General features: G+C 37.2%; 4 protein-coding genes across 6 annotated transcripts; 2 read left to right on the forward strand and 2 right to left on the reverse strand.

Moving 5' to 3' along the window:
- Positions 1-22,797: 22,797 nt before the first annotated feature.
- LOC140890899 (uncharacterized) lies at positions 22,798-33,582 on the reverse strand. 3 transcript variants are annotated; one of them, XR_012152356.1, is made up of 19 exons: positions 33,364-33,582; positions 32,588-32,683; positions 31,282-31,472; positions 31,069-31,173; positions 30,534-30,634; positions 29,954-30,032; positions 29,483-29,548; positions 28,695-28,763; positions 28,550-28,606; positions 27,702-27,779; positions 27,277-27,374; positions 27,153-27,198; positions 26,695-26,822; positions 26,083-26,191; positions 25,856-25,918; positions 25,118-25,177; positions 24,863-24,898; positions 23,084-23,228; positions 22,798-22,951 (listed from the first exon to the last, which is right to left on the reverse strand). XR_012152356.1 is itself a non-coding variant. In XM_073299052.1 (17 exons), the coding sequence occupies exons 1-17, from the start codon at positions 33,455-33,457 to the stop codon at positions 24,728-24,730; spliced, it is 1,611 nt and encodes a 536-aa protein (XP_073155153.1). In that variant the 5' UTR covers positions 33,458-33,582; the 3' UTR covers positions 24,538-24,727. The 3 variants fall into 3 exon arrangements, 1 of the variants encoding a protein (XP_073155153.1); XM_073299052.1 differs by lacking the exons at positions 22,798-22,951; positions 23,084-23,228 and having other exon boundaries at positions 24,538-24,898; XR_012152357.1 differs by lacking the exons at positions 22,798-22,951; positions 23,084-23,228 and having other exon boundaries at positions 24,819-24,898; positions 25,831-25,918.
- A 1,107-nt stretch (positions 33,583-34,689) lies between these two features.
- On the forward strand, positions 34,690-40,167 carry LOC140887645 (15.7 kDa heat shock protein, peroxisomal). Its single transcript, XM_073295040.1, is given in 5 exon segments — positions 34,690-39,313; positions 39,316-39,379; positions 39,710-39,729; positions 39,731-39,774; positions 39,776-40,167. Coding segments are annotated over 5 exon segments (423 nt in total). The 5' UTR covers positions 34,690-39,241; the 3' UTR covers positions 39,999-40,167.
- A 1,504-nt stretch (positions 40,168-41,671) lies between these two features.
- LOC140893119 (uncharacterized) lies at positions 41,672-43,903 on the forward strand. The gene is made up of 4 exons (XM_073302183.1): positions 41,672-42,379; positions 42,544-42,627; positions 43,431-43,500; positions 43,659-43,903. The coding sequence occupies exons 1-4, from the start codon at positions 42,283-42,285 to the stop codon at positions 43,759-43,761; spliced, it is 354 nt and encodes a 117-aa protein (XP_073158284.1). The 5' UTR covers positions 41,672-42,282; the 3' UTR covers positions 43,762-43,903.
- Positions 43,904-44,141: 238 nt separating this feature from the next.
- Positions 44,142-47,449, reverse strand: LOC140890398 (ADP-ribosylation factor-like protein 8c). Its single transcript, XM_073298161.1, has 6 exons — positions 47,208-47,449; positions 45,512-45,593; positions 45,331-45,363; positions 45,109-45,230; positions 44,609-44,770; positions 44,142-44,522 (listed from the first exon to the last, which is right to left on the reverse strand). The coding sequence occupies exons 1-6, from the start codon at positions 47,243-47,245 to the stop codon at positions 44,405-44,407; spliced, it is 555 nt and encodes a 184-aa protein (XP_073154262.1). The 5' UTR covers positions 47,246-47,449; the 3' UTR covers positions 44,142-44,404.
- Positions 47,450-72,089: the final 24,640 nt, after the last annotated feature.

Genomic DNA, 72,089 nt, shown 5'->3' on the forward strand with positions numbered 1-72,089 from the left:
GGTCAGTCTCCTCTTCAGATCAACAAAGCTAGCCTCACAATCTAAAGTCCAGGCAAAAGGCGCATTCTTTTGAGTCAGCTGGGTAATAGGCTTGGCAATAGATGAGAAACCCTCGATGAATCTGCGATAATAACCAGCTAAACCCATGAAGCTTTGGATCTCAGGTACTGATGTCGGTCTAGGCCAATTCATAACCGCTTCAATCTTGCTGGGATCGACAGAAATCCCATCTTCAGAAATAATATGACCGAGAAAGACAACTCGATCTAACCAGAATTCACATTTAGACAACTTGGCAAACAACTGCTCAACTCGCAAAATCTGCAGTACGGTCCTCAAGTGCTCTGCATGGTCAGTACGGTTCTTCGAGTAGATAAGGATATCATTGATAAAGATAATGACGAACTCATCTAAATAACGCTGAAAGATACGGTTCATCAAACCCATAAAAACAGCTGGAGCGTTAGTCAAACCGAACGGCGTGACTATAAACTCAAAATGACCATACCTCGTTCTGAATGCGGTCTTAGGAACGTCTTCCTCTCGCACTCTCAATTGGTGATAACCTGACCTCAGATCAATTTTTGAATAGACAGAAGAACCCTGCAGCTGATCAAAAATGTCATTTATTCGGGGTAAAGGATACCTGTTCTTAACTGTAGCCTGATTCAATTGGCGGTAGTCAATACAAAGTCGCATAGAACCATCCTTCTTCCTCACAAATAGAACAGGAGCACCCCAAGGCGATACACTAGGTCTGATGTATCCCTTGGCAATCAAATCCTCAAGCTGCTCATTCAAATCTCTCAATTCAACAAGTGCCATACGATAAGGAGCTTTTGAAATAGGTTGAGTACCTTGCACCAAATCGATGCTGAATTCGATCTCTCGAATAGGTGGCAATCCAGGAACATCTTTCGGAAACACATCAGCAAAATCTCTAACCACTGGTAAGTCAACCAAAGCTGGGCTAGATTTCAGTACATCAACCGCATAAACCAAAAATCCTTCTGCACCTCTCTGTAGCAAACGAGTCATAGATAACACTGAAATCAAAGAAATTCTAGATCGAGAACCCTTACCAAAGAATTTCCACTCGTCTGCCATTTCAGGTCTGAACCTGACAACCTTCATAAAACAATCAACTGTTGCCCTGTACTTGGTTAAAGCATCTATACCAACTACACAATCAAAATCTGACAACCCAAGCACAATACAGTCGAATTATAACAAATTCCCCTCAAAACAAAGTTCACAGTTCCTGACTAGTCTGACAGAAACAATTCCTCCACCCAAAGGTGAAATAACAGCTACTACTGTAGGCAACAATTCAGTTGACAAAGCATGCAATAACACAAATTTCTCAAAGATAAAGGAATGGGAAGAACCCGTATCAATCAAGACATGAGCAGAATAACCAAAAATCGAACAGTTACCTGCTATAACATCATCAGGTGCTGCCTGAGCCTGATCCTCTGTCAGAGCAAAGACAAGTGCTTGCTTTCTCGGAGGCTGGTTCGCACTAGAGTTACCTCCTTGTCTGTTTTGCTGCTGAGGCTGGAAAGAGTGCACTGCAGAAGACTGCCTCTCAGGCTGAGCTGCAGGTCTAGACGAACTCCCACTCTGAGCTCTATCTCTGTTACGCTGTGGGCATACCTTAGAGAAGTGTCCCGATTGCTGACAGGTGTTACAATTGCCAAAGACTCCACACACTGATCCGGTGAGTGTCTTCCTCCACACTTGATGCAGTACAAGGATGATGATCCAGAGCTCTGTCCTGAACCAAACTGTCGGGAATCACTGGAACTAGACGAACTGTTCCCCTGCCTTTTGAACTGTTTACCTCTTGCCTTGTACTGATCCTTTCTGTTTCCCCCACTGCTACCACCTTCATACCTCTGCTGCTGGTTCTGATGCTGAGATGGTTGATTCTAATACTGAGACGGTTGGTTCTGATACTGCCTCTGTTGCTGAGGTGCCACCTGATTACCTCTTTGCCTCCACAAGCCTGCTTCTGCTCCTTTTGCGTGATTCATGGCATCCGCAAAGTTGTTAGGCCTGTTGGTGTTAACCAACATGAAGACGTCGGGGTTCAACCCATTTATGAACTGATCTGCCTTAGCTTCTTCATCTCCGGCAATTAGCGGTGCAAAACGCAACAGACTATCAAACTTGGCAACGTACTCTTCGATGTTCAGATTCCCTTGCTTCAGATTTGCAAACTCTGCTCCCTTATCCTTACGATACGATGTAGGGAAAAACCGCTTATAAAACTCAGATTTAAAAAGAGTCCAAGTAACCTCCGTACCTCTACTCTCTATTGCTTTCTTTGACATGATCCACCAGCTCTTAGCACCACCACGCAGCTGATGAATTACTAACCTGATTCGGCGGTCATCGTTGTAGTCAATGGAATCAAACAACTGATCCATATCATCCAACCAACTCTCACAGTCAACTGGATTTTCTGAACCCAACAACAAAGGCGGTTTGAAAGACTGAAACCTCTTCAGCAAGGTTTCCATAGGAGTCACTGAAGCATCCAACTGATCAACTTCAGTGCTAGCTTGCTCAGTCGTAGGAATAACTGGCGGTGTGTTTCTGTTTATCACTCGACGAGGACCCATCTGATAATCAAAGGTTAGGACACGATATATCTCAATCGCTACAATCAGTGCCCTTACAACCGCTTGGAATACCGGATACCAGTCGATAACAGAAACAGATATATCTCAAGTAGATCATGCTTTATAAATTTAAATCACAAAACCATGTAATTCAATAATTCTCAACAATAAAGCATGCTCGCATGGAATTAAGTACGCAATTTAAATAATTCAAACACATGCGAGGAGCCAATACACGCAGACTCGATCTACCCCGCTCACTCTAGTTCGACCAAGAATCTTAATGCTCTGATACCACTTAATGTGAGACCTCGGTTTCAAACAACTAATCTCGGGATTAAACAACAATAAGGCATACAATAACCAAAGGTTAAAAGCAATAAAGAAAGATTTTTTTTTTGAATAGTGCCTTGCTCGATCGGTAAGATCTTACCGATCGAGCGAGCAACTTTTGCAAAAGCTACTGCCCGAGAAAACCCATCGCCGCTCGATCTGCAACATCTTGCCGATCGAGCGGCCAACAAAATTTCAAAACAAGAACTGCATCAAAATGCCCTCGCTCGATCCGCAACATATTGCAGATCGAGCGGTGACAGAAACAGAGCAAAAACAGCAGAATTCATGCTAGAAACTTAAGTCCAAAACCATCAAAATATAATCATGCATTACAATCCCAAATTCTCCAATTAATGCATGAAGTACTGGAGTTATACAACCGCTCCAAATATAGAATATGCGATGATAACATGTCAACAAGGCTCGCATAATCAATACAACAAAAAAACGAAGTTCGATATCTAAACATGTTCCAATACAACTAGGTAGACATGCTGACACGACTTTCTAAACCGAGTCTCACTACTAGCTCTCCCTCTTGCTGCTAGCCAAGCCTACGCTGACTTGGTCCTGCCCCACCTGTTGCCAAGTACACATACAAAACAAAGCAACAGCCGGATAACCGGTGAGAAAGATAATTCCAGTAAAAGCAACATAGCAAGTAATAAATTCAATAAACATTCTTTCAAGGTAACAAGTAATCAATGTTAACGTAATGAATGCATGTCTTTAAAACGGGTTATCAAATCTGATAAATGAGGGATTGCTGCTGTGCTTTTGGGATCCCGAGGATGAGATCACGTAATAACTCACCGACTCTCCCAATCGAGGTGGTGCCACGTATCCCACTCCTCTAGACTTTGAGCAACCATAATGAGTATGCTAGCACTAGGCGAAAGGACTACGACCTAGGCCACTCAATCATAGTTCCCAAACGTCTAAAACAAAAAGGGCGGTTCTACCCGCTGTAAACAAAGTAGGCTCAAGATGAATGCATAGCATAAATATAAGCAAAAGTCACATAACGAAACTCAATCAACCAACAAATACAAGTTCCACATGCTAGAACAAGTATTGATGCAATATGTGATTTGAAAGGGAAAACTCGAGAACCAACTGTCCCGAGTATGCTATCCCGCGACGATGACTGCTTTTACCTTTCAAGGCAAGTAGTTCCAATCTCTGGAAAGCTACAACAAAAGATTGTATCAACATCTATACAACCTAAACAACAAACAACGACTCAAGGAAAACTCTTTACCGATCTTCGTCCAACTCTTGACGAACAATGCTGCTAACACGGGGCTCGACAAACTCCAACGAATCTGTACGAAGACAAGAGTTGATCAACAACTATGATCACTCACAAGCCAAAGCTTCAATCAATATAAAAACGGTTCGAAATCTCCAAAACTCAAACCGACGGCATAACGGCTATAACTGAACAAACCGACAACGCAGACAGCAGTTCAATAGCGATAACAACTCATAACAATGCTAATACAACCTTAACAAGGCAATCCCAACAAATCTCCAAATCATTATTTTCGAAAATGGCTTCCAAAAATCACAACAAATCCGAACGTCGCTCTAATTCAAAACCGACAGATAATAAACGATCAGAACTCTGCCAAGAACAACATACTAGAATCTAGATCGATTCTAACAACCTACGAAAAACAAAACATATCCGATCGGAGAAATACTTATGGTATAACGGAGCTCTTACTGCAGTGATCACTAATCTGCCTTCAGAAATAATTTTCAACGGCTGGATCGAGCTCGGACTGAAATCTAGAAGCTTGGAAAAGGCTTTGGGGCGCCTTTAATGGTGGAACACGGTTGGGAGAGATGAAGGGAGGTGAAGAAGACTACTCCCAAGCCAATCAAGTTGTAGATAATATATTAAAATCAATATTTGCGTTTTAGTCCCTGAAATTTCCAAAATTTGCAAAAAGAACTCTGATCAAAATCAAATCGGCTCGAGAACTCTGTAATCTCTGATTAACTCAAATAAACTCATTTAAGATAAAAACAGGACGTTACAGCATTCAAATTTGGCCGACTCGTGTTTGACACAGTCATGGCTTTTGCAGATGGTGCTCAACCTACACTGAAGCTGCCTTATCCATCACTCATCTATTCTATGCTGCTCTCTCAAGAGATTGAGAAGGATGATGATGAAGCACTTATTGCTCCAGGAAAGTTGCTAAAGATCGCACCTGCATTGCTCAAAGGAACTAGGAAGATAGACCTTCCATGGTCTGAGTCAGCTGATGCCGCAGGTGTTGTGGCAGGTGCTGTCAATACCTCCTCTGCCACTGCTGTTTTTGTACCCCTCTTTGTTGCTCAAGATGTTGATCATGCATTCATACAAGCTCAATTGGTGCATGCTGAGCAGAAGATTGCACAAGCAAAGGCTGACCTTGCCTATTACGAAGGGTTAAAGGCTCACTATGAATCACTACTAAGCGGAGCTGGTCTTTCTAAACAAAAAGGGGAAGAAAGAAGTGAAACAGAAGAAGCGGAATCCGAGAGCAATCGATTTTAATCTTCGTTTTTAGTTTTCTTTTTGGTTTTGCTAGTTTTTTAATTGTTTAGTTTTCTTTTTTTCCCTGATCCTAATCAAAACTGTTTTTATGTGGTGTTAACTCTGATATGATTTCTTGTTTGTGTTTCTCCTTGCTCTTATGGTTTCTGATTTAAGGTGTCATAGCTAGATGTTGCCAACATCTAGCGACAACACCTCTGGATATACTTAGGGAAAGAATCTATTCAGGGGGAGTTTTGATTAAGAGGGAGTTTAGTTGATTTGTTTGTAAATTAAATGTGTTTTGTCCAGAAAGACAAAAAATGAGAGATTGAAAGAAATATTTTATTTCTTAAAATCATCCTATTTTAAAAAAAATTTACTTAATATCTTTTGTCTTTTTTGGACATGAAGTAATCTTTATTTATGTGATTTATTTCCTATTTGCGATATTGATAAGCTGATTAGAATATTTATCATATGATATCTGATATTTATCTTTTTTATTTGTGTAGATTTGATATGACCAAATAAAAAGGAATCCTACGCCTACAAGAAAACATATTGAAGAAGGATTCTTGGTCTATTTATTTGAGATAGGCGTTCACAAGGAAAAGAGATTGATAGAGAGAAACCGTGAGATTTCCTAGAGCTTCATATACGTATATTGACAGAAGGATTGAAGATCTTGAAAAACCTAAAATCGGTGAAGGTTACTTGATGCTTGAAGAACACTTGAAGATCATTGATTGAAGAGTGTTTCGTCTATACAAGTTTTGGCATCAAGATTTTTAACTCCTTACTCTATTTTATTTATTCTATCTTGAATAGAATTTTTAGGAGTTTGTTGGGATCGGTTCAGAGGGTAGAGGGGGGGTGAATACACTCTGAAACTTTTCTTCTTCTTTATTAAAATGATCAAGTGAGGTTTAGTTCACTTAATCAGTTTTCTCAACTTCTAAAACGTTTTGAACAACTTAAATAGTGCGGAAATAGTTCAGAGGTTTTAGTGATGCAAAGTTTATAATGCAATGTATGAGCAGGATGTAAGATAAATGGCAGTAAATGCTAAAGCACGATTTTATGGAAGTTCGAAGGCTTAATCCTTCTACGTCTCCCCTTCTTCCACTTAGGAAGGAATTCACTAGAAGACTTTGGTTATTACAACGTCTTGTAATACACCCACTTCAGACTTAGGACTTATCCAATGCCTAATCCGAAACTCCTAGATTTACACAGATAAGATTCTCAGTTCTTATCAGACTGGTGGAAGCTTTCAGAGCAGCTTCAAGTTTCTTCAATACTGAGTATAGTTGAGTTGAGCTTCTCAGACTTCAGAGCGGTCGAGAGGCTTGAAAACCCTAGGATGATCCTTGACGATCAGATATGTGAACTGTAGGCGAGGGTTTATTTGAGCAGCAGATGAATGATCTTGTAAGTGTGCTCAAGTATATCAGATGAGGACTTCTGATATTAGTCAAGTGATTGAAATTTTTCTGAGTTGCTTGTCTCTCTTCGTTGTCTCGTATCACTTGTTGTTGTTCTTGTTGTTGTTCTTTTTGAGCAATCTTCCCTTTATATAGGTCAATCATCAACGTCTTTATTTTGAACGTTCTGATGCTGCATTGAATGCACATTTAATGCTCATAAATGCATTGATGATTCTGCATGAGGATCGTACACTGCAGACAACTTCCAGGGTCCAAAACTGGAATAAACGGTCGAATGCTTTATCTGCAGTCATTCTGTGTTTTTGCCATTTTGGTACAACCTGTTGTCTTGATTTGCAGGAGTCAACAAATCTTCTGAAACGCCGGTTCTGCTTTTAATAAAAGATCCTGCAAAGAACATCTTGTCACAGGTACTTGTCTCGAGATATCTAGATAGGCAGTTGGCATTCTACCGGTAGAGATATTTGTCCTCTGCTGGTTTGAATAACCAGTCGATAAACTTGTGACTTCAACCGGTCGAGAGATAAAGGCGGTTGACAAGCTTCCGGTAGAGAGATTTATCCTCTGCTGGTTTTGATAGCCAGTCGATAGGCTTGTGACTTCAGCCGGTCGAGAGCAAAGGCGGTTGACAAGCTTCCGGTAGAAGTTGTAGTAGATTCCTGAAATACAATGGTTGGCAGCACATTCCTATACAATGAGTTGTTGTTTGTTATCACCAAAATATCGGATTCAACAATTTCCCCCTTTTTGGTGATGACAAAACTTAAGTGCTCCAAGAACAATATGAAAGCATTAAAATGAACTTCATTGAGAGAATGAATTTCATTAAGTACAATAAGCATTTTTATTACACCTACAGAAAAAAATAAGATGCGGCTGCGATAAGTAAAGAAGAGATAAGTTGTTCATCTTTTGAACCAACTGGCTCCTCCTGACCTATCGCCTTCTCTTCTTCTTCTGTCGGCTTCTTCTTTTCTTCTGGACTCTTCTTCACGTCTTCTTGCCTCTGCTGCTCTACGTTGCTCTTCTTCCCCCTTTTTGGCATCACCTTGGTTGAGCCGAAGGATGACCTCAGTGAGTTGAGTGCCAAGGCAGGCTTGCATAGTGTCTATTTTTGCATCGATTTGAGCAAGTAGAGTGGCTTGCATAGTGTCCATCCGATCATTCAACTGCTTATGAAGGCGATTTTCGGATCGGATAACTTGTTCGGAGACGGTAGAGAGCGTGTTGATTTGAGTGCGATGATGATTAGTGATCTCTGTGGACAGACGAGCAAGGTCTCGAGACACGGTCTCGAAATGCCGAATCATCGTCTGGCGTGAATTATCGACCGATAAGGATGAGTTTGTTATGTCTTGAGAGAAGGACCTAACCGTTTGCATGAGCTCATGAAGCCGATTTATCAAGGTATGATCTAGAGCTGCGGCCATGGCTTCAATTAAAGAATCATCAGTCTGAATCATTTGCCCTTCTGAGTCATTTCTTGGTGAAACCGGGCTAGACTCACGATGATGTGGTGCGGGTGAACTTGCTGGAGAGCTACCCGATGGACCTTCCAATAATGGTACAGTTGGAGATGTAATAGTTTCGACTGCAGCCAATATGGTTGGTGGAGTACCAGGATCAGCACTTGGTTCATCCATAATGAGATCTTCCATAAACTTTTCAGTAGATGGAGACGGTTGAAGTGCTGGATCAGCATCAGTCACTTGCTGTTCTGGAGATGCAGGTGATACAATAGTGCTTGATATCTCCGTTGGGGGCACTGTTGCTTCACTACTGCAAGGAGCCTCTGTCACAGAGGTGACAGGTATCTCTTGTGCAACCACTTCTAAAACATCTTGTGAATGACCGGGAGAAGTGTGAGCGGTCGTCACGGGAGAGGAGTGAGCAATCACAACTGCTTCCGGTTGAGTAACTGCTTGGACTGCGGTTGAGGAGGGGTCGACCGATGAAGATGCTGCTACACTCGATCTTAGAGCATATGATTGAAAGAGGTCAGCAGTGATGAGATCGGTCAGAATCCCATCTGAAGAAGGGAGAGCATAGACGTCTTCTTCACCCTGATCTTGAGTGAGAAAGGTTTTCATCATCACTTGTGCTTCCAGCACATAAGCTTGCAAACAGGCTGCTGAAGCTGGTGTTTTGACATTGTTGAGAGCTTGGAAGTGCTGAAGTAGTTGAGTGATTTGACGTAGACTATCCTGTAGTCCAGTCAAAATCACAAAGTCATCGGCAGCGGTAGGACTCTTGGATTTGAAATTCTTGACACGCTCATTAATTAGCAGTGATAGCAGGCTTCCTCGAAGCTTCAAGTCTATGAGATGTCTTCTTCCCAGAGCCTCCACGATGTCTTCAGTATCAGCAAATAGAAGCATCTTCTGCTCAATGACGTTTAAAGATTTCCATTTAGGAAATATTTGAGCGAGTGTCAAGTGAGTGCGGGAGTGATGCCATCTGTCAAAACGTTGTAGATGACGCTTGACAGTACGGAGCACGTGAGAGATGATCATATTGAGTTCTATCGTAGCTGCTGGTTGAGCCTTGGGTGTGTAGATCATCACACCTTTCCCTTTGTCTTTGGGATCAGCTAGAGTGACCTCAGGAGCTGATGAGGCACCTTCCCGGATTATCACACCTTTTGTAGGACGAGGAGCAGTAGAAGCAACAACGGTAGTAGTCTCGACCGTTGGCAGGGTAGGAGCAAGTCCAGAAAGAGACTTTAGCTTCTTGTGCTGCCTCTTCTTCTCGCCTGCAGGCGTGGATGACACAGCTGCTTTGGAGACCGAAGGGGATGACCTGCTGAAAGCTTGAATCAGTGGAACATTCTCACGTGATTCATCTTCAGAGTCAGATTCGATGATCAGTTGACGCTTGGCAGACTTTTTGGTATGGACTGGTTTGGCCACGACCGAAACCGTTGAAAGCGGTTGAGGGATAGCAATAACCTTTGCGGTTGAGGGCAAGGTGTCGACCGCAGTCTCTTTCTTGTTCAGGAATTTGAGAATCGTAGACTTGTTGAGCCATTTGGTGGGATGCAGAGGCTCAGTCTTGGAAAAGTCCACTCCAAGGACGCCCAAGATGTGGCAGATTTGCAAAGCAAATCCCTCGGATTGCCCTTTGCCCCTGATCATTTCACATAGAATATTGAACAGAATGTCTGACCAGTTTATGTTGATCTTGGAGGCAATACAAGCCATGTATTGAAATTTCTCCAGCGTCACCTTGTCGTAAGATCCAGCCTTGGCCAGAAGATTCTTGGCCACGATATTAGTCAGTAGCCTGAATGGAGCTTTGAGAGATGTCTTCTGGGCCGGCAGTTTGATCGGAGCATCAGTAGTTGAGAACTCCTTCAACCAATAAGAGCAGTTACCATCTGGAAGATCCGTGCATTTTGTCAAACCCCTGGAGGGCAGATCAAATGTGCTGGCGAAGAACTTCTGATTGAAGGAGTAGACCTCTGTCTTGATCAAGCATTTGATAGTCCCATGCTCGATTTGAGCGGTTGCGAAGAACTCCTTCAAAACAGGAAAATCGCAGATGGCGCTGCATTCCAGAAATTTCTTCAGTCCAGAGGCTTCAAGCATGGTGAAGACCTCAGTTATTCCTGCGTTGTTTGCCTTAACAACGGAATCAAAGTTGATGGCGAGGCAAGTCTTCTGGATCGACATGATATCTGTAGATAAGAACTCGAGCAAAGAGTAAGCAAAAGCTTGAGAGTAATTCGATGGAGCGTTTAATACAATATGAAAGTTTTTAGCAAAGGTGAAAGATTGATATACGAGTGTAAAGAAGTATATATAGGAACCTATGGGCCATAGGGTGATGTCATGAAAAGTATTTTTGAAATTCAAAAAGTTTTGAAGAGCATAATCACGGCGCCCAATTAATGTCATTTGGTTCAAAGCACCAAGCTGCTAGTACGAAGCCTGTCAGAGACTAGTTAAAGGCGGATGATATGCCAATATTAATGGCAACGTAACAGCTAATCTATTAATGTCATATTGACAATCATTCCCCCTAAACACATGCATACTAACTTAAATCTACTAAGCCAAGAATATTTCGAAAATATGAAAACTTAGCGTCCGGTAGAGGCTTGGTGAATATGTCTGCTGCTTGCTGATCGGTAGAGATGTATTCCAGCCTGATTTCCTTCTTTAAGACATGATCTCGGATAAAGTGATGCCTGACATCAATGTGCTTTGTCCGAGAGTGCATCACTGGATTGTGAGTGATGGCTATGGCACTTGTATTGTCACAGTAGATTGGAGCTTCACTCGACCGAATCCCATAATCATTAAGCTGCTGTTGAATCCAGAGTATTTGAGCACAACAGCTGCCAGCAGCAAGGTATTCTGCTTCGGCGGTCGAGGTAGCAATTGATGTCTGCTTCTTACTTGACCACGAAATTAGTCTATCTCCAAGGAATTGACATGTGCCACTTGTACTTTTGCGATCAATTCTACAACCTGCATAATCTGCATCTGAATAGCCAATAAGATTAAGATTTGAATCTTTGGGATACCAAAGACCCACATTAGTAGTTCCTTTAATATATTTAAGTATTCGTTTGGTAGCAATGAAATGAGATTGCTTAGGTGCGGCTTGAAATCTAGCACATAAACAAACTGAATACATGATATCCGGTCGACTGGCAGTCAAATAGAGCAGTGAACCAATAAGGCCTCGATACATGGTTACCTCGACCGGAATTCCCCCTTCATCTTTATCAAGCTTAATTGATGTACTCATGGGGGTAGATACAGTTGAGCATTGTTCCATTCCAAACTTCTTTACCAATTCCTTGGCATACTTGGACTGATTGATGAATATTCCAGTTTCAAGTTGCTTTACTTGAAGTCCAAGAAAGAAGTTTAGCTCGCCCATCATGCTCATTTCAAACTTCTCCTTCATCAGTTTAGAGAACTTTGAGCACAACTTGGGGTTAGTTGACCCAAATATAATGTCATCAACATAAATTTGTACTAGTAACACATGATCACCTTTTACAAATTTAAACAGGGTCTTATCGACCGTTCCAATTTGGAAATCATGTTCCAGTAAAAATTTTAGCAAAGTGTCATACCAAGCACGCGGTGCTTGTTTTAATCCATAGAGAGCTTTGTCAAGTTTATAGATATATTGAGGATGAGTAGGATTGACAAAACCTGGTGGTTGTTCAACGTACACCTCTTCTTGAAGTAGACCATTGAGGAATGCAGACTTCACATCCATTTGATAAACTTTAAAATTCTTGAAGGCTGCATAAGCAAGAAAGATGCGGATTGCTTCTAGTCTTGCAACTGGCGCGAAAGATTCCTCAAAGTCTATGCCTTCTTCTTGTCTGAATCCTTGAGCAACAAGTCGAGCTTTGTTACGCACAACAGTGCCATGTTCATCGAGCTTGTTACGAAACACCCATCTAGTTCCAATCACATTTTGATTTTTCGGTCGAGGAACTAGATGCCAAACATTGTTGCGGGTGAATTGATTCAACTCTTCTTGCATAGCTTCAATCCAGCTGGCATCTGATAGAGCTTCATCTATTTTCTTGGGCTCTACCTGAGATATGAAAGCGGCATGCAAGAATTCATTAATCATTTGACCACGTGTTTTTCGAGGAGCAGAAGGGTCACCTATGACCAACCCAGGTGGATGATCTTTGTTCCACCTAAAATAATTCCCTAAAGGGTTGTCATCAATTGGTTGATGAACGTCCTCGTTTACTGGATCATCATTGGCTGGAGGATTGTTATCAACCGGTGGATCCACTTCTGGCCTTGTTTGATCACACCCGGTAGAGGGAACTGGATCATCCTTCTTTGGAGGATATAGATCACTGTCACTCTCTTCCTGTAGATTTGTGTTTTCCAGTCTGTGACTCAGATCATTTATGCTCCCTTGAGTTTGTTCTGTACATAGAGTAGATTCATCAAAAACAACATGAATGGTTTCCTCGACCGTTAGTGATCTTTGATTGAACACTCGATAAGCTCTGCTAACGGCTGAGTAACCAATAAAAGTTCCTTCGTCTGCTTTGGCATCGAAGGCTGTCAAATGGTTTTTTCCATTGTTGTGGATAAAGCATTTGCACCCAAAAATTTTGAAATAAGAAATATCAGGTTTTGTGCCATTCCAGATCTCATATGGAGTTTTGTTAAATCGTTTATTAATCATAGATCTGTTTTGAGTATAGCAAGCTGTGTTAACTGCTTCTGCCCAAAGTCTTTGAGAAACATTTGAATCAGCAATCATAGTTCTGGCTGCTTTTTTTAAAGTACGGTTCCTTCTTTCAGCCACCCCATTTTGCTGTGGGGATCTAGCAGCTGACAACTCATGCTTGATTCCCTGATCATCTAGATAAGTCATAAGAGTGGTGTTTAAAAATTCAGTCCCTCTATCACTCCTGATTCTATCTATCACAGTAGATTGTTCATTTTGCAAGCGTTTAAAAAGCTTAATCAGGTGAGGTGCAGTTTGATCTTTTGAAGAGAGAAAGATGACCCAAGTAAATCGAGAAAAGTCATCTATAACAACAAGAGCATATCTCATTCCCCCTATGCTTCTTACTGGTATAGGACCAAATAGGTCCATGTGAAGTAAGTCTAAACATTTGGAAGAAGACATACACCCTTTATTTTTAAAAGTTGCTCTCACCTGCTTTCCTAGTTGACAAGCAGGACAAACTTTGTCTTTTATAAAATCTCCTTCGGGCAGACCAGAAACCAAATCATGCTTCCTCAAGTTAAAAATGGACTTAAAATTTAGATGATTTAACCGCTTATGCCACAACCAATGTTTATCATGATGAGCAGTAAGACAAGTAGGTGAAGAAATATGTGAGCAAGACCAGTTTACCTTGTAGGTGTTTAGGTCTCGTACACCGGTCATAAGAGTCTCACCTTTGTCATTTTTTATGAGGCAAGTGTGTTTGTGAAACTCGACCGAATGATCATTGTCACATAGTTGACTAATACTTATCAAATTATAGCATAGTTTGTCAACAAGTAACACATCTTTAATAATGATGTTACCATGGATGATCTTACCCTTACCCACGGTTTTACCTTTGGAGTTGTCTCCAAAGCTGATCTTTGGTCCTTTGCACAACACCACTTCTGTTAGAAGTTCTGGATTCCCTGTCATGTGTCGTGAGCAACCGCTATCTAAATACCAGGTAGTGTCCTTGATAGAAGTGGTTTTCTCGCCCGTTTGGACTTTTAGTACCTGCAAAGAGTGAAGAACTTTTGGTACCCATATCTAGTAGGGTCCATGTCGGATTAGCCCTTTCGGGACCCACACCTGGAACACCCTTACAGGTTTGCCCGTGTGTGTGTCCAGAAATCTGTGCGGTCGATAGGCAGTAAATGTGTGTGCTTGTGAGGTTGCTGTGTGCTTGCCTTTTTTATTTTCATCAGTTAGCCTGTACCTCTTTTGAACTGGCCTGCAATTAAAGTACTGGTAAGGCTTCTCCTTTGACCATCTTTTCTTAGAGTAGTTAGACTCATTCCATGGCCTTTTGAAATTAGATTGGTTTCCCTTTCTTCTTTCATTAGGTTTTGGTTTGATCCAAGTTCCTCTTTGATTAGAGGTCTGGGGATCCACATATCCCAGCCCTCTATGCTTAGAGCTTCGTTCGTTCGATACTTTCTGATTTTTGTCAAAGCTGCACTTATCGTGTTCATATATCGTGCTGGACCTGACAAATCTTATTTTGTTAAGATTGCCTTTGTCCAGGCTTGACTGAATACAGGATTCCATAGACTGTTCATTTGTTCCAAACCCTAGACCGGTTTTATCATGTACCGGTCTTTGGATTTCTTGAATCTTGTCAATGGTTACCGAAGATTTATTCCAAGCCTTAATGGTTTCAAGTAGTTTTTTATTCTCAATCAAGGTAGCTTGGAATACTCTTTTCAAGGTGTCGTTCTCAGTAGCCAGCAGACTTAGCTTGACCTTAAGACCATCAAGCTCTTTTTGCTGCATGCAGCTTGATTTGCTTGACTTATCTTTTAGGTCAGCTCTTTCTGCCTTTACTTCCTCGAACTCCTTGGATAATGCTTTGTATTCATTAGCCATTTCGTGTAAAGCAGTAACTAAATCACTGTGAGTAAATTCAGGTGAGCCAAAGTCAAATACCTCCTCAGCTTCTTCTTCGATGTCGGCCATAAGGCATTCCACTTTTTCATCATCGCTGTCATCTGAAGAGCTTCCGGTATTGGAGTTGTCAGAGTCAGACTCAGCCCACTTGTTTTTGCTTTCGTCTGCTACTAGAACCCTTTGGTCTCTTCCTTTTCTAAACGTCCTTTTATCCTCCTTACCCCTTCTTCTTTCGGAGAATTGCTTCTGATCATTGTTCTTAGGCTTGGTGCAGTCTGCAATGAAGTGGCCTGGCTTTCCACAGTTAAAACAAGTAGGACCATCGTTTGTATGGTCCGATTTATGATAATTTTTAAATTTAGAATTGTTTTTACGCATAAATTTACCAAATTTCTTGACAAAGAGTGTCATGGCTTCATTGCTGATTTGCTCAGCTGATCTCTTTGGAGCTTCCTCGACCGGTGGACATATCACGGTTGAGGTTAAGGCCTTGGTTGGTTGAGAAGTAGATGGTTCATCTTCTGTTCTCATGTTGAGCTCGAACTCATAGGCTTTGAGATCTGCAAAGAGATCATGCAGTTCAACCTTGCTCAAGTCTTTTGACTCTCTCATGGCCACTGTCTTGATCTCCCATTCTTTGGGCAGAGCTCTCATAACCTTCACAGCAATTTCACGGTTAGTATAAGTTTTACCTAAAGCAATAAGATCACAGATGATACTACTGAACCGTTCATCAAATTCAGCCATGGTTTCCCCTGGCTTCATTTTGGCGTTGTCATATTTTTGAATGGCCAGAGTGAGCTTGTTTTCCTTTGTCTGGTCATTCCCTTCACACAGCTGAGTGAGCTTCTCCCAAATCTCCTTTGCTGTGGAACATGACTTGATTTTGCTGAACATATTCTTGTCCAGTGTTTTGTATAGGATGTCCCGGGCCACATTGTCAAGATTGGCCTTCTTTTTGTCCTCAGTGGTCCACTCAGCTCTTGGTTTCTCAATCATTTGTCCTGCACCATCGGCTAGAGCTGGGTTGACCTTCATAATTTTGATAGGACCGTCTGTTATGACATATAGCATGTCATCATCCTGTGCTGCAAGATGTGCCTGCATGCGAATTTTCCAATCATCATACTCTTCTTTAGAAAACATAGGAATTCTGTTGAAAGAAGTCATGATTTGAAAACTTCAGATCAGCAGTTGAGAAAGGAACCCGCTCTGATACCACTTGTTGGGATCGGTTCAGAGGGTAGAGGGGGGGTGAATACACTCTGAAACTTTTCTTCTTCTTTATTAAAATGATCAAGTGAGGTTTAGTTCACTTAATCAGTTTTCTCAACTTCTAAAACGTTTTGAACAACTTAAATAGTGCGGAAATAGTTCAGAGGTTTTAGTGATGCAAAGTTTATAATGCAATGTATGAGCAGGATGTAAGATAAATGGCAGTAAATGCTAAAGCACGATTTTATGGAAGTTCGAAGGCTTAATCCTTCTACGTCTCCCCTTCTTCCACTTAGGAAGGAATTCACTAGAAGACTTTGGTTATTACAACGTCTTGTAATACACCCACTTCAGACTTAGGACTTATCCAATGCCTAATCCGAAACTCCTAGATTTACACAGATAAGATTCTCAGTTCTTATCAGACTGGTGGAAGCTTTCAGAGCAGCTTCAAGTTTCTTCAATACTGAGTATAGTTGAGTTGAGCTTCTCAGACTTCAGAGCGGTCGAGAGGCTTGAAAACCCTAGGATGATCCTTGACGATCAGATATGTGAACTGTAGGCGAGGGTTTATTTGAGCAGCAGATGAATGATCTTGTAAGTGTGCTCAAGTATATCAGATGAGGACTTCTGATATTAGTCAAGTGATTGAAATTTTTCTGAGTTGCTTGTCTCTCTTCGTTGTCTCGTATCACTTGTTGTTGTTCTTGTTGTTGTTCTCTTTTTGAGCAATCTTCCCTTTATATAGGTCAATCATCAACGTCTTTATTTTGAACGTTCTGATGCTGCATTGAATGCACATTTAATGCTCATAAATGCATTGATGATTCTGCATGAGGATCGTACACTGCAGACAACTTCCAGGGTCCAAAACTGGAATAAACGGTCGAATGCTTTATCTGCAGTCATTCTGTGTTTTTGCCATTTTGGTACAACCTGTTGTCTTGATTTGCAGGAGTCAACAAATCTTCTGAAACGCCGGTTCTGCTTTTAATAAAAGATCCTGCAAAGAACATCTTGTCACAGGTACTTGTCTCGAGATATCTAGATAGGCAGTTGGCATTCTACCGGTAGAGATATTTGTCTTCTGCTGGTTTGAATAACCAGTCGATAAACTTGTGACTTCAACCGGTCGAGAGATAAAGGCGGTTGACAAGCTTCCGGTAGAGAGATTTATCCTCTGCTGGTTTTGATAGCCAGTCGATAGGCTTGTGACTTCAGCCGGTCGAGAGCAAAGGCGGTTGACAAGCTTCCGGTAGAAGTTGTAGTAGATTCCTGAAATACAATGGTTGGCAGCACATTCCTATACAATGAGTTGTTGTTTGTTATCACCAAAATATCGGATTCAACAGAGTTATTTTTATGGTTTATTTTTTCAATTGTTTTGAGAAATTGAATTTTACAATAATCACTAGTGTTAGAGTTTGTAAAACTCTTTGAAATTTTTCTAATGAAGTTTTGCCCTAAGGCGCTGCAAGAGTATTTTATACTCTTGCTTAAATCAATTGATTTGTTTATTGGTTGTTTGTTTATTTTAGTTACACTTTAATTATATTCCGCTGCAAATTACTCAAGGTGTTATTGTAGGTGTTCACCTTGACAACACCTCAAACTGTTTATGTGCAATCCCTATTCTCTTACAATATCATAAAAACTCTTTCAACGTACCAATCAAAATTTAACCATACATGCCACGGACAATTTTTTTTTCCCGATCTAACAGATTAGTTATCACAAAAATAAGATAATAATATATTCCAAATGAATCATGTACATTAATATATTGGTCAGATTTGATTGAATCTCGAAATTTTTTCTGAAATACACAATCATTGATATTGTTTTTTCTTCTCTGCTCTCTATTTTTTCTTTCTTTTTTTTTTTTCTTTTCTTTTTCCCCTTAATGGAGTCATTTGGAACTTGTATTGCAAAATAGCAACTCTTATATAGGGAAAAGTATGGTGTTCGCTTTTATATGAATGATAAGACATTCATTCATTTCACGTTTATATTCCATCTAATATTCCAAACTTTTACAAATGTTTACACTTTTGATATATAGGTTTTTTAAGATACAAAGTTCCTGTAACTATTATCTTTTATCATATATTTAAAATCTCATTTGAGATGTGTATATAGAGTAAAAATAATATTTGACATATAAATAATATTGTTTTGTGGCTTGGATCGAAACAAAGAAATCTAAAAAATAATTAATCCCTGAGATGATTTTACAATATTTTTTTATGTTTTTTAAAAATATAATATAATAAAAGCACTCGTGAATGATGTTCGTTGAAGTGGTGAAATGGATAAAACATAAATAGGAATTGAAGGGAGAGTCTCACATCACATCACATCACATCACATGTACAAAATAAAAAAATCTACTCCTAGTCTTTTACTTCTTGCTTCCAATTTTGCAGACAACAATAAATATCATTTCTACCGTAATTTACATATCCCAACGCCCCACGGACTACGGATGTTTAATAATAATCTATTAATTACGGCACGTGACTCCACGTAAAAGGTGGTAATTGTCCTTAAACATATTAAATTATGTACATGCTTGGTTTAAAATTTTGATGAGATCCAAATATAAATATATATGCCAAAATTTTCAATTAAAAATATATAATTCTCATATTAATGCATGCTTTTGTGGTGGAGTTGGTGGTGAACTAGAGAATCCATAAATTTCCTTACATGCCAGTCTTTTAATTAAGAGGCAGTTGGGTTTTAACTCTTAATAACTCTTAACAAACACATTACCCATCGTTAACATATACATACATACGAGTAAATTTTTTTATGCATACATAGAATAAACTCAAATAAAATAGAACTTCATGGTGTCAGTATATTTTTCATTACAATTCGATAATTGATTTATATATATATATATATATATGGCAATACAGGAAATGGATATTTTGAGATAAAATATTTATATAATAATTGATAAATTATAACATAGATATTATCATAGGAAGGGACTTTTTTCTTTACAAAAAAATTGAGTGAATTTAGATAAGTAGTAACAAAAGCCCCACCCAAGTCCCCAACTCAAAAAAAAAGTTGAATAAGAATTTAATAATTTATAGTTGTGGTCTTGTAGCTGAGTGGCCATTGGGCACAAAGCAAGTGATAAATAAATTTATTTAGAAAGGATTTGGGATCAAAACATTCCAAAAAAGAGGTTTCGAGCTTGAAAAAAAAAGCTTGAAAATTAAACAGCTGTCACGGGGATTGCTTTCGACGTGTCTTTCCATCTTTGACGTATTATTATTATTTTTTCAACTATGTGTCATTTTTTATATTTGCTTTTTATTGTTTCTCCGATTTATTATTGAATAAATAATAAATAAAAAACGAGGGTTATTCATGAGCAAGTATTTATTTAAAATTAGTTAACCTTCTAATTTTCACTTCACATCGTATCCCCAATAATATATTCCATAACTAAACCACACGTACGAAATAAAATGAAAGTACTGGCATATCAACAACTTTCACGCACTGATCAAAATAATTTCAATTTCGAAAATTTCAAATTTCATTAATTTAAAAAATCCGAACCTTAATTGATCCCCCAGAACTTCAAAATGTAGATAACAGCCTAATTTAGGGATGACAATTTTTCCCACCGGTTTCAGTACCTGCGGGAAAAACCCGAAACAGAGCGGGTTTGAGGGAGTATTTTCGGGTATGAGTTCGGGTTCGGAAATTTTTAAAAATCCCCGAAACATATTGGGGTGAGTATGAGGATACTATCCCCATCCCCGAACCCGCCTCGATAATAATAATAACTAGCACCCAATGCATACGCATAGCTATGCGTGTGTTTATCAAATTATGTTAAAAAATAATTTATGATAAAATTTGTATTTTTTTTTAAAAAAAATTAGAAATCAATTTTGTGATGTAGGTAGTTTATGAGATAGTTAGTTTTTGAATTTTGAAATTAAAATATTTCACACATGAAGTATGAAATTAGGGATGTAAATAAGACGAACAGTTCGCGAACAGGCTCGTTAAAAGCTCGTTCGAGCTCGTTTAATGAGACTCGTTAAGACAAACGAACCAAGATCGAGCTTTACAATATTCGACTCGTTAGCTCGTGAACATGCTCGTTAACAAGCTCGTAAGTCATCTCTTAGACGAAAAAATAATAGTATTGATATTTAATTTATAAATTTACACTTACTTATGAAAAATATTGAAAAATATATAAAAATTAATTAATTAGAATAAAATTATAAATTTTAATAATATTATTATATTTTTTCAAATATATAATTTAGTTTTTAATTAATTTAATAAATATTTAAATTTATAATTTAAATATATTAAGCTCGTTTAGGATCCATAAAAGCTCGGATAAGCTCGTGAGCCATGAATATATTCGTTAAATAAGCTCGAACTCGCCTCGTTTATAAATGAATCGAGCTTGAACATTCAAAGTTCGGCTCGGCTCGTTTACATCCCTATATGAAATGATGGGAGATTTGAATGAAAATAAATTGAAATTTTTAAATAGTATAGTTATTTATTATATGGGGTTATTTTTGGAAGTTCATTTGAAAATACCAAAAGTTGGTTGCTTTAACATGCTCTTGATTTATTAATAGTAATAGATAATAATAATAATAATAATAATAATAATAATACAAATATTTTAATTATCAAATTTTATTAAATCTAAAATATTATTAAATAATTAAAATTAAAAGTATTATTATTATTTCGTTTATATATATTTCATGCATTATATATAATACATTCGTTTATGATAGCGTAGTTTTTTATAACATAAAAATATTATTTGAATCTCATTCATGTTACGTACACATATAAAGTATTTATATTAGTTTAAATATATATATATATATATATATTATTTATTTTGATAAATTTAGAAACAATATATAATCTTAATAAATTTTTGATACATAGTATTGTCTTTAAAATATTAATTTTGATTTATAAAAATATTTTGTATTTAAAATATTTTTTATTTTTAAAAGTTAATATTATAATAAAAATTGGCACAAAATATTTTAGATAATAATAATAATAATAATACAAATATTTTAATTATCAAATTTTATTAAATCTAAAACATTATTAAAAAATTAAAATTAAAAGTATTATTATTATTTCGTTTATATATATTTTTATACATTATATATAATACATTCGTTTATGATAGCGTAGTTTTTTATAACATAAAAATATTATTTGAATCTCATTCATGTTACGTACACATATAAAATATTTATATTAGTTTAAATATATATATATATATTATTTATTTTGATAAATTTAGAAACAATATATAATCTTAATAAATTTTTGATACATAGTATTTTTTTTAAAATATTAATTTTGATTTATAAAAATATTTTGTATTTAAATATTTTTTTATTTTTAAAAGTTAATATTATAATAAAAATTGACACAAAATATTTTAGGTATTTTATTATAAAATTGAATAATAATTTTTATATTCTTATATAATAAAATTTACTAATTCATATATATATATATATATATAATAAAATTTATTTATAATATATATAAATATATATATTTTTGGATATGGGTATGTGACTTGATCCCCACGAGATGGGTATCAGGAATCCCCGATAAAAATTAATGGAGATTGGGGCGGATAAAAGAATCAAATTTGAATTCGAAAACGGGGATAGAGAAGGCATCCGACCCTTCCCTAGCCTAATTATGTATGAAATTATTGTTTCGGTCCCCAAAAATACATAATGATGAATGGCAAGTTGAGGGGTAGCCAGCACGCGCCCGCATGGTTGGTAAAACAATTATTAAAAAATATTTTTTTTTTTCTTTATAACCAATGTTTCTTCTCCATGACTTAGAGATCGTGTCACCAATATTAAACATATCATTACAAGACATTCGAACAGCCAGATATAAAATTGGTTAAATAATGTATAACAATAATATAAAAAAAAAAGACATAACTTGAGGCATATATTTTTCTCCAAATCTATCCAAATCTTTTTCTCCAGTATGCAGTGGGACGTCCATCCCTTCCTAATTAACCAACCATATATTTGATATACATAAAACCACCTAGTATACTCAAGAATTTATATGGTGTGAAATTAGCACCTTTTTAGCCGCAATAAAGCAGCCAACATGGTGTGAAAAAAAGTTCACAACCATAACTGTATCTCAACCTATTAATATGTCATGATCATTCTTTACTTATAGAAGTTAACTCAATCACCATGAAGAGTTTACAGTACACTGGACGAGATGGAGAGTAGAGAGAATTAGAATGATATATAGGTTACAGGTGTCAGCATACAAGAAGAAGAATTAACACGTGACAATAGCAAGAGCAGTGAACTGAAATGAAGAATTAACAAGTTTTGATTTATCATTATTACACGCTGAACTGAAACGAAGTAATACATATATATGTTACGTCTCAATATGTAAAGATTAAGAACCAAAACCATTGTGTGCCCCTAATTATATTCGCAGTTTCATATTCATCACAGGGCGAAGCACAGATCACATATATACTAACCGCAATTGTTCCAAAAGCTCCACTCTCAGTTTGGTATTTCTCTTCATTCTCCACACATGACTGACCGGGTCTCATGAACCATTGAAGTTGCACAAAATTTTCTTACGAAATACTGTAGGTAAAAAATAAAAGCGACTAATGAAACGATATGCATCAATTAAAACATGAATATTGCAAATAATTACATAAGCGAAAGGAAAATGAGACCATAAATACCAAGCAAGAAACCAAAATGTACACATGCCTCTTTTACAGCAAGCAGAAACAAAATTAGTTGCAATCACTCCGTCCATACTCAATCTTCTCGGAAAACCCAACAACTCAACCAATGATACTAATGGCTATAGAACAGAGAGCTGTGTACACAATCCATCTGCCAAGGAGCAATCCTGCATTTATTTAAAGAGAATTTTTATCAAAATCAAATTTATGATAATGAAAAGCATGCAATGATCCTACTATTCCTCACCTCATACCACCCAAGAACTAGTTACAACTATTTTCAGCTTCTTGTAAGGTTTCAACAAATAAAATAATGATCTGAGCTAGCTAGTGAGAACACTCATTATATGATCTACATTAAGGTTGTATAATGTTTTTTCTCGTGTGTGACTCATTACTAGCATTAGTTAGCTAGATTATATAATTGAACACTCTAGATAGTGTCATTTCTTATTTGATGATATGCCAAGATATTAATAAATCAATAATCAATGTAAAACAAGACAAAAATACAAAAACCTTGGCTATTTCATTTTTAAGGAAGGTGGGAAACATGGTGCTAATCAAAATAAAAAATAAAAATAAAAAAAAGTCAAAAATAAGAAATTGACGGATGATGCTGTGATGGATTAAATTTTTTGTTGTATTGAACTTTCAAAGTTCTACTATGACTTTATTATGAAACAAAATTTAATTTTTGTTTTTAGTAAGTTTTTGTTTATATATATATATATATAAATAAATATAACACTCAACAAATATTCAAAAAAATAATAATATTATTAGTAAGATGCTTTTTAATCCAAAAATTTTAAATATACATAAAAATACGATTGTAAAAAATTTAAAATAGTATTTTTTTATCAAATAAAATTTAACATATACTTTTAATAATATGATTGATTTATCTATATGCATATATAGATATACGCGATAAATATTCAAAAAAATATGATTTTATGAGCAATACATTATTTAATATAAAAATTTTAAAATATAAATAAAAATATCATTGAAGTTACTATATACATATAAACAGAAAAGTGTGCTAAACTTAGAAACATGAACTTTTCCGTTCAAAACTCTTTTCGTAAAATAGTAAACAATTATAATTAAATTAAAAAATACAATAATATGTGATCAAATTTAAATTATAAATAGATATAAAATTGAATATTAAAAAAAGATAATATTATTTTATCTAAAAAATTATATATATACTTTAAATAGACGTCACATGCTTTTAGAAACTAAACCACAAATTTTAAGAAATAAAATGATAATATTGTTACATCGACTTTCACGTGCTTATCAAAATAATTTCAAATTTTCAAACTTAAATTAATTTAAAATCCACACCTATTGGTCCAAATTCAAAATAGAGACGAGACCCTAATTATATAAAATTATTGTTTCGGTCCCCAAAACATACAGAATGATGAATGACAAATTGTCAAACATGTTTGGCAAGTAGAATATTGAAGATCAATTCTCATTATATATATTTTATAATAATAATATTATCATATGATGATAATACTTTTATTTGTTCTAATATTGTTTTTATTTATTTTTCAATTGTGATAAGATAAAAGTCCGAGAAATTTCATATTACACTGGGACATCGAACTAACTCATAGTAGACACACAATGTTCTCGTTCTCGATCAACTCCTAGACATTTCATCTTGAATAAGTTGAATCTCATTTTCTATTTCTTTTGCCATTGTGATTTCACTTGTCTTGCTTCTGCTGATTAAATCATATAGGCACTGTAAACAGGAGAGATACACGACTTTTACCTCAGGAGAGTCCAACAGTGATTTCTCATTGCTAAACTGCACAAATTTAGAAAAGAAGCATTTGAATAAAAATAACTATGCATCAATCACACAATACATTTACATCCACTAACTCATCAAATAATAATACCTACCCGTTGTCTATACAAGAAGTTCAGTGTCGAACAAAAATAATAAAACTATCGAGCGACACATTACATGCTATTGAGCCACATAGAATACAGAAAAAAAAATTTAAACTGAATTAGCATGTACCTCCTTCAAAATAGACATGCATTGAAGAAGTGCAGCATCAGCCTCACAGGAAATGCACTCCTATTTTATCAAGTAAACGATAATTATCTTCTAGTATAGAAAGTTAGACTCACAATAACACATGATGAAATTATACAAGATGAACGTGACACAAGCAACTGGGATAGAAATAAAATCGATGCTTCAGACTGATGCTAAAAATCATGAAGTTCAAAAAAGGAATAAAAAATCTTGGCAAAACCCGTGTTGCTTCCGATACTCGAAAGGTATAAAGATTGAGACAGCTCTACTTCACTCTGCATTTTCTCACAAATTTTTCCGAAAGTTATGTTTATCATAGAACTCATTAGGGAGAAGAAGCGGAGGAAAATAATGCTGATTTGAATTTTCAAATGCAACAACACATTAGAGAAAAGGCATACAAAATTATGGATATGTTTATTCAGTAAGTAACAGTATGTTTGGAACACGATAATTTCATCATGTAAAACAACTTATATATGCAAACAAAAGGGTTGTAAGAATATTTCAGTTCACGGAGAATAAAATAATCAGATTTTGAACGTTATCGTGATGCATTTCTGAATCATGCAATTTCAAATGGTATGATCCCAGTTCTATCATATATTGTAGACAGAATCAAGGATAGTAGAAGAAAATCCACCTAAAAACATTTCAAGATCAATCATAATTTGACAGAACAAATTCCATACAATTATCTCGTCAATGCATACTGACCCTCGAATCCTGAAATTGCAGTTTTCTAATCTCCAATGATCCGAGAGCATTGATTGATTGTAGCTACAAAAAGATTTACACAAAATGAGCTGACATCTTGAAACACAAAGTAGTATCAATAGATAAAATATGAAATGCATATTATAATCAAGTGAAATGTATAATAGGTGAATGTTATATAGTTGGTTCATTGTCAAATAGATTGCAAATTAACATACTAAACTAACCATTATCAACATAATGGAATGCCCACTTTTTCCGGTTTTTTGGTACCCCACAAAGGGCTCTTTGTCCCCTTTCTCTTTCACAGAACGGAGAAGAATCTGTCTAGCTATTCTGTTGAAGATAGCAATTCAAAAATGAAAAAACAATTTACATCAACAAAGCCAAATTTCGTTTATTTAAATATAAAAATTTAATTGATACTGAGAAAGAATAAAGAGCACGTTCCAATTGGAAAACAAAAGAACACATGATGGTTGAGAACATCTTCGACTATCCTAGCAGTTAATACCTCCTAAAATTACTGATATAGTAACTCTCTGATATTTTAATTGCTAGGGCCTGATCAATGCTGATATAATAAAACACGAAAAATACTTTAAATTTCTTTATGAATGTGTACCATTTGAAATGAAAATTAACATTTAACTAATGGAAGATATGTATTATAAGTTTGTTGTGCATGTACATCGTTTTCCAAAAAAACGCCTTGAAAATGTATTTCCAGATTTTAAAAAAGGTGCTATTTTAGAATTTTAAAAAAAAATCAGGAAGCTCAATTGAAACTACTATCACAAGCAATACGACATTGCCAGTAAATATTCAACCGCACTAACCTTACTGATTCCCTTAGTAGTTTTTTGGCCTTATCAAGCTCAGTAATTGCTTGAGAACTATTTCTCTTCGTTAGATCGTCGGAGATGAGCATTTTCACTCTGGCAATGTACAGCATGTTGGCCGCATTCTGTCACCAAGAAATATGGTACTAAGTGTGTCGCCTTTACGAAGAGACATGATAAGGGGGAAAATGCAACACAGAAAAGGAGAGAATCAAAGTTTAAATTGTAAGTATCTGAATAGTGCTTGAAACTTGGCTGCTATCATTTAATCACATCAGCTGATTATAGTGGGACCCAAATAACAGGGAAAAAACTTTGTAAAAGAAAAACCAAGATAAGGGAGCAAGCTATTGTAGTTTCAGTTGACGCATTTAAAACAGTAGATCCACATGAGTTGGAAAATAAGATGAAGCATAGAATCAATAAAGAGTCTGAAAACAGCAAAAATATTAAACCTGAATATGTTCTGCAGGAAGTAAGTGCATCTGAGCATCATGACATCTGTTATAGACATTATGTCACTCTTGAGCAGAAACATCTGCAATTTCGAATTCATGGGGTAGTTAAGTATGAAAGTACCTCTCCAATAGATCTTCGGCTTCACTAAGCTGCCCCAATGATTGAAGGGTTAAAGCAAGGCGTTCCGCTGCAATAACAGTGCCCAAAGATTTCCACCCCTTTGACATGAAATAAAATAATTCACATTAGTTACAACATTTTAGGGCCTACAGCAGACTGTTCAATGGGAGGGTAAGGGTAATTCATAAACAACTGATGACAACATGTTCATTCGCCTCTTTAAGATTGGAGTGGTGGAGCTGACAACATTAAAGGAAACAATGCATGCCTAAGTCACTATTTGATGCAAGGTATATCTGAGGAACCAATGTCTGATGAATATATTAGTTTTCCTGAGAGATATGCATAACAATAATATGATTGACAATTGATTCAAGTAAACGACTCATAAAACAGACAAGAGACAAAATACAAAGTTGCTAAACCTTTGATAACTCCAAAATATGCAGAATTTTTCTCAATAAGATCTCAGCTTCCGGAAATCGATCGGACTTGACGTACATCTATAGTAAATCGCCGAGAAAAAATCACGACACTACAATTAGATTATGAGAATAATTCAAAAACAGAAGACATAAAAGCAAAAACATGCTCCAAGAACAATATCACCCAGATAGCATATATGATGGCTAAAGGACAATATTCATGTAATTAGGTGTACTGATCATGTTCGTAAGTTTAAAAGTAAATATCCTGCCAACTACTGTTTCTCTCAAGTGATCTGTTCGAGTAAAAATCCATTTTAACCAAAGTTTTTGAAATCATGGTATGAATTGAACCGTTCATGGAAACTAGGATTTGCGAACAAGAGGGGGATATCACGATTTCATTGCGCTTGTCTTTTCTTCCTGTTTTTTACTCCTTGGAGGCGGGACAGCAGAGGGTACCAATCAATGGAAATGGTCAACCACAAACCATCTAACTTTCTAAGATAAGGGAGAGACAACACAAACTTTCATTTGGCAAATGCATTATCCAACAACACCAAGCTTTATGAGATGAGGTATGGACAGTGTTTTTGAATTTGCAATACGTGAATGGATAAGTAGAAAAAAAGGTAAGGCGCTGCCCGTATGGAGAGATTTGAAGGTCATCAAAATATTTTTGCAGTGGCATTCTTTGTGGGGAATTTTTTACCTATTAAGGGCATAAAATATTTTATTTAGGTTTATGGGGGGTGTGTGTGCATAAAATTGGAGTGTATGAGCGTGTGTTAGGACTTATTTTATCACATACTGTGGCAGTCTCAAATTGTTGTTAGATGAATTACAACCTGAGCAAGATATTGCAATCTCTTAATGCAAATCATGATCTCCCCTTGTCCACTTTCCTACAAGGCTTACAGGAAGCAGTCAGGAGAAAAACTGTTTATTTCATACAGAAAGTTCAGCACTCATCATGAAAGAATATTGGCAGACCTCCAGGATTCTAATCGAATTCAAAATTAAGTCTTCAGAATCCTTTACTTTCCCTTCGAGATACAAAACCTGTTCATTGAAAAGTTTTTTTAGAAAAAGGCTCATAATCGATATTACATCTTCATACCTTACTGACAATTCCATAGGACCATTTTGTAGCAACCAGTTTAGTAATGACAGCAGAAACAAGTAAAGGCAACAAACGTTGAGGCATATTTACTTGAAGGTGAAATGGATTTCAATGCAATCCTTACAAGATATATGACATAACTTTCTGTGCACAAAAAACAATTGACACAACCACCTTGGCCATAGGCTTACCATGACAACCAGTCACATCATGTCATAACACAACCACCTTCTCAAGGGCCGTATCTATCGGAAAGAGTGATTATTATCTTGTGAAAAAAACTTACCGGTTCAATGAATTTTTCAATTGTGTTATTAAGTTCAATCCTATCTATGTTCTCCCATAAATTGTTGGTTGAATTAATGGTTGTAATAGCTTTCATTTCATATATCTTCAACCCCATCTCAGAGATGAGTTAAACTTGATTCTCACTTTTAATTTTTCTTAGGACACAAATCAAAACTAGAGTGACAAATATATCAACATGCAGTTCCTTGCACCATAAAGTGCAAAAGTCATGAACATATATTTCAAATGTGTTCCATCAAATAAAAAGCAAAAGGAATTTCAAGGGTTAAACCACAAAAAAACAACAAAGAAGCATTGAATAGGTTTCCCAATTCCATGTCTGAAAAACTAGGGAAACAGGTGAGCTTACAGTCCCAAGATGATACATGGTATCAGCATAGTCTGTGTTTGTTTCTCCCAGAACACGTCGCTTTCTCTAATCAATAATAAAATGGTAGCAAAATTACAGAAAATTTAGCTGAGGCCTGAGAAGGAAAAAAGGTAGTACTACTGCTTGATATGTACCTTCAAAGCATGCTGCCAAAATTGGACAAAAAAAATTTAGAAATGGTTAAAAACAAAGAAAACTATGGCGAAAGTGAAGAATGATATAGTGCATATCACATGCAAACTCAGTATACACAAGAGCAATATTACACCTCTATCAAACATCATCAGCAGTTAATGTTCCATTGCAATTGATGAGGGAATATTGTGGTACTTATACACATCATCCAACACAAAATTACAACTTTCGAAATGGCGAAAAATAAAAATATAAAAAACGTTAAATAAAAAGGAATCATTACAACAAATTGACATCTATAGCGTGAATATTTACCTCATAGCACCCACGAGCCTTTTCCAATTCTCTCTGCACAAGGAAGAATTGGCCAAGATTATGAAAAGCAGCCCCAACTCTACAATGCAATAGGTAAAGGCCACATAAGACGTATTAAGGTGATTTTAAGTAATCAAGATGTGAGAAAAAAACAATAATGCCAAAATTTTCTAACATGTGCCATATCCACAACTGATCGTTCATTGTCTGAAACAGGCGTTGAAACTATTAGCCACATGCTTATGATTTAAGATATGGTACGGCCAGCCAACCCCCATCTTCCGATGACACTTTAACAAAAATATCAAGCCTTCTTGCATATGCTAAATATTATAACGTAAGCAGCACATGTCAATGTACGGTTTTTTATACAATGAAATACATTAAAACCTGCAGTTTTTGTACAATTACACAAATATACCAAACATGAAAAACTGTGGCTTTTATAAAAGTCAATTTAATTGTTACACTGAGACTCAACTCAAAGAAATTTACACAAAGCAAAAAAAATAAAAACATTCAAAGTTGTGATACAAGTACATAAAAATTAATTGAAAAGGTTCAAATTACACGTGCCTACCTTACGTCCTCGGGTCCAAAGGATTCTTCTAGTATATGGATGGCCTTCATGTACAACGGTTCTGCTTTATCGAAGTCCTTTTTGATTCTATAGAGCTCTGCCTGCATATAATGTTACTGTTCATCGACTTCAAAATAATATCTTGTTATCAGGAATTTTAGGACAGAGCACTACAATATCTCAAACAATAGGAAGTTTCCACCATGGCCGTCCATTAACAAGAGGTTTATGGTGTTCCAAGGAGATATGCCTAATGCTCTGACCCAAAATCAAAACCAGAATGAAAGTAGAAAATGAATCTAGATCATGCCCTGATTAGAAAGTAATTTCTCATTTACCATTTGTGTTACTCCAGATGGGGATTCATCCATCATCGTGCATAGTTTATTTTGTGTAAAGAAACAGGCAGAGGCTCATAGAAGAAATGTCTCATATCAAAATCCAATAAAAAAAACTCTGGAGCACGAGTCCATTGTGATACAACCATATTTGGCACAATAATAATTATCTTTACTGTGTTTTAAAGAGGACCCACCAGATTGTTACAAGCAGAGGCAACATGTGGATCACTTTCTCCAAAACCTTCAATAGCTTCTTGTAATGCTGACACAAAAAATTTCTCAGCCTGCTCAAACTTTCCCTAGATGATATTAAATGACAATCAGGCGACTTGCTAAATTATGAATAGAAACTCAGAGATAACAGCTTACTTTGGAAAGCACAAAGAAATGTAATCAGGAACGTTTACCTGCATAAAACAATCTCTACCACTATCAGTAAAAACTCTCCATTTGGATGTATGCTCGTTCGATATCACAGAGCCATCATCAACTTTACTCAAGCTAGAAACATCAGCCAAACTTGTACCCTTTTTGAAACTCGATTCAATGGAAATGTCATCCGTGAATGAAAGCATGGAATTCATCCCCAGAATTAATACTAAAGACAAAATATTGAACAGTTGTCATTTTTGAGACTCGGTTTCACCCAACAAAAAAGAAAGGGTAATGACATAAGACACGCCAAAATGTTAGCCGTTGGCCAGGGACTGAACTGGTAACATACAAGGAATGATTAACAACATCCACATGAAAGCATTTTACAAATTAAAATATAACATCTGTACCTGAATATTATCAATTCTTTAGAAGAAAGAAATACAAGTGTAAAAGAATAAATTTGAAAGACTTATGCTCTGATGAAAAATATAACTGACTGAAATGTTATATGTGAATGTTTATCTGCTCAGTATTTATTATTGCCTTTGAGAGAACGGTTCCATTCAATCAAGCTCAGTGGACACCAACAGGATAAGCCATGTAATCTCCTGACATACCTTGAACCCTCGTGAAGAGCTCAAGTTATGAGCCAGTATAACATTTGTATGCTTTATTACCTAGTCTGTTTGGCAGAGATCTTTCATCCCGTGATTTTCTATTTCCAGCAGAGACAGGAGCCACTGGGGGCCTCAATTTCCCTACCACCCTCTTCCTCTTACCCATATTTCATTAAGAAATATTTATTTCTCTAAATAATTTTAGCACTCTTGCCCCACTTTAATTTAGTCAATACCACTCATAGTCCCACTAATTCTTAAATAGTGGTTTCCAATGACACAATATTGTTCAATATAAAATATTTACCATTAATATTTATTTTAATAGGGTTTTGAAAAATAACGATAATGAAATCCAACACTGAAATTTTCTAGCACTGTCATTTTCTAGGTTTGACAGGTCATTGAACCCCGAACAATAGGGCTCACGTTAATAATCGACACAGAGGAAGCGAAAACATAGGAAGAGGATATCCTCGTTGAGTACTGATAAAATGGTTTATGTTGACACTTGACATTATAAAATGTATTTACCACATACACTGATTACTAATAAATGAGTAAATGATAGCCAGAGAGGACCATCATGAATGAGTTGTATGTCTGGGGTCCTACAGGCTGATGTGGATACTTCCCATATCTTATCAATTGTTAGAACATAGAGCTGTAGTCAAAACATATATATTTTTGCCATAGCAATCCAAGACATCACGCATACCAGCTGACCCAGGCAAAAAAACCCATCGAAGTGCTTCCCTGTGGTGCCTCCAATCACGATGGCCAGAACAATGTTCCAAAGAAGTTTTCAGCTCTCCTGAAAATGACAACAAAAGTTGCTGATGGATACCAACAGGAATTGAAAGGCACAACAAAGGATGAACAAAATATATTTCAGACTTCATTTATCCTGACGACTAAATTAGACATGGCAGTCTAGTCATAAACGAAAGAACTAGGAGCATTCGTTACAAGTTTAATTCAACGACATTTTTATTTTCTAAAAAAAGAAAGCAGCTTATCAAATTCCTTTGGTGCTCCAGACTTCAAACAGTCATTTAAAGTTTAAAAAATCAAGGCTAAAATGTTTAAGCAATAGCATCAAACAGCAAATAACTTGCAGTCTCACAAAGAATGGTGCTGACATTGTCCAGAAACTTCTTTACCAATAAATTCAAATTTCGAGGAATGCTCGATGTAATGCCAAGTTAGCTGATAGCATGATGGAAACTATTGTGTATATGTCAGGATTAGATTACAGCCGTGCATGTGGATATTGGTTATGCATTGCGTTATTGGATAACGAAGGTTCATAAGCAACCATTCAACACTAACTCAGTCCAATATAATGGGAGTGTGAAAATGTGATAACACAGGCAGTCAAAGAGGGAATACATAAGAACCAATAGAAAATAGTGATGCATTTTTGCTGAATGAATAATAGAATTCGAGTTTTGCTAGTACAACCATAAATCTATTTTCTTGGTAAGAAGTTACCTGAATTTTGCAGAAAGTTACAGGGTTTTGCCGGCAATGAATGAGAAGACCGGATCCTACCACATAATTTAGCCACTGCTCGCCGATAATTCATTTCTTCCTGCGTTATAATCTGTCCAAAATTTAAAACTGAGTGAATTGCAGGAATCGTTCCCCTTCCGACTCAACAAACCTGGGAAGCCCCTAAACTTGGTGCCTATAGAGGATGAACCCGATCAAGTTGAGGGAGTCATTATTTAACAAGTTCGAATATTCAATGGTTTATTCAATTCAGATTTTAATGATTTTTAATAACTTTTTAAAATATCATAATTTTTGTGAGATGATAATAGATTTTTACTAATTTTTACAAAAGCTAAAAAAAAAAAAAGTAAAAAGAACTCTATGAGTTTTGCACACTTTTTGTAAGTTTTTTTTTTTCATGGAATTCCATGAATTTTATAATTAACTATGTTGAATATGACGACTGTCCAATATCTATTAAAAATATAAAAATGTTAACATTATATCATACGATAAAAATAATATCATATTTAACTATCTTATTATTTTATTTTAAATTTTAATATATAAGACATAAATTTAAAAAAAACATTCAAAAAATAATTTCTACAAATCTATCAAACAAACATATCATAAGTTTTTTTAAGAAAATCATTAATATTGTTGGCTGAGGAAAAAATAATTTTTTTTAAGAACAACACAAGTTATATTAATATTATTATATAAAACATGATTAAACAGAAATGAATGAACTATTTAATAGAAATTATTATTTCACCAAATAATCATTATATTTATATATATATTATATTAATATTAGTATAAATGATAACATAATTTTTTTAATATAACACAGCAAAAAAAATTAATGACTTTTTTTAAAAAAATATATTATCTAAAAATTAGAAAAAATGAAATTAAACTTATACTTTCACGTAAATTCTAATATATAAGATAATATCAATTTTTAATACAAAAAAAAATATTAAAGGCCATGATGATTATCTAAAAATAATGAATAAAAATGAAATATTTAACAAAAAACATTAATTTTCATAATGTGTAAAATATGATATCTTAAAAAGTTAAATATAAATGAAAATTTTTAATGGTAAAGAAAAAAAAAAAGAGAAGATTTATGGATTATTTTTTAATTGGAAAATTATTTAAATCTTTCGTATTAGTATGGAAGAATTTTTAATATTTCTAGTTGAATTTAATTTTTCAATATTTTTACTAAAATTCGATGAAATTCTATTTCGAAGGAATTCTATTTTGAAATGACTGTGCTTTTGTAGAGTACACGAACAAAAATCTAATGGTTCGATTTTTATAAATATAGGTTCGGATATCACTGATTGCACACCTTATTTCGAACCTTGGAATTCTTCTTATTGGAATCGAGCCTCGCCCCATTCCAGTTCTGTTCCCGCGAGTTCCTGCGCTAACCACCACGTCGCCGCCTTGTTCCAACCAGCTGAGTTTAGTTCCGAGTGGAGGTGATTATTTCTTTTTGGCTCATTTGAAGCTCGTTTCCAGCCTTTAGCTCGAATTTCCAGCTGCTCGTTCGAGTTTTAAGGCCTGCCATGTTGTGAGATTTTTACGTACCCCTCTCAATTTAATTCGTTTTGTTGCTTTAATCGCATCCTATTGATTATTAGATTGTATTGTTGTTTTAGGTTCAAAAGTTGGACCTCGTTGAGGTTTAATTTTTGACGATCTATATCTTATGTCGGAACATCTGGTGTGATTATTTTTGGGAATTTTGGATATTGAAATTTTATTTGGATTTTAGTTTGGAATTGTATGGTTCTGGTTGAAAATTGAGCATTATTTTGAATTAAAGGAGTCAAGAACTAGCTGATAGTTGTTAAATGGTAAAATTTGGATAAAAAATGCAACTTTGTAGATTTGTGGGAAATAATTGATATTCTTCGGTGATATTGGTGATTTGATCCATGAGTTCATTCCTATTATGATTAATTCGGGATGAAGGGTTGTTTTTATTAAATCTTAACTCGAGGGTCAAATATTTATTGGATTCATGTTTGTTAACTGGTATAAGGACCTTATGTGATTTTTCGAATTTCACTTTTCCTATATGATTTACTTTGAAGGTTATCGTGTGTTGTCTACTCTTAATTTCCTGTTAAGTACTGCGATTGATTGCATCTTACTGCATAAGCATCACGACATACAAATGCATTAACAAGTGAAAGCAAACAAGAAGGAGAGATTCTGTTAATGGATCTTGTAAGATGAGGATGTATTTGTATTCGTGTTTCCTTGATCTTGTTCAAATGGATAAACACTCTTTAAGGTTTTATGGGTGGAAGTGGTGTTGGTAGGTGATACTTGGATTTCATTAGAATGGTTGATAACCAGTTAATTTCTAGTCTTTGAATCTTTGGTTATATAACTTGTAGAGGAAATTGATTTGAGGTAACACACCGTCCTAGGCAATTTGAACCTCCTAGTTGTTTTTTGCGGTGAGCCTATTTTGTTTAAGAAGTTCAGTCGCATTTTCAACCATGTTTTGAATTGTATTGGCTAACGATACCTTTAGGAATCATAACTTCATGTGGTGGTGGTTCCAATCTTGAGTTTGAAAAGGGTTTCAGAGGCTCCTAACTTAGCTGGAAATTTTTTAATAAAAATTCGGGTTATCACAAAATCCTTGTTTCTATGGAGAAATAACAGACACACACATGCCAAGGGAATAAGTTTTGTCTAAAGCAAAACAACTGGTATCTAATGATTGAATTGCATGCGAAATTCAGAAGCTAACTCGAGAGAGAGTTCGACTAAATTTATTAATAACAACATATAACCTCCTCTATCTTATAAGTTCTTTTAGCTTATAAGCTCTATGATCTTATTTAAAATAAAATATCAAACGGTTTGGCTAAAATAAGATAATGAAGCCTGTTATTGTGTCTGGTATATGATGATAGTTTTGTTATGAATATTACCAAAAGGGCATGTCATAAATCAGTAATTAACGTTTCTCCTTCGAGAATTTTCAGTTCAGCTAACACTAATTGTTTCAGCTGCTGAATATTTAACGTTTTTTGCTCCTCAAATTATGTGGATAAATCAGTAATCTGACAAAAAATGACTAATCAGTACCATTCTAATTTTATGGCTTTGAGTAATGCACGACGCCTCGATTCTATTTGAATCGACACAATATTTCTCGATTCCATTGATAACCTCTCCTCATTATCTCTCTATCCCCTTTCCTCCAGCAGCAAATCACACGCAATGTCCATCTGCTCATAATGTCTCTCGCGATTTGCTGTTGGAGGAGGTTAGGGCGCTGAGAGGCATTTGAGAGACAATGAGTAGATGTTGATCAATGGAATCGAGAAATATTATGTCGATCGCTCAAACCCATGAAATGAAATTAGACATTTAGACGAATAATTATCGAATAAATTTCAGGTTTTTTTTATTTTTTTTTTCAATCTTGATAAGAATGGTACTGATGAGTTATTTTTTGTGAGATTTTTTTGTATCCACTGAACTGGAGGAGCAGAAGACTTTAAATATCCAGGTGCAAAAACAATTAGCGTTAGCCGAATTGAAAATTCTCGAAGGAGAGTCGTTAAATATCCAGCTGAAACAACTAACGTTAACCGATTGGAAAGACAGTGTATAGACAGCATGCCAGTATCCTAATACATAAACTGACTTTTGTTTATGATTAAACTTTTGTTGTTCGGTTGAAGTTTTGACACCTTTAAATGCCAATAATAATTGTTTTTCTATTGAATTCCCAGTGACAACAAAACAGATAATAGAATGATGTAATTAGGTTGTTTTTCATAAAACATCAAATAGATGGTAGAAGAAAATGATAATTATAGAACTTGGTTATATGAGCATAATTTACGATTTGAAGGATGTAAATTTGATTTCAGAGAGTTATCGCCATAGATTATAGTTTAAGGGCCAATATGCTGTGAACTCAATTATATGAAGAAATTCAATATAGAATAAATCTAGCAGAAATACTAGTAGCTCCCTAGCCAAAGCTAGTTACAAAATACTGAATAATCAAATGAATCCTAACAAGCTACAACTCTCCGCGATTTATTCCTCTTAACTCGCGCATCTAGATTCTTCTATGGGCTTGATACTCTCAATCCAATCTATCAAAGCCCATAAGAAAGCCCATAAGACTATAGTTCGTAACAATACCACCCTCTCGAAAATCAGTCTTGATTTCGAGGCTGAGATTTGGAACTTCTTCTCTGAATCCAGAGACCTTACACCCGACATCAAAGATAACTATAGTAAAACCAAGTTCAAAAAACCCATTATCAAAATAGAAGAAATAAAAAGGGCACTCTTTAACCCACTCTTTAGTTATCCAAGATTTGTTGACCCTTTTGTAAAATCTCTTTACTGCAGCAGCTACTTCCTGTGCAGCAACACCATAGTCTTGGCCCCAATGATCCCTCGCAGTCAGACTATACAAATCTTTACCAAATCATATTTCCTGTGCAGCAACACCATAGTCTTGCCCCCAATAATCGCTTGCAGTCAGACTATACAAATCTTTACCAAATCCTCTTCAAAGAGAATAGAAGAGCTAGTCAAACCTCAAGCCTCAGCAACCTTTCAGTGATAAAACCACCGGTGACATGACATGATTGATATCCCCATGTATCTTTATTAAGAAGATGGTGAATGCTATGGCATGATACACCGGTCAGAGATACAAAACTTCGGTCTACAACTATGTTGGCAATGCAACTATTTAGGCAATTCTTTCATGAGTGGTGACAGATTGTGCATATAGGGCATTTCTATCTCGATTCGTGCGAACCTTGAACTCACGATTCACTTTCGAATGGATAAAGGTTGTAGTTGGGCCAAAGGCCCATTCTTCCTCCCTGTCCTCTTTCTGTCATTGAACAACCAGCTTATTTTTAAATTCTTTAAGCCCTGAACAATTCAATTCCCTTCTGCAAGACCGTTGGGCTTTCTTGATTTCTTGTCCATAGGCTTCGGTTATTTCCCAGAGTGGCCGCACCGCTATTATGCTTCTATCCTCTGGTGAAACGAGGACTCCTTAAGAGTGTTTCTTCCTTTCCCATCATGTGTTTAGCGAATGGACTTGTCTCGCTCAAATTTTAAGCGAACAAGGATTGGGCCCAACCCATACTGCAGCTATTAGGCAAGTAGTAAACAAGCTCATTCCCATCCACCCCAATCTCAACACGGACAGAATAGCACAACCCTTCTTTTAGGGTTACTTCACCATCAAAAGATTCAGCACCATTTCATTGATGACACGTTGGTTTACTTCATACCCCAATTTTCTGTTCACCAATTTCTCCATCAAACCCTTTGATATTATCTCGCTGGTCTGCTGCAATCTCGAATTTTCCCTGACCGTTGATCCATTGCTCCATCAACACCCTCAAATCACTGCACGTTCCATAGCTTCAAACTGCTCGTGTGCTGGCCATCGTCATTCAGTGTCTCTCGAATCCAGTTTGTGAACTCAGTTTATATGAAATTCAATATAGAATATACTGTAAACTCTAGCAGAAATGCTAGTAACTCTAGCCAAAGCTAGTTACAAAATACTGAATAACGGATTGAATCCTAACAAGCCACAACTCCCTCACGTTTTCATTTTCACTCACGCATCTAGATTCTTATACTTGAGACTCTTGGGCCTCAATCCAATCTATCAAAGCCCATAAGACTATAGTCCGTAACACAACCGAAATTCAATATGAGCCTACTGGAAACTTCGAGACACACGACAAGCATGCATCCAACTCAGTCTAACATTTACACATCCATTTTCTGAATCCTTTCACAGGCACACAACGCATAGAAAAAGGTGATCGATTTCATGGCACTGTTTGGTGATCCCTTCAGGCATTTCTTCTACACACCTGCACTCTACCATACATACCAAGGTTCGAAGGCTCCGCTCCCCTTGATTGGATCGAATTTTCAAATGCCCACATCTTCAAAATAAGTATCCCAGGTACCTCTTTCTTTTTAACCAGAAATTAGTTTTTATTTGACCCTCTTGTAGTTCTGGAGATGAAGTCGAGGTGGTACAAGGATTTGCAAAATGTTTTTGATAGTTGGATCACAAATTTGTTTTGAATGAAGCAAGAGTCATCAGATTGTGTGTGCTTCTACTTACGAAATATTGAGTTGTGCTCATGGGCACCGCGGAATGAATGATATTTGGCAACCGATTTCACATTAAGTCTAATTAGATTGAGTAAGATGAAATAATTTTTAAAATAAACTGAGGTCCGATGAAAACCGGATGGCATTTTGGTTCTTTAATTTGGTTTGGATGCAGGGTACAAGGAGGAGGACATAAAAAGTACAGGTTGAAGATGGGAATATTCTGGTGATCAAAGGTGAATGTAAAGGAGTATGCTCAGGCGCAGTCTCAGGGCAAAGAGAGCAATGGCATTTGGCACGTGTCAGAGAGGAGTATGATGTCCGGGAAAGGGGAATTCTCCAGGGAAATCGAGTTGCCGGAAAATTTGAAAGAGCAGATCAAGGCTCATGTCGAGAATGGTGTGCTTACGGTGGTGGTACCCAAAAAACTATTATTGTGTAATAATAATAATTGTTCTATATAGGCAGTAATTGTTTTTAGCATTCAAAAATGTATTCAATTCTCTTCATATGGCCATTTACGATGCTCAATTCTTGATTCATTAGATTGGATTTGATTACCTTGAAACACATGTCAGAGCACACGATTTGCATGCGAATTGTAACTTGTAAGTGTCGGCATGAGTAGATAGATTCCTGGGTGTTGAGAAATTGGTCAGGTAAAGATAATTAATGGGTCACTTGCATATGCTTCCATTTCAATTTCAATCAATAATCAGAACGTGTTAGATTTTTGTAATTACCCTGGTCCTTCATTTTTCATTCCACTACAGTGTTCGTTCTCAACATATGCGTGTATGTTGTGTTTAATATTTTTAAGTACTGTTTGAGAATGTTTTTATGAAATCCTTTATAGTGTCCGTTCTCAATGTATGTGTGTATGTTATACTTAATACTTGAGTAGTGTTTGAGAATATTTCTATGAAGTACTTTAGAGTGTTTTTTTCACAAAGAACATCCACAATAACTACGCTTTCGTAGTTATATAGATTAGGTTTCTGTAGATAGATGAAGTGTTTCGCATCTTTAAAATTTATTCTTTTTACTGGTACATATGACTATAATTAAAATTTTACTATGATTAAATACATAAGCTCGCATTTTTTAAATAATAATATCTCGTTAACTAAATAAAAACGGATAGTATTTATTATTATTGGAAGCAAGCGTCAAACTTCTCGATTTTAAAAGTTACGGTTTAAGCAATTTAGTTAGCAATCAATATCTATGTTTATACTAATACTATCTATACTATATTATAAAGAAGAGCACCTCTTAATAACTACATTAATATGACCGTCTAAAATGAGGGAGCACCTTTTAGTTGTTTAATTCAAAACTAATCAAGGAAAAAATTGCTTCAAAAAATGAATATTTTCTAACATTAGTTATCATACGAAAAATCAAATAAAAACTTTTTAAAAGACTTATTTTTTAAAAAAAATAATGCTGACATTTTGTTACATGTTATATCACACACACAATGGGTGTTCGTGCCCGTTCTGCTAGTTATATATGATGAGCTAGCAACTTAGCTTTGCATGGCATATCAAATTTTTTTTTCCCGAAATCAAAACTCTATTATTTTTCAATGAAACAAAATATAATAAAATAAAATCTTAAATATTAACTTTAAAAATTAATTTAATTTTATAAATATTTAATTTTGTGCGCGGATTGCGGGTAAAAATTTGCTAGTACTAATATTAATTCATTTCATTGACGCTTTTAAAAATAAAATAAAATAAAATAATTAACGCAAGCACGTGTTTTTCAATTGGTAAAATTAGTGGTTGCGATGCGGCCGACTCATGATAATTATCCATTTGCAACAGTGCAACACGATCGAACCGCGCAATAACAATATTCATAGGTCAGACATCAATAATTTAATGAGTCTACTAGAAATATAGTTGATTAATTTATCATCGACCCCTTCTTCATTCTTAGGATTATATACTATATAATACTATTGGCGTGCTTATTTATATATTAATTAATTGATATTAATATGCATATGATATCCTTACATTATATGTAAGAATACTTTGAAGATTTTTTTTCCCTTTTTCATAAAATGTAAAAATACCATCCGTATTTTTCGTATGTAAATTTATATGACACATATGTACATAAGGGTGCAATCGCTTTAGATATATCTCACTTTTATTTTAGTTGTTATACATATTTCTGAATTCTGATCATGCAAGCACTATATTTAGAAGCTAAGTCAGTGAAATTTGAATTTTTATTTAAAAGCTTAATTTTTTTTTTTTTATTCATATGTATGACGTACTAAAATACTATCATGAAGTCATGAACAGCATGGATTATATTAATTAAAATAAAACAATTTGTAGTGCATATACGTATTGAGTGTGCTATGTCGTCGGATTATATACACGGGATATATATTTGATTAGCATCAAACATGTAATAATAATATCCTTTAGGTTTTTCTTGATCTTTTTGGTATGTCACAGACGCGTTTTAATTAATCAAATAATCTTATTTCTTGACCATCAAGATGAAAATATTAATTAAGTTAGTTAGTTAATAAGATATATATATATATATAGACAATTATTATATTAAATTAAATATGATACAAAAATATAAGTGCTATATTTATAATCAGTTGCAGCAGTCATAAGCTTATTTATAGCTGCCTAGCTAGTTTGTATATATTACCGTACGTTTATGATTAGAGTTGGGGTTTCAAAGGTTTTGTAAATAATATCAGTTGAAATGGAGATAGATTTTCTTGGCCTCAATTCCAAGTATTCATCGTATAATTTAATGAAGAACGATCAGAATTCAAAGGTGAATCCGTTCACAGGTTTAGGTATACATATATCTTTCTTTTCTCTCAGTTTCGTTCATATTCATTTATAAATTTTTAATTTTTTGAATAGAACTTTTTTCAATTAATATAAATTGAATGTAACAAAGCCCTATCTCGTTGGAGTGTTAATTATTTGTATATATCTAAGGCCATTTAGTTTGCAGGCGTTGATGTATCCTTGTCTCTTGGTAGCAATTCTACATTAGTGGATTCCCAAACTGATGAGCTTCCATACATATCCTCACAAGGTAAGATCTAATTAAAAAGAACCCTTTTCTTTTCTTTTACAATTTGCAATTGCCTCTGATCCACCCACGTACCGAAAATGGATATATCAGTTATGATATCAATAACATTTATAAATTTTTACTATATTATAATACATAAATCCCATAAAAAAAACATATTTGGTCATTTTTATGTATTTTTAAATTTATCATTTATCATTCTTCTAATATGTTTAATGATGTACGTAGGTCCAAAAAAGTAAATTTCTTATTCAAAAATTTTTTACATTTTGTTTCACTATCCCCATTATCCTAACTACTGTCACATTATCCTAACATTTAAACAAAAATTATAATTAAATTAAAATAATATGTATTTTACTATATATATATATATATATATATATATATATATATATATATATATATATTCTTAAACCCAAATTCGAATTTCGATTGATCATTTTCTCTTTTAGTTTAATTTTATCAAGGTTGATATATATCATATGTAGATGTTACCGTGCTTATTGTTGAATAAATAAAATAGAGGATGGACTCGAGGGATTTGAATTTATGTAAGCTTGAATGAATGAATTCATTATTATATTAGCTAGGTGAATTTCAAATCCACCGTCACTGTATTAATTTATATAAATGAAATGGTAACTATATATGATGAATTGGAAATACAGTCAATAAGATGAGTCTCGTTTTCAATTAATTTTTTTTTAAAAAAATAACTGATCTCCAAATCAAATCTCGAGTGATTTAAATATATTTCATTAACACTAAACGATTAATGCAACAAAACAAAAAATGTGCAGGTTATACTCCGACAGTGGCTATGGCTAGGAGAGCGACCTTGGCAAGATTTTTGCAGAAGCGATCACACCGGTCGGTAAATACTGATCAACAAAAAACAATGGAAAATATATATATATCTATTTATATGTTTAATGATTAGAAAAACGAAAGCGTATTTGATTATTCATGAAATACATTTCGAAACTTTGTGGCAAAAATGATCCTAAATTAATTTATCGTCCATGCAGACTGACACAAACAAGAGCAGCACGTCTATCGTTGAACGTGTCTGAAGCTGCAGCTAACATCAAAAGCAACAACAAAAAGAACGGGTCGTCATTTGTAGTCTGAAGAACTGGCTTGACTCATATAATCCAATAGCATATTATATATTTAATTTTTGTTTTGTAATGTAATGTAATGTGATGTGATACAAAACGAGACGTGTCTCATTTCCATTGACAATGGTCGCCTTTTTCAATCATATATAAATTCAACGGGTTCTCAAATAGTTAAAAGTTTATTCCACGTTAAACTCAATATTAATTTTTGGGTTCTGGGAGTTTCTTGTGTAAACTCAAAACAGCACACAAAGATACGTCATATAGATTATGAGAGGCGAGTTGCACATTATTTCTATTTTTCATATATATGTCAAATATGATTTTCTATTTTTTTTTTTTTGAATACAAGTACTACGAATATCAAATTATGATTTTTTTATTATATGATTTTCTATTATATTCACAATGAGAGCGTATTTTTCTCATTCAAATCAATAATAAAATTTCAACTGCGCGAGCATTACATGAAAGAGTGGATATGAATCGAACGACAAATGACAACTTTAACTGGCAAAGAACTTGTTACACAGAAAAAAGATAGCTAGGCTGGGAGAGCAGCAGATAAATAAAACGGAAGCCAGCGCAACCCATCACAGCATCACTACAGATTTACTCAACACACCATCATTTTCAATACGGAATCTCTTCGATCATTTTGCTGTTCTTGAGTGTTTTATGAGCCAATCGATCACGACGTCTATGTTCACTGACTCCTTGCAAGAGATCATGTAGCAGCAAACTTCCCTATCTGTGATCGAACTCAGACCCCTGGAAACATAAAGAACGAGAATGAATATCGAATAGACGTACATTTGGAAATTTTCGAGTTTTTTATATATGGGAGTGACACTTACAACTGATCAACGAGTGCTTGCTTTGAAAGAGCTTCAGACTTGTCAATTTTGTTTCCAAGGACAAGCAAAGGAATCCCGCCTAATGAAGGTTTCTTCAAGAGGTCCTCTAATTCACTCCGAGTGATAGGGATGCTGTCTCGATCTGCAGCATCAACCACGTACCTGCCTCAAGAACACAAGAATTATTTAGGACGGACAACCATTTACCGGACTCAACAGGAGAGAGAGTAGAAATATAATCTCTCAAATGAATATTTATTGGGTAATTTTTACTAAAATGGCCTATTTTGTCACTCCTCAACACACTGAATTAATTCCAGTTTATTGAATTTTCCAAGTCTTGTCAGGTATATATGAAAGGTATCAATCAACTCTGAACTCTCTTTGTTTTTTTTGGCAGAACTAGTTAACCAACTTCCATTTCAGTTGCATAACAGAATAAGCTCACGATTTTTTTCATAACAGGAATTAGCTTCAAGGATTTGAAGTTTGCAACTTACAGGATAGCTGAGACACCACGGCAGTAACGTTCCCACATGGAACGAAATCTCCGTTGTCCCCCCAAGTCCCACAATTTTATGGTCACATTTCCTTTAGTAACTTTACGCATATTAAATCCAACCTGTTTTCAAACACAAGAACAATAGTTTTAGTTGAGTAAAGTTATCAATTGAAAACGAAAGTTTGTGGCAATTTGCATTAACAACAAACAAAATACGTACAGTTGGAATCATGTCTTCACTGTAGCCTCCTGTCTGAAGAAAAACAGTATCAATAACAATTGTGATATGAAAACTTGCACGGGAATGGAGGTGAAGTGTTTCTGTTTAGGGATATAAAATGTGCTATTGTGTACATGAGTGAGAGAGAATGAGATGTGCAAATATTTGACATTTCGCTTACAGCAATGGCATTAACAAGAGAAGTTTTTCCGGCATTTTGGAGACCTACAAGCGAAAGTTCCATTTCCTGTTTGAAGAACAAGCTGAAAGGATATATAGTTGGAAAGAAAGTTATTTTAGATGTAGGTATCGAATATAATCTTATGGTAATATTTTACGAATTTTAATAAAATCCAGAGTCCATAAGGTACAATACAGGTGATCCTCGATTTGTCATCAAGACTTTTCAACTAAACCCTTCATACAAAAATTGAATCATGCTAGTTCTCAAGATCATCTAAAGACATCATTAATTGGAACAATGATTGTTTAACATTCAATGCTTTTTTTTCCCCCCTGAAAATAACTTCAATACAAGGGAATTGAAGCACATATACCTATTACAACAAAATGAGGCATGACAAAAAAACTAAACTTCTATAGATAAAAGCCAGTAAATAAATTGCTATCAAACATACGAAGGTAATGTTTTTTGGTTTACATTAAAAATCTGCTCATGGATGCAAATTTTCTATCATCCGAATTCATGCTTGCTTTACTCTGAACTGTTTTCATTGCTAGGCATAGCTAAGACTTATGCTGGCATTTTTTTGGAGCTAAAAGATTTTAAAAATATAAGAATATGTCTCAAACGCGTAGAATACTCCCTCACTTCATTGACACAAATATTGAGTTAAGAATCGTATCCTAAACAGCAATATGACCAAAGAGGCCAATTTTCCCAAACGATGGTTATGCAATGGATAATTATGGATCATGGATCCTATTAAAGAAACCACAGATGTAAAGCCCATAAAAAGTTTTTGACGAAAGATGTAAAAAACTTAAATTTATTTATTTCATTCATTTTTTCATGATATTCAACACCATTAAAATTTAATCCTTATTTCCTCCAAGGAAAATTAATTGAAAACCTGTTCCTTTGACTTTGTTTTTCATTTCCCCATTTCAATCGAAATCCTGAATATTACAAGGGTTCATCCTCAAATGCAGAATAAATGCTAGAATACACAGCTACAAGTCCCGAGGTTCAATGTCTAAAACCAGGATACGGGTTTCTAACTCATGTATAAACAAAATGTGATCAGATTTGGTGGTGAATCTGTTTCCATTAACACAGCCGGGGCAGGCAGCTAAGTTAGACCGGAGAGAGCTGTACGACTGTTGTTACAAACATAAATTTTGCAGGATTGCCAGCGCATTCAAATTTCAATGAAATAACAACACAAAATCCTCTAAGTTGGACCGGAAAGAGCTGCACGACTGTTCTTACAAACAAGGATTTAGCAGGATTGCCAATGTATTCAAATTTCAATGAAATAACAATTAACAACACAAAATCCGTGTACGTTCACAGTTAAGCCTTTATTTCTCACTACTCTCAACACCCGTAGGCATAAAATGTTATTAAACACTACTTCATACCAATTCCCTCCTTCTCAGTGACAAAATAAAAACACTTTAAACGAACATTACAGCCAATCAATACTTTACGTGAACGCAACCAAGCTCATGAACCAATATGCATAATGAAGAATTCTAGAATCTAAACATCAGTAAAAATCAAAACTTTATGCACAATATCATGATCGAACAAGCACTATAAATATGTACATCGAACTAATCGATAAGGTAACAAGACAATAGAAAATATGAGCTGTAAATCCATTTCAAACAAGGAGATAGATAAAGTTCACCTCCGGAGCCAGTTGAGGAAAGAATCCAACAAGCCCATAGAGACGACTCAAAAGATTAAAAAAATGAAACTTTTGGATGAAATCAGCAAAAAAAGAGGGGTTGGAAAATGAACCCTTCGGATATTTGGCAAAGGTGAGTTCTTGAATTATCCGGAGGGAGCAGAAAGGTTACAAAAGAGAAGAGGTCGGTAGGGACAGACAAATGGGAAACCTCACCGACTGAAACAAGAATCGCTTCTTCCTATTAATTTTTTCGGAATCAAAATCGCATTTTCACCGCAAAACATCTTTATGTTCTAAACCTGTCCTCAAAACCGACCCGCAACCAATCACAACTCATCGATCTAATCATGAATGGTTAATGAGATCTTATATTGAGGGAGTAAGTGTAATACCTAAATTATATATTCAATGGTTTGTATCTTTATATATAGGCTTAATTAATTATATATTGTTGACGTAGCAAATCATGGTGACATTAGATCTATCATTAAAATAATAACTATAACGTAGGTTGAACTCTACCTAATCTTGCTAAAAAAATAAACATAACTCGTCTATTTGGCGAATGGAGCAGACCAACCCAACAGATTTGAGTCTATTTTAAAAGCTCTAAACCTGAACAAGCTCCCATATGTATATTATAATTATATTTTAAATACATATATTTATTATAAACTTTGAATTTAAATAATTGATTACTATTATAAAATTATGGTTGATTAAAGAAAAATAATTTGTGAGGAAAAATATATAATCCAGAACCAACCATGTGGAAATTTATTCGATAAATAAATTTAAATAATTTATTATTATAGGTTTCGTCATGTTTTTAATTAATTTCGTCCGAATACTCACAAATACCAAATAATAATGTCGATAATAAAATTGTAGCTCATCTGATAATATTTTGAATTCAAACTTCAATTATAACAATCTTCTCTTCTATCTCACAAAAAATTAAAAAAATTGATAATGGGGACAACAAACTACTTGTTTGATGCTAGATATTGTAATCATTACAAAATTTAATCTCCTCGTTTTTATTTCGACGCATTTTAGGGTTTGAAATAAAAATTCGAAATCACTTAAAAAAAATTCAAAAAACAAAATTGAATTTAGAATTTTCTAGATTGTATCGGGCTCTCAATAATACGCACACGGGATTGGATCTGGAAGCCATGTTGTACCTCTTTTCGTATAAATCATATCGCTTATAGAAATAATAAAAAAGTTTAAAAAAATGTGCTTGGTTGGAAACATTTGAATTTAAAAGTTTTGAAAATCCATTTATTTGAATTTTTTTTTATTAAATCACTTCTTGGAATAATATAAAATTTCAAAGTGAAACAACATAGGCATAAGGAACCTTATTCATATAAGCATGTTCTTGCTCCGTCGAGGTAATTGCGCTTTGATTAATTTAAAGTGACTAAACAAAGGAGTATTAACCGATTTAGCTTCATCCATGTTGAATCTGATGAGCACATTTTTTACGTACTCTGTCTGAGATAACTTCAAGACTCCGTTCACCCTATCTTAACTTCAAGACTCCGTTCGTTCACCCCATCTCTCAAGATTTTCATACCAAGAATTTGCTTGGCGGTTCCCAAATCCTTCATTGCAAATTTTTTTGATAATTTTTTCTTCAGTTTATCAATCTCTTCTAGACACGCTCCTACTATCAATAATGATCCGTCTGGCACCTCAGGAAACCGTTGTTATTCATGAATCCATCAAACTTTTTGTACCACTGTCTTAGAGCTTGTTTGAGACCGTACAAGTTCTTCTGAATTCTGCTCATCATTTTATCTGTCTCGCATACTTCAAATCCATGTGGATGCTCTATATAAATTTCTTCATCCAAGTCACCATGTAGAAATGTCGTCTTTACATCCAACTGCTCCAGATGTAGTCTTCCTTTGCCACTAATCCAAGTACAGTTCTGATCGTGGTCAATTTCACCACTGGAGAGAAAATCTTGGTGTAATCAACGTCTTCTCTTTGTTGAAAGCCTTTTTCAACAAGTATTGCCTTGCACCGTTTGCTGCTATCAACTTCTTATTTGATCTGGTACACCCACTTGTTGTGTTATGCCTTTTTGCCATCCAGAAGTTCTGTTAACTCCCAAGTCTGATTGGATGACAGTGAATCCATCTCTTCTTTCATGGCTAGCTTCCACTTGATTGAATCATCATCTTACATCGCCTTTTCATAAGTCTCTGGTTCACCTTTATCAGTTAGCAAAATATAGTGAAGTGCAGAGGAATATTTCTGAGGTGGTCTGATTCTTCTAGAAGATCTCCTGAGTTCAATTTTCGGAGTTTTTGGGTCATTATCTTGTGCAGCAGTTTTTTTATCCTCCAGGTTACTGGTTTCCGACTCATTCAGATGAATATACATCAATGACACTTCATTCGTCTTCTTGACTTCTGGACATTCATCTCTAGCTCCAATGCTTGACCTGTCCTTATACATCACATACTCATTGAAAATTACATCTCAGCTCCGAATGATCTTCCAATTTTGGTCATTCCAGAATCGATAACCAAGCATTATCTCTATAATCAATAAAAAAAAACACTTCTTGGATTTCAGATCTAGTTTTGTTCTGCTAGCTGAATTAATGTGAACATATGATAAACGTCCAAACACTTTCAAGAAAGAAAGGTTTACTTCTTTGTCGCTCCAGAATTTTTCAGGTATTCTGTAACCAAGCGGTACCGAAGGTTTTTTGTTGATCAGATATGCTGCAGTGTTAACTGCATCAACCCAAAATGATTTCGGCAGCCCAGTGAGCAATCTCATGCTCTAGGCTCGCTCATTCAAGGTCCAGTTCATCCTCTCAGCTACACCATTCTGTTGAGAAGTACCGGGAATGGGTTTCTCCATCTTGATCCAGTTCAGCTTGAATTTGTCAAAGAACATTAGAGGTTGGGACGAAAATGGAGAGTGACACGGATGGGAATGACTTTCCCATCCTCGTCCCCGAATTCAAACTCCGTCCTCATCCCCGCGGGGACAAAGTATCCATCCTCATCCCGATACCCTATAATATATATTATTAATAAATTTTATTATAATATAAATATATAATATTAATAAATCTACAACTATAAAATACATATATGTAAATATTAAAAAAATAAAAATGTCATACTTAAATCATTATTTCATCTAGCTACTTCAACAAACAATACAACATACTATGTAGTGACCCTTACCCGAATCACCTACTAAACAGAACTTAGGCATGCAATTAACTTAATTAAACAGAAATCAGAATTCAACTGTGGAAACCATAACATTTATACAATCTCAAGAAAAGAAATCTGTAAATATCCAAAATAATATACAACCAAATCGAATAGCTGTATAAACCCAAAATAACAGAATAAAAACCTAAACGAAGCTCCAGCTGATCAACCACTGTCTAGCCCCTCTTGGATCCACCCGCCTCATCCAATCACAAACCTGCCCCATGGAATAGGGTATCCAGAAACACAGAGTACGAGACATGAGCATAAAATGCTCAGCACGAGAGTATGAGTATACATGCATGCAAAGTGAACTCCCTATAACCAGTGGATATGCCGGACCCAAATCGATGGAAGTCCAACCACTAACAGGATAGGGTAAAACCCTACTATAGACATCTCGAACGACATAGCTCAATATGCAAATGTATGCAGCATAAATCAATGACATATAAATTATGCAGTCACATAATACATGCATACTCAGTCAGGATATGTCGAACAGTACTTTCGTACCTCAAATACTAGGCAAGTGCTATCATCCCTAGGTCCACGCCTATAATCTGCGCTACACTGCCAAATGATACTACTATCATTATAGCGCTCTAAAAGCCTTAACTAAGCTAAAACATACTCCTAAATATTTTTAGAAAGCAAAAGCTAAACCTTCGTCCGTCGTTAGCCCTTTGATGTCGATTGCCTCAAAACTAGGCCACAGCTCCGCTACGACGCCTGAATCGCTATGCCACTTTCGGATTCCCGATGGGATGCCTAGAATTCCCTAGATCTGAGTTAGAAGGCTAAGGAATCGAGAGATAAGAGGTGATTGGTGCGTCTAAATCTGAATCTCGGCCCTCCTATTTATAGACGGAGTTCGGATCATTCGAACTGGACTTCGGAGCGTCCGAACACGATCGGACCGTCCGATCTCAACTTCGGGTCGTCCGAACCCAATAATACATCATTGCTGACGTCAGCACAATGACGTCATCCATGACAACTGTCGGCAGCACGTTTGGAGCGTCCGAACCACTCTTCGGATCGTCCGAACCCTGACTTCGGACCTTCCGAACCCTGACTTCGGAGCCTCCGAACTCGACGACCATCGAACCATTATCGAGCGTTCTGAATCCATTTCCGAACTCTGTTAATCCATCTGGGACTCCCTTAATCATGTTTTATTACATCTAAACATGATCGTATTATTAATTACTCATAAATGGTTAATTTTGGATACGGGTTACTACATTCTCCCCCACTTAAGATATTTCGTCCTCGAAATCCGATCTTAAGTACCGAATGTAAAACAAAAATCCAAAACATTCTTTATTCAAATCAAATGTTTACAGAGTTTACATCTAAATACAAATCGAAAATGAAATCAAAATAACTCAGGATGTTCTGCACGCATCCTGTCCTCAAGCTCCCAAGTAGCTTCTTCAGTACCTATGCGCTGCCACTGAACTAAAACCAAAGGAATGACTTTGTTCCGCAAGACCTTATCCTTGTGATCCAGGATACGAATATGTCTCTCAACATAGGTCAAATCCTTATCCACTTGAACTTCAGACCGCTGTAGAACATGAGACGGATCTGCCACATACCGTCGCAACAGAGATACGTGGAACACGTTGTGAATACTGGACAGATACGGTGGCAAAGCCAAACGATAAGCCAAATCGCCAATGCTCTCCAAGATCTCAAACGGACCGATAAATCTGGGAGACAACTTGCCCTTAAGGCCAAATTTGAGAATCCCGCAGAAAGGTGACACCCTCAGAAACACTTTCTCCCCAACATCAAACTGCAAAGGCCTACGCTTAGTGTTAGCATAGCTGGCCTGACGATCCTGTGCAGTCTTAATCCGTTTCTTGATCTGATCAACAATATCTACTGCCTCCTGGATAAAATCCGGTCCCTCAGCCTGTCTCTCCCCCACTTCTTTCCAGAAGAGTGGAGTACGACAACGTCGCCCGTACAACGCCTCAAAAGGTTCCATCCCAATGCTAGTATGATAGTTGTTGTTGTACGTGAACTCAATCAATGACAAATGATCCTGCCAGGCTGAACCAAAATCCATAACGCACGCTCGAAGCATATCCTCCAAAGTACGGATAGTGCGCTCTGACTGAACATCTGTCTCCGGATGATAGGCAGTACTCAAACTGAGAGTAGTACCCATCGCACGCTGAACACTCCCCCAGAACCTAGAAGTGAACCTGGGGTCTCGATCGCTGACAATGCTCACAGGCACTCCATGAAGTCGAACGATCTCCTGAACATACAACCGTGCCATGCGATCCACAGAGTACTCTCGACTATAGGCAATGAAATGCGCTGACTTGGTGAGTCGGTCCACCACAACCCAGATAGAATCACAATTCCTCGAGGACATTGGTAAATGGGTCACAAAATCCATCGTGATAAACTCCCATTTCCACTCAGGAATAGGCAGACTGTGAAGCAAACCTCCAGGTCGTTGGTGTTCTGCCTTGACTTGTTGACACACCAAATATCTCAAAACATACTGATACACACTGCGTTTCATCCCCTTCCATCAAAACCGAGTACGTAGATCCTTGTACATCTTGTTGCTTCCCGGGTGAATACTCAACTTGGTGCAATGTGCCTGAAACTAGATCTCCTCTCGCAACTCTTCATCCTGCGGAATCACAAGTCTACCAGACAAACACAGAAAACCATCTGACTGATAGTGAAATCCAGACGAGCTACCCTCGTTAGCTAGGCGAGCCAAACGCTGGGTCTTCGAATCAGACATCTGAGCATCCCGAATCCGCGAATACAAAGCTGGCTCAGATAATATCGCAAACATCTGGATACTTTGCATACCTTTCTTATGCTTGAAGGTATACCCCAAAGTACAACAGTCACTGATCGCACTAGACATCGAACAAGTCTGTAGTGTGGATAGTCGCACCTTGTGACTCAAAGCATCAGCGGTGAGATTAGCAGCTCCTGGATGGTACTTAATCTCGCAATCATAGTCCTTAAGCAAATCCATCCAACGTCTCTGCCTCATGTTCAATTCCACCTGAGTGAACAAATATTTGAGACTCTTGTGGTCGGTGAAGATCTCAAATTTCTCGCCATACAGATAATGACGCCAGATCTTCAAAGCGAACACAATGGCTGCCAATTCCAAATCATGAACTGGATAGTTGTCCTCGTGAAGCTTCAGCTGTCTAGAAGCGTATGCAATCACATGCCCATTATGAGTCAGGACACAACCTAACCCCTGAAGAGAAGCATCAGTGTATACCGCATACCCTCCAGATCCTGATGGTAATGTCAACACCGGTGCAGAAGTCAACCACCGTCGAAGCTCACAGAAATTCTCCTCACACTCGGAGGACCACTCGAAATCAATACCCTTGGGGGTAAGCTGCGTCAACGGTCGAGCTAGCTGAGAGAAGTTCAGAATGAAGCGTCGATAATATCCTGCTAGACCCAGAAAACTACGGATCTCAGCAACCGTCGTTGGACACGACCAATTCAGCACAACCTCAATCTTGCTCGGATCAACAGAAATCCCCTCCCTGGATATGATATGGCCAAGAAAGACCACTCGATCCATCCAGAACTCACTCTTGCTCAGTTTGGCATACAACTGCTTGTCCCGAAGAGTCTGCAGTACCACTCGCAAGTGAGAAACATGCTCTTCCGCATTACGTGAATACACCAAGATGTCGTCAATGAAGACCACAGCAAACTTGTCTAAATACTCCCTAAAGACACGGTTCATCAGATCCATAAATATAGCCGGCGCATTAGTCAATCCAAATGGCATCACTAAAAACTCATAATGCCCATAGCGAGTACGGAATGCAGTCTTGGCTACGTCCTTGTAGTAACCCGCATCTTGAATTAGCGATTAATGAGTAATTAACCATATGATCATGTTCTTGATTGTTAATACATGATTAGGGAAGTCCTATTGGACTAACAGACTCCAAAAATAGATCCAGGATACCCGAACAGGGTTAGGGCTTACGTCATCAATCACGTCAGCAAGGTTACGTCATGGCTGACGTCACTGATGGGACTTCGGAGGACCCAAAGTTAGGATCGGACAATCCGATCGTGTTCGGACGATCCGAAGTCATGATCGGAGGATCCGAACCAGTTCGGAGTGACCGAAGCCGAGTTCGAACGACCCGAACTTCGTCTATAAATAGGGGAGCCGAGGTTCATTTGTGACTCACTCATTTCCTCTCTTCTCTCTCTATTCCTAAGCCTTCTAACTCAGATCTAGGGAAATCTAGGCATCCTATGGGAAATCTGGAAGTGGCTTATTGATCTAGACGTCGTCGCGGAGCTGTGGCCTAGTTTTGAGGCTATCTACAGCAAAGGGATAACGACGGACGCAGGTATAGTTTGGCATCCTAAATATATTTAGGAGTATGCATTAGGTTAGTTAAGGCTTTTAGAGCTTTATTTTTGATGCATGGATATTTGCATTGTAGTAGAAGTAGACTGGACTATAGGCTTGGAGTATAGGCCAGTGGAGCTAGGTTTGACCAGCAGTGTTAGAGGTACGTAAGTACTGACCGAGATAGCCGACATGATATATTTGCATGTATGTTGCATGAGTATGTGCTATATGTCTTATCATATTTTAGTATGTTTTACCGTCTTAGCACATACATGATTTTACGTGTGACTGCATCCGAAGAGATGTGAGTCATTGATAGTTTCCATAGGGAACAGTGATCTCAATTGGACTCGAGTCAGATATGGCAGTTTTCATATGGGACTTGTATCCTATTTTGGATTCGGGTCAGGATGGGGTTGACTCAGCCCTGATATGGAATATACGAGTACCCCGCGGAGTAGCTCTCTAGCCGGTACTGTATATTCCCGGCGCCATGAGCAAGTGTTTTCACTTGAGTTTTAAATCATATTGTGTGCGCATATCTGTATTTATGTCATTGCTTTCGTGTTGAGCGTTGTCGCTCATGCCCCTGTGTTTGGGTATCATGGTGTACCTTGTGTTGGGGCAGGTTTGAGGCTGGACGATCCAGGCTGCTCTCAGCAAGATTGAGCTTTGGAGAGTGCGAGGTTGTAGAGGGTAGGGATTTGTTTACCCTGAACCTTCAATTTGGTTGTATAATAATATTTATACACGATTGTTATCGTCGGTTGTATTCTGCCGATTGGATTTGTTGTATTTTAATTATCCTCTCTTTATGATTTAAGTTTTAATTGCATTCACTTCTATTGTAACTCTGATTAGTTAGTGGATCCGGGTTGGGTCACTACATTTTTTGGTATCAGAGCGCATTGCACTGGGAATTTTGTAAAGCGGATTAAGTTATTATCTGTTATTGTGTAACAGATGGCAGATTACGATGAGAGCACGATAGCGGAGGCGGCGGTCATTAGGGCGATCCGAATGATCGTAGACGTCGTCAAGAACAGCCTGAGGAGCGCAAGCGAGTGAGCATGCGCAGATTCAAGGAGGTTAGCCCGAAGCCTTTGTCGGGAGGTGAGACAGCTGAAGAGGCGGAGGATTGGCTTGAGATGATGGAACAGTGTTTTCAGGAGTTCCGTTGCACAGATGAGGATAGGATGGAGATTCTTGCCTTCATGCTTGAGGGACGAGCGAGGAAGTGGTGGAGATTAACTTCCGCACCATTCATAGCAGCTAGAGGAGTAGCCACCTGGGCTGAGTTCCGTGCTGCTTATCAGAGGTTGTATTTTCCTCCAGCTCTTCGTCAGGCGAAAGCCAGTGAGTTGCTGAGTTTGCGAAAGGGGACGATGACGATCGAGGAGTACCAGCAGAAGTTCTTTGATCTGCTACCTTTTTTTCCTCATGTTGTTGATAGTTCTATGGCGAAGTTTGACCATTTCCTTCAGGGTTTGAACCCTGATATTCCTCGGATGGTTGCTGTGGGCGGCAATGGGACTTATGAGGATTTGGTGGACCGTTGTCGCCAGGTTGAGGACAGTATTTGGAGGAACAGGGGACTTTACTCTTCTTCTTCTAGGTCAGCGAGTACCAATGCTTTGGGCCCTAGGGGCCAGTCTTTCAAGAAGCCAGGAGGTACTTCTTCTGGATCTGGTGGAGTGCATAACTTTGGCGGTCAGAGGCCGAACCGTTGTCGTCAGTGCAGATGCAGACATCCGCCAGGGCAGTGTGGTCAATCGACCAATGCTTGTTTCCAGTGTGGCCAGGAGGGTCACATGAAGAGGGATTGTCCTATGCTGATTGGGGCAGCGAGTGGTTCCGGAGGTTCTCAGGCATCTATTCAGCCACCTCAGTATCAGCAGCCACCTTTCCAGCAGCAGTTTTCGCAGCAGCGCCAGCAGCCGCAGCAGTCTCAGCGACAGCCTACTCAGACTCCTTCTCGGGGTCATTCTTCTTTGAGGCCACGTGCCCAGGGTCAGGTCTTTGCGCTTAACCAGGAGCAGGCAGAGGCTGACAGTGATCGGATGATTGCAGGTATCTATAGTTTATGTGGTTTTCCTGCATATGTTTTAATTGATACCGATGCATCACATTCTTTCGTTTCAGCACGTTTTGCTAAGAAGTATAAGTTGTCATATATTCCTCTAGACGTGTTATTAGTGGTTTCTACTCCTATGGATAGCAAGGTTTTAGCCAAACGTCTAGTTGTGGGTTGTATTTTGGATTCCGAGGGGCATCAGCTTAGTGCTAACCTGATGGTTCTAGCGATGGAGGATTTCGATTGCATCATTGGGATAGATCTTTTGACTACCTACCGAGCGATAGTGGATTGCTATCAGAGGTTTGTTCAGTTCCGACCGGAGGATGACGAGTCATGGTATTTCTATGGTGAGGGAGCGCGAACCCCGATGCCAATGGTTTCTGCTCTGAAGGCCCGACGTGCTTTAGAGTCTGGAGGGGAAGGCTACCTTATCTACGCCATTGACGCATCCTTGGGAGAGCCAGATATCCAAGAGATACCAGTGGTTCGTGACTTTCCAGATGTATTTCCGGAGGAGATTCCAGGTTTGCCACCAGTGAGGGAGATCGAGTTTGGCATTGAGTTAGTGCCAGGGACTGCATCGATTTCTAGAACTCCTTATCGTTTAGTGCCATTAGAGATGAAAGAGCTACAGAAGCAATTACAAGATCTTCTTGATAAGGGCTATATTCGACCTAGTGTTTTGCCGTGGGGAGCCCCAGTGCTGTTTGTCAAGAATAAGGATGGTTCAATGCGGTTGTGTATTGATTACCGTCAGTTGAATCAAGCGACAGTGAAGAATAAGTATCCTCTTCCGTGGATAGATGATCTCTTTGATCAGTTACAGGGTACTTCTGTATATTCGAAGATTGATCTTCGGTTTGGATATCATCAGTTGCGAGTTCGGCAGGAGGATGTTCCTAAGACAACATTTCGTACACGGTATGGGCACTAAGAGTTTCTAGCGATGCCGTTTGGTCTGACGAATGCTCCAGTTGTTTTTATGGATCTGATGAACAGATTTTTCCGCGATTTTCTGGATAAGTTCGTGGTAGTGTTCATCGATGATATTTTGGTGTATTCTCGCAGCATGGATGAGCATGCCTATCATCTCTATACTGTATTGCAGGTCTTGAGGGAGAGACAGTTGTACGCAAAGTTGAGCAAGTGTGATTTCTGGATTGACCGAGTTGTGTTCCTTGGTCATGTCATTTCTCAGGAGGGCATATCTGTTGACCCTAGCAAGACAGAGGCTATTCTGAATTGTTCGCGTCCGACTACAGCTTCTGAGATTCGTAGTTTCCTTGGTTTGGCAGGATACTATCGACGTTTTGTGGAGAACTTCTATCAAATAGCTAAGCCTTTGACTCAGTTGACGAAGAAAGATGTTTCTTTCGTGTGGTCTGATGATTGTGAAGACAGTTTCCGTGAGTTGAGACGTCGTTTGACAACAACTCCAGTTTTTGCTTTGCCGTCTGGATCAGGTGGTTTTTTAGACTTCACCGATGCTTCTCTCCAGGGGTTGGGGTGCGTGTTGACTCAGAATGGTCACGTGATCATTTATGCTTCTAGACAGCTGAAGACTCACGAGGAGAACTATCCCGTTCATGATCTAGAGCTTGCAGCCATTGTCTTTGCCTTAAAGATATGGCGTCACTATTTGTATGGAGAACGATTTGAGATCTTCACCGATCATAAGAGTTTGAAGTATCTGTTCACTCAAGCTGAGTTGAACATGCGGCAACGTCGTTGGATGGATCTGTTGAAAGATTATGACTGTGAGATTAAGTACCATCCAGGTTCTTATAACCCCGTTACTGATGCGCTTAGTCGCAAGGTCTATGTGAGTTCCCTTCGTACCAGTTCAGTTTTGAAGGCAGTGGAGGAGTGTTGTTATTTAGGATTCACATTCCGTCATAATAAAGAACAGCAAAGGATTCGTGTTTCTTCTGTGCTTGCAGAGCCAGCGTTGTATCGACGAATCCGAGAAGCTCAGAGTTCTGATCTGAAGACGCAGAAGTTGGCCCGTTTGGTTGACGGTGATAGTACTTCTGGTTTTCATCTACAAGGAGACGGTCTGTTATGTCTCTTTGGTCAAGTGGTGGTACCCGAGGATTCTACTTTGAGGGATGAGATCTTATCGCAAGCTCACCGCAGTCGATTCTCTGTACATCCAGGCAGCATGAAGATGTATAAGGATCTTTGAACTCGATTTTGGTGGAAAGAGATGAAGCGCAGCGTTTATCAGTTTGTGTCCCGATGCCTTGTGTGTCAGCAGGTCAAGGCAGAGTTTAGACGACCCGGAGGGTTACTTCACAGCTTAGAGATTCCTGAGTGGAAGTGGGAGCATGTGACGATGGACTTTGTCACCCACTTGCCTATGACTTCCAGGAATTGTGATGCTATTTGGGTTGTTGTGGAACGGTTGCCGAAGTCAGCGCATTTTCTTCCCTATAACCGCGATTATACCTTTGATAGGATGGCACAATTGTATGTGCGGGAGGTTGTTCGATTGCATGGGATTCCGTTGAGCATTGTCAGCGATAGAGATCCGAGATTTACCTCGAGATTTTGGGGTATTTTCCAGCGAGCCCTTGGTACTACTTTGAGCCTGAGTACGACTTATCATCCGGAGACGGATGGACAATCCGAGCGTACTATTCGCACTTTAGAGGATATGCTTCGCGCGACGGTGATGGATTTTGGCCCAGCATGGCATGATCATTTACCCTTGGTGGAGTTCGCTTATAACAATAGTTTCCATCGCAGCATTGGCATGGCACCATTTGAGGCTCTTTACGGACATCGTTGTCGTACACCTTTGTTTTGGGACGAGGTCGGCGAGCGTCAGGTTGAGGGTCCTCAGATGATTCAGCAGATGACTAATGCAGTGGAGTTGATCCGACGCAGGATTAAGGAGGCCCAGGATCGACAAGCTAGCTACGCGAACACTCACCGGAGACCGTTACACTTCGAGGTGGGAGAGCATGTGTTCTTGCGTGTGTCACCTTTCCGGAAGGTGATGAGATTTGGTCGCAAGGGTAAGCTGACACCGAGATTTATTGGTCCTTTCGAGATTCTCGAGAAGTTTGGGGATGTGGCTTATCGTTTGGCCTTGCCACCCGATCTTTCGGAGATTCACGATGTGTTCCACGTGTCCTTGTTGAGGCAGTACGTGGAAAACGAGTCGCATATTTTTCATCCGACCGAGGTAAAGGTAGATCGGGATCTATCATATATGGAGAAACCCCTGCGGATTCTAGACAGGAAGGAGAAGGTACTTCGTAACAAGTGTATACCGTTGGTGATGGTACAATGGCAGCGCAGAGGTACAGAGGAAGCTACTTGGGAGTTGGAGAGTCGGATGTTAGCCGAGCACCCCGAGTTATTTTGAGATTTTATACTTCCTTGTATCGAGTTTGTACTTGTTCAATTGTAATAAATAACATTCGTGTTAAGTTTTGTACTTTTTCCTCTGACTCTAATTTCGAGGACGAAATTTCTTAAGTGAGGGAGAATGTAGTAACCCGCATCTCGAATTAGCGATTAATGAGTAGTTAACCACATGATCATGTTCTTGATTGTTAATACATGATTAGGGAAGTCCTGTTGGACTAACGGACTCCAGAAATAGATCCAGGATACCTGAACAGGGTTAGGGCTTACGTCATCAATCACGTCAGCAAGGTTACGTCATGGCTGACGTCACTGATGGGACTTCGGAGGACCCAAAGTTAGGATCGGATGATCCGATCGTGTTCGGACGATCCGAAGTCATGATCAGAGGATCCGAACCAGTTCGGAGGGCCCGAAGCCGAGTTCGAACGGCCCGAACTTCGTCTATAAATAGGGGAGCCGAGATTCATTTGTGACTCGCTCATTTCCTCTCTTCTCCCTCTATTCCTAAGTCTTCTAACTCAGATCTAGGGAAATCTAGGCGTCCTACGGGAAATCCGGAAGTGGCTTAGTGATCTAGACGTCGTCGCGGAGCTGTGGCCTAGTTTTGAGGCTATCTACAGCAAAGGGCTAACGACAGACGCGTGTATAGCTTTGGCATCCTAAAAATATTTAGGAGTATGCATTAGCTTAGTTAAGGCTTTTACAGCTTTATTGTTGATGCATTTATATTTGCATTGTAGTAGGAGTAGACTGGACTATAGGCTTGGAGTATAGGCCAGTGGAGCTAGGTTTGACCAGCAGTGTTAGAGGTACGTAAGTACTAACCGAGATAGCCGGCATGATATATTTTCATGTATATTGCATGAGTATGTGCTATATGTCTTATCATGTTTTAGTATGTTTTACCGTCTTAGCACATACATGATTTTACGTGTGACTGCATCCGGAGAGATGTGAGTCATTGATAGTCTCCATAGGGAACAGTGATCTCAATTGGACTCGAGTCAGGTATGACAGTTTCCATATGAGACTTGTATCCTATTTTGGATTCGGGTCAGGATGGGGTTGGCTCAGCCTTGATATGGAATATACGAGTACCCCGCGGAGTAGCTCTCTAGCCAGTACTGTATATTCCCGGCGCCATGAGTAAGTGTTTTCACTTGAGTTTTAAATCATATTGTGTGCGCATATCTTTATTTATATCATTGCTTTCGTGTTGAGTGTTGTCGCTCACACCCCTGTATTTGGGTATCGTGGTGTACCTTGTGGTGGGGCAGGTTTGAGGCTGGACGGTCCAGGCAGCTCTCAGCAGGATTGAGCTTTGGAGAGTGCGAGGTTGTAGAGGGTAGGGATTTGTTTACCCTGAACCTTCGATTTGGTTGTATAATAATATTTATACATGATTGTTATCGTCGGTTGTATTCTGCCGATTGGATTTGTTGTATTTTAATTATCCGCTCTTTACGCTTTAAGTTTTAATTGCATGCGCTTTTATCGTAACTCTGATTAGTTAGTGGATCCAGGTTGGGTCACTATAGTCCTGATCTCGGACTCTCAACTGATGATACCCAGATCTCAAGTCAATTTTGGAGTAAACCAAAGTACCCTGCAGCTGATCAAACAAGTCATCAATGCGAGGCAACGGATACTTGTTCTTCACAGTAACTCGATTCAGCTGCCGATAGTCAATGCACAACCGCATAGACCCATCCTTCTTCTTTACAAAAAGAACAGGAGCTCGCCAAGGAGATACACTAGGACGAATGTACCCCTTGTCCAAAAGATCATGTAACTGATTCTTCGACTCACGCATCTCTGACGGAGCCAGACGATACGATGCTCGAGAAATAGGCGAAGTACCCGGCATCAACTCTATGCCAAACTCGACTTCCCTAGCAGGAGGAAAACCCGAAATCTCATCTGGAAATACATCTGGAAATTCATCCACAACAGGAATACTCTCTATCCCAATACTCTCAGCGGACAAATCAACTGCATAGATAAGGTAGCCTTCTCCGCCAGACTCTAGAGCTCGACAGGATCTCAAAGCTGATACCAAAGGCATCGGGAGTCGCGCTCCCTCACCATAGAAAAACCACCTATCACTCCCATCCGGATGAAAGAGTACTAATCACTGATAGCAGTCTACTGAAGCTCGATAGGTAGTCAGCATGTCTATCTTCAGAATACAATCGAAATCGTCCATCGCAAGGACCATGAGATTCGCCAACAGAATGTTCCCTTCGAACTCTAAAGGGCAACCCATCACTAAACGCTTGGCCAAAGCAGATTGACCCGTCGGAGTAGAAACAGAAACTACTACGTCTAGTGCAATGCATGGTAACTTATGCCTCTTAACAAAACGTGCAGAAATGAAGGAATGAGATGCACCAGTGTCAATAAGTACGATAACAGGTATACTATAAAGTAGAAATGTACATGCGATGACCTTCTCATTCTCCTCCACAGCCTGATCATGCCTCAAGGCAAACACCTGACCAGAAGCCCACGGCCTCAAATGAGAACTCCCAGCAGGCTGTCCCTGCGACCTCTGCTGAACGGTGGCCTGAGAACCTGATCCTGAACCAGAACCGCCTCCCCCAGATAGTGGACAATCCCTTCGGATATGACCAACCTCTCCACATCGGAAACAAGCTCCAGAAGCTCTACGGCACTTGTCTGGCGGATGGTTCTTCACGCAATGGTCGCACTTGTTCTTCTTCCAAAAGCGAACAACACCTCCAGAACCAGAGGAAGAAGTAGATTTGGACTTCTTGAAAGATTGGGCACGGGGACCCAAAGAACTAGCAGGCCTCGACTGAGAGAAAGACATGTTCCACCGAATGCTGTCCTCTGCCTGGTGACAACGGCTCACCAAACCCTCGTAGGACATGTCATCACCGACCGCCACACGGTCATGGATCTCAGGGTTAAGGCCCTCAAGGAATAGATTATACTTCATCTCAGAGCTGTCAGCAATCTCGGGGCAATAGGATAGCAGATCAAAGAACTTCTGCTGATACTCATCAATAGACATGGCTCCCTGTCGCAGACTCAGTAGCTCGCCCACCTTCGACTGACGGAGTGCAGGAGGAAAATACATCTTCTGAAAAGCTGTGCGGAACTCGGCCCAGGTGGCCACTCCTCTCGCCGTAACAAAGGGTGCAGAAGTAAACCTCCACCACCTACGAGCTCGCCCATCTAGAAGATAGCCAAGGGTCTCCATCTTCTGCTCCTCGGTGCAGTGAAAAGTCTAAAAAGTCGTCTCCATGTGGTCTAACCAATTCTTCGCATCCTCCGGAAACTCACCTCCAACCAAGGGCTTAGGACCCATCTGCAAACGGTCCTCATCACGACGACGATGATGACGGTCCCGACGACGCTCACGATCGTCATCTCCCCAGCGTCCACCTCCACTACCATGGCTACTCTGGTCATCGTAGTTCGCTATCTACAAAAGTACCTCACGGTTACCTTATGCAGAATCTAAATCCCAAGAATACTATGCATGCTCTGATACCATAAATGTAGTGACCCTTACCCGGATCACCTACTAAACAGAACTTAGGCATGCAATTAACTTATTTAAACAGAAATCAGAATTCAACTGCGGAAATCATAACATTTATACAATCCCAAGAAAAGGAATCTGTAAATATCCAAAATAATATACAACCAAATCGAATAGCTGTATAAACTCAAAACAACAGAATAAAAACCTAAACGAAACTCCAGCTGATCAACCACTGCCTAGCCCCTCTTGGATCCACCCGCCTCGTCCAATCACAAACCTGCCCCATGGAATAGGGTATCCAGAAACACAGAGTACGAGACGTGAGCATAAAATGCTCAGCACGAGATTATGAGTATACATGCATGCAAAGTGAACTCCCTATAAACTCGAGGTCAATGATCAGATAACAGAAACAGACCAGGCCCTGGTATGTAGCACGCTGTGCCGTCGCTTCAGGATGTGGCTCCCATACCAAAATACCAGTGGATATGCCGGACCCAAATTGATGGAAGTCCAACCACTAACAGGATAGGGTAAAATCCTACTATAGACATCTCGAACGAGATAGCTCAATATGCAAATGTATGCAGCATAAATCAATGACATATAAATCATGCAGTCACATAATACATGCATACTCAATCAGGATATCTCGAATAGTACTTTCGTACCTCAAATACTAGGCAAGTGCTATCAGCCCTAGGTCCACGCCTATAATCTGCGCTACACTGCCAAATGATACTACTATCATTATAGCGCTCTAAAAGCCTTAAATAAGCTAAAACATACTCCTAAATATTTTTAGGAAGCAAAAGCTAAACATTCATTCGTCGTTAGCTCTTTGCTGTCGATTGCCTCAAAACTAGGCCACAGCTCCGCTACGACGCCTGGATCGCTATGCCACTTCCAGATTCCCGATGGGACGCCAAAAATTCCCTAGATCTGAGTTAGAAGGCTAAGGAATCGAGAGAGAAGAGGTGATTGGTGCGTCTAAATCTGAATCTCGGCCCTCCTATTTATAGACGGAGTTCAGATCGTCCGAACTGGACTTCGGAGTGTCCGAACACGATTGGACCATCCGATCTCGACTTCGGGTCGTCCGAACCCAATAATACGTCATTGCTTACATCAGAACAATGACGTTATCCATGATGACTGTCGGCAACACGTTCGGAGCATCCGAACCACTCTTCGGATCGTCCGAACCCTGACTTCGGACCTTCCGAACCCTGACTTCGGAGCCTCCGAACTCGACGACCCTCGAACCATTATCGAGCATTCTGAATCCATTTTCGAACTCTGTTAATCCATCTGGGACTCCCTTAATCATTTTTTATTACATCTAAACATGATCGTATTATTAATTACTCATAAATCGTTAATTCTGGATACGGGTTACTATATACTATGCCCTTGTATATCTACAAAAACTCACCTTCATTTGAATGTATTCTTGAAGGTCGTGGTTGTTCACAAGGAGTGATACAAGTACCTGCAAATATAAGATAAGAAAAGACAAGATAATGAGTCATCATTACAATAAAATTTTATTTACTACTAACTACAAAAATTTTGACATCGTTCAAGTATCTTTTTGGATTCTAATCTTTTCTCCATGTCATCCACGTTTCATATGATATCTTGCATTAAATTGAATGATTATGACTGTTGATCAATAACTAACTACACTAACCTCAACATCCTTTTAATTATTGTAAATATTTATGATAAAATAAACTTCCTCTTGTCCATTTCTTCCACAAACTGCTTTGTGCTCCTTTTTTCCATTTTTCCATAGACTGCTCTTTGCTTTTCTCCACAACGTATTTCTCCACAGCGTCGTGTTTGGGATTTGATTTTTTTCCCACAATGTACCCTTTAACAATATCATTTTCTTGCATTAAATGATTACAAATGTTGATAATAAATTAATTAATATAATAAAATGATGGTAGAAAAAAAAATATCCTTACTTTTATTCTATCCCTTGAGATGAGAAATATGAAACTAATAACTTGAAATGATCCAAGAGTCAACTGTACCGCACCGACTTCAGCAATTTTGTCCGGATAAATGATATAAGCTTGGAGAGTAGAGTCACGGATCGAGAGAGAAAAAAAATCCCATACTCTATAAAATATACACGGAAACAAGAAAATAAGAAGAATTTAAATTTTTTTTACATCAATAACACAATCATTAATTATTGTAAGAAAAACGACTTACCTCAACTTTCCCAATCACCTCGTCACCGTGTTTATCTCTAAAACAAACTAGTTCACCAACTTTGAGTGTGTTGTAACTCCACACACCCGTAATCTGTATATAAAGTTAACTGTAGTTTATAGTTTATTGTTATTGCTAGATTTATCAATTTTTAAGATATTAGATCAATACTAAATTTAATATGTCACTTACTGCCTTCACGACCAAAGAATATAAAACACTGCCCAGCCAGCCAGTATATGCTGGCAGCTTCTAACCCTTGTAATTTATCAAGACACAAATAGGGCCAAGAAAGAGAAATACATGGATTATATAAGAAATTCAGATGTCATTGAAATGTTAATCTGCCAAAAACAAGCAATGATATAATATTTACATTTATTCTGTATTGAATAAATTAAAATTTTAAATAAATATAAACATGAAGATATATACATTTAAAATTTTTACCAAAACTGATTTTATCAATACTCAAACGGTCAACAATCCAATCACTGATCCGAAGTAAACAACAAGTAAAATATTCTCCACGCGTGTCAGAGAACATATTGATGATGCAAATATGTCGTGATTAAAATGAAAAAATATATAAATAAGTATTCCAAAAGAAGCACAATCAAAACAATCAGTAAATTTTGACTCACTAAGTTTTGGCCTTCGGAACCAAACATAATGGCACAAACAACCATAAGATCATTAGTTTCCACTTACTAGAGGTAAAAACTGCAAGTAATGGTAAAGAGGCAGCTTGAATTTTCAGAGAACATTAGAGGCAGTGATGAAAATAGGGAGTGGCGGGGACGGGGAAGTCTTCCCTGTCCCCGTCCCTGAATTCAAACCCCGTCTCCGTCCCCATCCCCGCGGGGACCAAGTCCCCATCCCCGTCCCCATATCCGAGAATATATATTATTAATAAATTTTATTATACTATATATATATATATATATATATATATAAGATTAGTAAATCTACGACTATAAAATACATATATGTAAATATAAAAAAATAAAAATGTAATATTTAAATAATTCTTTCATCTAGCTACTGTAACAAGCGATACGACATATCATACCCTTATATATCTACAAAAACTCACCTTCATTTGAAGGTATTCTTGAAGGTCTTGGACATTCACAATAATGTGATACAAGTACTTGCAATTATAAGATAAGAAAAGACAAGATAATGAGTTATCATTCAAATAAAATTTTGTTTACTATTAACTACAAAAATTTTGACATCCTCCAAGCAGTTTTTTGGGATTCTAATTTTTTTCTCCATGTCATCCACGTTTCATATGATATCTTGCATTAAATTAAATGATTATAACTATTGATCTATAACTAACCATAATAAGCTCAACATCCTTTGAATTTTTGTCAATATTTATAATAAAATAAACTTCCTCTTGTCCATTTCTTCCACAGACTGCTCTTTGCTCCTCCTGTTAATTTCTTCCAACAGACTTGATCTTTGCTCATCTTGTTCATTTCTTCCACAGATTGTTCTTTTCTTTTATCCACAACGTCTTTCTCCATAGTTTCGCATTTGGGAATTGATTTTTTCCCACAAAGTATCCTTTAACAATATAATTCACATCTCAGATAACGTTTTGTATTAAACGATTACAAATGTTGATAATAAATTAATTAATATAATAAAATGATTGTAGAAAAACAAAGATCCTTACATTTATTTTATCTCCTGAGATGAGAAATCTGAAACTAATAACATCAAATGATCCAAGAGTCAACTGTACCACACCGACATTAGCAATTTTGTAGGGATAAATTGGGAGCTTGGAGAGTAGAGTCGCGGATCGAGAGAAGAAAAAAAATCTCATACTCTATAAAATGTGCACGGAAACAAGAAAATAAGAAGAATTTGAATTTTCTTCTCGCGATCTTCTTTCGCATAATGGTGCTACATCTCTTCGTCATATTGATAGAAAAGCGAACAGAGTCGTCAATTCTATTGTTCTTTTGCAATTTCTACTCCCAACCCTTTTGTTTGGTTTTGTGGGAGTTTTTCTACTTGGATGATCGATCTTGTAATTAAAGATTTAATTCCATAAAATTATGAGATCTTTTTTTTCAAAAAAAATTACACAATCATTAATTATTGTAAGAAAAACGACTTTACCTCAACTTTCCCAATCACCTCATCATTGTGTTTATCTCTAAAGCAGACTAGATCACCAACTATGAGTTTGTTGTAAATCCACACACCCGTAATCTGTATATAAGTTTAATTGTAATTTATAGTTTGTTGTTATTGTTAGAATCATCAATCTTCAAGACATTGAATCAATACTAAATTTAATATGTCACTTACCGCATTCACAACCAAGGAATATATAACACTGCCCAGCCAATATATGTTGGCGGCTTCTAACCCTTGTAATCCATCAGGACACAACTAGGTCCTGAAAGAGAAATACATTGATTATATAAGAAATTCAGATGTCACTGAAGTGTTAATCTGCCAAAAGCAAACAATGATTTGATATTTTAAAAAAATATGTATTGAATAAATTAAAAATTAATAAATATAAAAATGAAGATACATACATTTAACATTTTTACCAAAACTGATTTTTGCAATACTCAAACGGCTAGCAATCCAATCACTTATCCAAAGTAAACACCAAGTAAAATATTCTGCACATGTGCCAGAGAACATATTGATGATGCAAATGTGATGTGATTAAAATGGAAAACAAAAGTATAAATAAGTATTCCAAAAGAAGCACAATTAATACAGTCAATAAATTTTACCTCGCTAAGTTTTGGCCTTTCGAACCCAAACATAAAGGCACAAACAACCATAGGATCATCAGTTTTCACTTACTAGAGGTAAAAACCACTTATCCAAAGTAAACACCAAGTAAAATTTCTTGCACATGTGCCAGAGAACATATTTATGATGCAAATGTGTCGTGATTAAAATGAAAAACAAAAGTATAAATAAGTATTCCAAGAAAATCACGATCAATAAGTTCCGTAAATTTTATCTCACTAAATTTTGGCCTTCCGAACCCAAAAGTTATGGCACAAACAACCATAGGATCATCAGTTTCCACTTACTAAAGGTAAAAACTGCAAGTAGTGGTAAAGTGGCAGCTTGAATTTGTTAGAGAACATTAGAGGCAGGGACGGAAATGGGGTGTGGGGGGAAGAGGATGTCTTCCCCATCCCCGTCCCCGTCCCCGAATTCAAACCTCGTCCCCATCCTCGCAGGGACCAAGTCCCATTCTCCGTCCCCATACCCAAGAATATATATTATTAATGAATTTTATTATAATATATATATATATGACATTAGTAAATCTACAACTATAAAATACATATAAGTTAATATAAAAAAAATATCATATTTAAATCATTATTTCATTTAACTACTATAACAAAGGTCGTGGACGTTCACAAGGAGTGATACAAATACCTGAAAATATAAGATAAGAAAAGACAAGATAATTAGTGTGGGGACCCGGGTTGCTAATTAAATCTTATAGGGCGATTAGTAACTAAAAATAGTTAATCTGCAAAATCGGAAAATTGGCGACGCAAAACCTAACATTTGGCGACGCAAAAGCACGTCGCAAAAAGATCAACAATTTTTTTTTTAGCACCAAAGTGGCTCGCTCGAGCGAGCCTCACCTCTCGCTCGAGCGAGCGCCGCTCGGGTCTAGGACCCCTTGGCTCGCTCGAGCGAGCCTCGGGCTCCGCTCGAGCGATCTGCGCTCTTTCCGGCTGCTCAAAAACTGACTTTTTGCTGTCAATAAAAGTTTGGGATGACTCAGCTCTTCTAACAATACCATGCATGAATAAAAGAAGATGATAACATCAAAACACAACCCAACATGTATATCTAATCTTTGACAAGTTACACAATCAAAGACATGCTCTTTACAAACATAATATGAAGGCTAACAAGTACTTGACAACATCATAAAAAGTTCTTGTATCATTCTACCATGTTTCAACAACTCAAAATTCAAGTTGTTCTGCTAAAACCCGAGTCCTCACATGCTAAGACTCTCTCTCGAGCTATCCCTGTCGCTTCTGACCAGCTCCTGCCCCACCTATTGCCATGCACACATACAAAACAAATCAATAGCCGGATAATTCCGGTGAGAATAAAATCCCAGTATAAACAACATAATGCGCGAGATAATAAACATGAATGCAATGCATATGACAAAAGAGGCTATCAAGCTGATATCAATAGGATATAAGTTCTTGGGATCCCGAGGAAATAAAATCGTCAACAAACACCAACTCACCCAATCGAGGTGAAGTTAAATACTTTATTTCCTCTGACTTTGGTGCAACTAAAGTGAGTCTTCTGGCTCTGGAAGTAAGTCTACATTCCGTGCCACTCAACTACAATCCGCCAAACTTCATACGCACTCTAGGCTTTTCAACCCTCTGTGCTTATCAGGCTGGAGTTCAAGATGAATGCAACATGGTATGTATGCATTAAATGCTATAAAACACCTTGAACATGTACTTAAATAAGCAAGTAAAACAATCAAATCATTTAATCACATAAAACACATAATCAACCAAGTATGTGATTAACAAGGGAATACTCGTAACAATAGCTATTTCGAGCGTTCTATCCCATCTGGATTAGCTGTCATTTATACCTGTCAATAGCACGTCTGAAAGTACTTCAAATCTGCAATTACATCAATGATAATTTATATCAAAAGGCTGCTCAACATTCAACTCAAATTTCAATTGCAAAAGACTTCAAACCTTCTTGACTTCTTTGCCAATTCAAAATCTGAATTCTTGAGCTTGATCACATCAATATAATCTGAAAATAACATGTATGTACAACTGAAATTCAGTATTCCAACTACCTCAATCTATGGTTTAATCCATACAACTCAAAACAGCTTGTGATCATAATCCGGCGGCGTAACGGCTAAAAACCGGCAATCCGAATCAATATCACAATCAATCTACTAAGCTATACCAACTTAATCTCCAACAAAACATCAATATACATGCACGTTCAGCAACATCTCAGAATTGTAGATTTCGATATTTGCTTCTATAAATCATATAAAATCCCAACGACAGTCTTTTTCCGAACCGTTTGCGAATACATAACCGGTACTAGCTCCATCACATATATATTCAAAAAGAATATCAACCCATCTTCAACATAAAAATAAAGTATGAGAAAGCTCAATAAAATTTGTACCAAAACAAAGGTCTCGGAGCAGTGATCGCAGATATATATTTATCTGGAATTTCTGACTACCGGATCGCGAGTTATCGAAGCTTTTAAGAGATAAAAATGGAGTCTTTCTTGCTGATGTTCGATTCTCCCTTTTTTTCTGATAAGTACACGATAAATGGTAAGGAAATCAAGTGGTTTGATGATATATATATATATAGCTTATTTGCACTTTAGTCCCTAAACTTTTGGCTATTAGCAATTCAGTCCCCAAAAAAGCGATTTAATTCAATTTCAATCTTTATTCATTTAAGAATATTAGAATTTAATTCTAAACTCTAAATATTCCCAAATTAAATATTCTCGAATTAAAATTAAATAATCCCGGGCCTTACATTTCTCCCCCACTAAGACATAAGTTCGTCCTCGAAATCATAAGCAAGCTGTATAGATAATCTGTATACACATAAGATAATGAAATAACAGAAAACAGAATAAGAACTCACATCAATGAAACAACTCTGGAAATCTCTGTCTCATGTTTGACTCAGTCTCCCAAGTCGCTTCTTTTGTGCCATGTCGACTCCACTGAATCTTGACTAGCTGAATAATCTTGTTTCTGAGCTGTTTGTCTTTATGATCCAGAATCTGAATAGGCTGCTCAAAATAACTAAGAGTCTCGTCCAGTTCTGCTTCATCAGGCTGAAGAATATGGGAAGGATCAGGCTGATACTTCCGAAGCATAGAGACATGAAATACGTCATGAATACCAGACAAAGATGGAGGAAGAGCGAGTCGATAAGCAAGATCGTCTATCTTCTCGATAATCTCATACGGACCGATA

This window comes from Henckelia pumila, chromosome 3, assembly GCF_033568475.1.
Source record: "Henckelia pumila isolate YLH828 chromosome 3, ASM3356847v2, whole genome shotgun sequence".
NCBI classification, from domain to species: Eukaryota; Viridiplantae; Streptophyta; class Magnoliopsida; order Lamiales; family Gesneriaceae; genus Henckelia; species Henckelia pumila.

Excerpts from the sequence above, each read along its gene's own strand:
- LOC140890899 (XM_073299052.1), bottom strand. The coding sequence starts at position 33,457 with ATGAATTATCGGCGAGCAGTGGCTAAATTATGTGGTAGGATCCGGTCT. Across the intron at positions 30,033-30,533 it reads TTTGGACCCGAGGACGTAAG|AGTTGGGGCTGCTTTTCATA; the intron begins GTAGGCACGTGT and ends ATTGCATTGTAG. Across the intron at positions 28,607-28,694 it reads ATTCGATTAGAATCCTGGAG|GAAAGTGGACAAGGGGAGAT; the intron begins GTCTGCCAATAT and ends TAAGCCTTGTAG.
- LOC140893119 (XM_073302183.1), top strand. The coding sequence starts at position 42,283 with ATGGAGATAGATTTTCTTGGCCTCAATTCCAAGTATTCATCGTATAAT. Across the intron at positions 42,380-42,543 it reads GAATCCGTTCACAGGTTTAG|GCGTTGATGTATCCTTGTCT; the intron begins GTATACATATAT and ends TTTAGTTTGCAG. Across the intron at positions 42,628-43,430 it reads TCCATACATATCCTCACAAG|GTTATACTCCGACAGTGGCT; the intron begins GTAAGATCTAAT and ends AAAAATGTGCAG.
- LOC140890398 (XM_073298161.1), bottom strand. The coding sequence starts at position 47,245 with ATGGGCTTGTTGGATTCTTTCCTCAACTGGCTCCGGAG. Across the intron at positions 45,231-45,330 it reads GTGAAGACATGATTCCAACT|GTTGGATTTAATATGCGTAA; the intron begins GTACGTATTTTG and ends GTTTGAAAACAG. Across the intron at positions 44,523-44,608 it reads CAAGCACTCGTTGATCAGTT|GGGTCTGAGTTCGATCACAG; the intron begins GTAAGTGTCACT and ends TTATGTTTCCAG.